This window comes from Hibiscus syriacus, unplaced genomic scaffold, assembly GCF_006381635.1.
Source record: "Hibiscus syriacus cultivar Baekdansim isolate YM2019G1 unplaced genomic scaffold, ASM638163v2 tig00111876_pilon, whole genome shotgun sequence".
NCBI lineage: Eukaryota > Viridiplantae > Streptophyta > Magnoliopsida > Malvales > Malvaceae > Hibiscus > Hibiscus syriacus.
Window position 1 is genome coordinate 102207 of NW_024063207.1, and position 67443 is coordinate 169649.

Below are 67443 nucleotides of genomic sequence, written 5' to 3' on the forward strand. Positions count from 1 at the left end.
GCTTCTTATCTCTAAGGTAGACAAGTTAGAACATCAAAATCCCAAATCCATTCAATTGTTCACGTAGATCTATCTTAATTCTCTCGAATCTAAGAATCAATATCTAGACAAAAGGCGACCTCTCGATGTTCTTACATTGCCAAGTCATGTTTTACCAAAACCCCAGGCAATCTCTCGATGCTCTTACAGTGTTAAGGTAAAATATTCAAACAAAGAACAAAACAGTCATGAGCAAAATCATAATTCATCATTCATAAAGCATAAAATAATTGTCTAGGCGAAACAAAGATTAACACCAAGTAAGACATCATGGTTCTATCAAAAAGTCATCAAAGTATCATCCTTTAATATAACCCCAAACATGTAAAGAAATCAAGAATAAGAAATAACGACTCCCAAAACTGGGGGCTCTGTCATGACAATTCTGACCAGCACAACGCCTACCTTGGTGATCAGCCTCTTTCGAGACCTGACCACTGCTCTGCTACAGTCTGGCTATGGAGGACACCAAGAAAGGTCGGTTGGTAAATGGTGGGAAAACACTACAGTTGCTCACTCACACCTTCAGTACAACTCTTCTCTCTTCTTCTTTGCCTGCCTCTTTGGCAGTTACGGTTGAGATTCCTTAAATAGCCGTTATTATTCGTCTAGACTAAAAAGGAAAGGCGGTTGGCAACTATCAGAATCTTTAGGGCTTACTTGCATGTGAAGGAGATCATCCAGCTGGCATGTGACATAGGCGATTTCTTTATATCCGCTTCAGACTTTGTAGATAAACCTTGCCTTGGCGAGATAAATCTGCTCCTCATGTTCTTCTCTGTTTGATTATCCCTTGCAATTTCGTTGTCATGACTGAAATGTCTTCCTCTATAAGTTTCTTGCACATACATAATCCATACAAACCCTTTCTCCTCAGCAGCATCAGGTAAACCAAATAAACCTTGCCGAAGCAAAACTTATCCACCACAAGCAAATATAACCTAAATGTAACTAAATGCAACTAAATTGTTGTGCATACTTTGTTTAGATGAGCAATAATTTAAGTGAAAAAACTAGAAATTGAGTCTTTTTACGGATTTATCATACCCCTAAACTTAAGCTATTGCTTGTCCTCAAGCACAATAGCTAGAAGAAAATTAAAATTTCATGGCAAAGCATTGTTAAGAAATTCATATGGTTTGAGATTTCATCCCTTAGCAAAAATAACTGGCCTCAACATGTTTGACATTCATATTAGTAAAGTCCCTTCCCTAGTCATGATTCCATGCTATTGTGTGTGCGTGATTGTAATCGGTCTATGCATTAAGGTAATTAAAAAACTTAAAGTAAGTGCTTCTGGGTTGTCAAGGCATCAAATTATTTGTCAGGCTTTGTTTATACTCCTAGTCATTTATCAACTATTTTTTGGGAGTAAGCTCATCACACCTACTGTCCCACACTCTAGGTGAAAGGGAGCATACCTTCCACCCCAAGCTAGTCAGGTAGAGTAATCCTGTGACTACTTTCATTCACTCATATGCATTGACAACTCTTAATTTCTTATGGATTTTTTCTGTTTATGCCCTTGTACAGAGGAGTGTCCCTTTTATTTTTCAAGTTTTAAAACTATGGAGTTCTACCTTAACCTTAAAATATTTTCAATGTCTCAGCATGCAGAAAGTTATTTCCTAAAAATTTACTCATTACCTTAAGCAGGGGAAACTTACAATCGTGTTTGTAAATTTCAAAGAATCAGGTCCAGAGTTGGTTCTGTTCTTTAGATAGTCCTAACAATAATTCTGGCCTAGACAATCAAATTATGCGTTCATCATTGGGCATCCCTAATCCATTCCTAACAATAAACCTAACATTATTATGTCATGACAACCAAAATTTTCAACCAAATATCATCAATTTCTTTTTAACAATGTATGGCAAAATATGGCATAATACCTTCCCCAAACTTGAGGGATGCATTTCCTCAATGCATGAGAACTAAAACTACATGAATCTATATGCAAATATGAAAATAAAAAATTAAAATGCAAACTTACTGTGGTGGTGTGGCTTGAGTGGAAGCTCTCGTTCGACATCATTTGGGAGGAGAGGGACTCTCTGATCCCGAGTCTACTACTGCTATCATCGAGGGTAATGGCTGAAGGATACGACCTACCGTTCGCTTGATGTGTTTTTTGCTAGTCAAGGTTTATATTGGAGTTGGTTGTTCTGCAGTGGGAGTCGGTTGTGCATGAACTGGAGCTGGAGTTAAAGTTGGCGTTGGTTCACAAACAGGGACTGTATGGGACCTTGCTCGGGTTGCTTCGGGCTAGGAGTGAAATCTTCATGGATAAGAAGTTGAGTGGAGTCTCTTGAGTGCTCTCGGAGGTTGAGAAGGATAAGGAGCTGAGGAATTCTTCTGTGTTGCCATGGCTTCCTCTGGTACAGGCGAGACATGGGTGGCCAGTGGTGGCATGTTAGTGGGTAATTTTAGGGGGACTTCTGGGGGGATATTCGATGTCGAGCGTGGAATACTACCGCAGTAGTGTATTTGAGAATGACGTTGGGGAAAAGCGGTAGATTATGTTTTGATCGGGAGCAACTCCTTGAAAAAGGCGTTTAGTTGTGTATCCCATGCCTTGACATACTCAAAGAAGATCTCCATGTGATTGTCAAGGTGCCCTATCTTCTCACGCGTTTCTCACGTGTACGTAATCACTGCTGCCATTTTGGCCGCGGTAACAGATTTTGCTCCCCTCTCTAGTCCTTCATGTGGGGTGTTGTCATCGAAACCATCAGCTCGGGTACTTTATTTTTGGTGATACCCTCCTTGGATTTAATGAAATCCTAAAAAGGATCCTCGGGGACCTTCTTTTTCCTGCATAGAGTATTTATCAAGTTAGGAAATGATAGATTACCCAGTTTCTTTTGGAACACTCATGGATTTGCTCGAAGATGGGTTCTCCAACATCAATTTTTCTCCGTAGATTATCGAGTGTAAAAGCATCAATCTTTTCACGAGCACAGTTGTGTTGTGAGATGTTGGCATAAACATTCCCTTGAGAAAATGGTTCCACAGTTTTACGACGGGCTTAAGGGCTCGACAATCGACTCTCTTCCTCGTTGGAGCATTCCCTTCGAACTTGGCCCATCCGAAGCAAAGATCTTCAAGAACTCCACTGTATATTTCCTGGTCTGCCTCAGCCACAAATTTCTTATGCTGCTCCTCTACTTTCCCCAGCTTGAAGTATCTATTGAGTGTTGAAGGGGAGAATTGAAGGAGCTTCCCTCGGACATACACCGTGTGGTTGGATGGGTCTTCGAGATGGGCGTAGAACTCCTTGACCATCGCTGGTGCTAGGGCTTTGGGGTGACGAGCAAACTTCTCCCAGTTGTGCTTCCTAATCACGTCATGACCTCTGGTCCAAATGGCTCTTCATCCTCTGATGGAAAGACGAACCCGTCTTCCAAATACACTTGTCGTTTTTGGAGGATTTTGAAGCGTGCTTGGCTTCGGATGTTTAGAAACGTTTGAAGCTCGGTGTTGGGGTTGGGTTTTTCTTTGATCTAGCCATGATACTTGTTTGGTGCAGTGAGTTCAGCGATGGTGATGGGGGAATTTTGTTTGAAAGAAAATAAAATTTTCTTGCTGTGAAGAGAGAGAGTAAGGCACGATGAAGAATATAGAGTTTAGGTGGTTTTTTCTAGAAAGTAATGGGTAGTTTCTTTGGGTAAATTGGTCAAAACACGAGGGGAAAGAATTTTTGCATTGAATGCAATATCCTTGTTTGGATGTAAAGTTGGGGAAAAGATTACTTTCCCTCCTTAATTCTGCCACCAAATTCTTTTGCCATAGGGCTTTCTCTCTTTTCATGCGTGAATTATCTCCCCATGCTACCACGTGTATGTTGCATGCCTGCAATAAATGAAATAAAGTAAAGCAAAACGGATAATGTGTGCATAAAATAACTTAATTTATTTATGTACAAAATTCAAATTTTCGTTGCCTAGGCAACATATATTTGTTCAAGTAAGGCAAGCTCTTGGGCATCATGTGCTATTGATGTCGATTTATTTGCATGACTGGGGCTCCTTTGTACTCCTTTAGCCTCTGCCCGTTGATGTACGATGAACGGTCCGAACCTTCATGACTTTAGCTTGCCTGGGAATAACTCAAGACGTGAATTGTAGAGCAGTACTTGTTGTCTAGAATAAAATTGCCTAGGCAATATTTTTCTGTCATGCCATCGTTTTGTTTTCTCTTTGTATAGGCGGGGATTTTCGTATGTGTGTGCTCTGAATTCATCCATCTCGTTCAGTTCCAAGAGTCTTATTTCTCCAGCAAGCTGAGCATCCATGTTTAACTTTTTGATGGCCCACTAGGTTTTATGTTCAAGTTCCACAGGCATATGTCATTCTTTTCCATTGACCAGTTTAAATGGGGACATTCCCAGTGGTGCCTTGAATGTTGTGCGATAAGCCCATAGCAATTCATCTAGCTTTGAAAACCAGTCCTTTCAACTTGGGTTGATAACCTTCTCTAGGATTTGCTTGATTTCTTAGTTAGACACTTCTTCTTGTCCATTAGTTTGAGGGTGGTATGCCATAGCAATCCTATGTTGCACTCCATATTGTTTCAATGCCTTGACTATTAATTTTGTTATCAAAATGAGTGCCTTCATCATTAATGATAGCTCGTGGTGTTCCAAAACATGTGAATATATTTTTGTGCAAATATTTTAGCACCGTCTTGGAATCATTCTTATGTGTTGCAATGGCTTCAACCCACTTAGATACATAATCCACTGCCAAGAGGATGTATAAATCTCTAAAGGATGTGGGAAAGGGTCTCATAAAGTCGATTCCCTATACGTCGAAAAGTTCAACCTCCAAAATAGTTTTCCATTGCATCTCATGTCGTTTTGATATGTTTCCTATTTGTTGGCATCTATCACATGACTTATAGAATTCATGTGAATCTTTGAACAAGTTAGCCAATAGAATCCGGACTGAAGTACTTTCACCGTTGTTCTCATTCCACCAAAATGCCTTCCATACAGTGACGAGTGACATTGAAGTAGAATTTCTTTTTGCTCTTCTTCTGGAATGCATATTCGGATTATTTGGTCTCCACATTACTTGAATAGAAATGGTTCATCCCAATAATAATGTCGCATATCATGTCGAAACTTTTTTCGGCCCTGGCTAGATAAATCAGGAGGAACAATACCACTAACAAGAAAGTTAAATATGTCAGCATACCACGGCACAGCCGTGAAAAATAATATTTTCTCATCAGGGAAATCCTCTTGAATTTCTATTATGTCTTGACAATCAGATTTATTATCTAATCTAGACAAATGGTCTGGTACTTGATTTTCTGTATCGTTTCTATCATTGATCTCTAAATCGAACTCTTGTAGTAATAATATCCATCGAATTAGCCTAGGCTTTGTATCTTTTTTATTGATCAAATATTTATTGGCTGAATGATCTGTATGCACAATTACCTTAGTGCCTATTAGATATGGCCTAAACTTATCGAATGCAAATACTACCGCTAAGAGCTCTTTTTCAGTGGTGGTATAGTTTACTTGTGCATCATTAAGGGTACAACTTGCATAGTAGATAACATGAAAGATCTTACTTTTTTGTTGCCCTAGCACTGCTCCTACTGCATAATCACTAGTATCGTACAAGAGCTCAAAAGGTTCGTTCCAGTCAGGTGGGATAACGATTGGTGCTGCCGAAAGTTTTTTCTTCAAATCTGTAAAGGTATTCAAACATTCATTAGTAAATTGAAATGGATGATTTTGTTGAAGTAAAAGACACAAGGGTTTAGAGTTTTGAGAAAAAATCTTTTATGAACCGCCTGTAGAAGCCTGCATGTCCAAGGAAACTACGTACACCTCTCACATTAGTGGGTGGGGGAAGGTTTACGATTACTTCCACCATGGCTTTATCAACTTTAATGCCTCAACATGAAATTTTGTGACCCAACACTTTCCCTCGGTTACCATAAAATGGCATTTCTCCTAATTTAGTACTAGGTTGGCTTCTCCACATCGTTTCAATACCTTGGATAAAATTATCGAGGCATCGATTGAAATCGTCACCTGATCTATTATAAAGAAGCCTCGATTGTTCCTTTGTCTTTCCTTCGTATCCTGTATTGGTGTCATTTTTAGGGCACCTATTGTGTGCTTTATTCATATTTATGTTGTAAGGGCCATAATTCTCAGAATCGTCTTCTGAAAATAATTCGGCTGGGTCATAGTTTTCTTGTTCATGCATCTCGATTGTAGGGTTTTGGTACAAAGTGTTGTATTCGTCTAGCCTTAAAGATACATCATGTCTAAGGATTGCTTTTTCCTATACTTTTCTAATGCATTGGCATTCCTATGAGTCGTCCACATATTTCATGGAGTCGAATACATTAATGGTGATGCTTTGCTCTCCTACTTACTTTGTGAACTCTCCCTTTTCACAATCTATTAGGATTCTTCCAGTGGCTAAAAAGGATCATCCCAAAATGATAGGTGCGTTTTCATCGGCTTCGCAGTCCAAAATGAGGAAATCAACTGGAAATACGAATTTGTTCACTTTTACTATGACATCTTCTATTCTGCCCTCGGGCCGCACATAAGACCGATCGGCCAGCTGTAGGATCAATGTGGATGGACAAGCTTGATACCCTTCTAGTTTCATAAATATGGACTTTGGTATCAAGTTTACACTTGATCCCAAATCAATAATAGCTCGTCCTACAAAGTTATTACCAATTGAACATGGTATTATTAAACTGCCAGGGTCTTTTTGTTTTGGTGGGAGTTTGCTTACTGCAGAACATATTTCTGTTGTCGTGGCGACATGTTCTACCTTCCTCTTTTTTGTAACGATGTCCTTAAGAAACTTGGCATAGGAAGGCATTTGCTCGATGGATTCAAGCAAGGGCACATTGATACACAACTGCTCCAGAACATCAATGAATTTCTTGAACTGGATGTCATCATTATGTTTCGTCAATCGTTGAGGGAATGGTGGTGGAGGTCTCACATTATCTTCTTTTGGTGCTGAGGAATCTCTGGCCTTGGCCATGAATTTCTCATTATTTGGATGATGCTTTTCTGAGCCTTCATCTTTTTCCTTCTCTTCAGACGATTCATCATATTCCTCATTTTTAGCTCGATCCTCTGGTTGTGTTATGTCATGGCGAGGACTGTTCAGGTGTTCTCCCCCAAACTTGTCGTTTTGGTTGACTTGTGTTCCACTCCTTAGTGTAAGTACACTACATTGCTCATTTCCATGATGTTTAGTGATCTCAATATCACTAGGGATATTTCCTTGCTAGAGATATTTCCTTGTGGGCGAGAATGTAATGTCGTAGCAATTTGGCCCACTTGATTCTCTAATGCTCTTAAAGATGAACTATGGCTTTGCAAAAGTGTGGCTTGGCTTTGTAGTAAATTTCCTTGATTTTTAATTATTGTTGAATGCTCGTGCATCAAGGTCTTTGTTGAGGCCATGAAATCTTTTGTTGAGGCCATAAATTCCTGCAATGACAACTCCAAGGAGTTAATATTGGAATTAATATTAGAGGAAGAAGTTGTACCTTTGTTATTTGGCCAGGGCAACTGATAATGTTGATTCTGAAAATGTTGATGGTCTGCGTTACTTTGTTGTGGCCTGTTGTAACTGGTTGCTTGATTGTTACTATTCCCCTGATTACTCCATGAAAAGTTCAGATGTTGTCTTTAACCAGGATTATACGTGTTTGAATAGGGGTTATTATTACTTCGGTTATAATTGCCCACAAAATTTTTGACTCATGGTTTTCTGGACATTCACTCTCATGATAGTTGTCGTGACAAAATATGCATGCATTATTGGTTACCTTGACTTCTCTTACCTCATTAAGACGTTACAATGTTTTCAACATATTAGTTATGGCAGAAAGCTGAGCTGCTACCGAATCCTTACCCTCTAATTCATATGCTCCATATGTTTTTCTGCTGGTTCCTAATCTTGTATTCGGGAATTGATAATCATTATTCACTATCATGTCGAGGATATCAAAGGCTTCCTCGGGTGATTTGTCAAGTAAGGTGCCATTTGCTGAGGCATCTAACATCATTCGAGTAGGTGCATTAACTCCGTTATAAAACATCACTACTTGAGTCCAGTCATGAAATCCATGGTTGACATATTTGCGAAGTAGACTTTTTATACCTATCCCAACATTCATACATTGATTCACCATCTCCTTGGTGAAAACTTGCAATGTCATTGCAAAGCCGTGTATTCATATTGGGCGGATTATATCTAAGTAGGAAACTTTTTCATAAATCTGCCCATGACTCCATCGATCCTGAAGGAACTCCACTAAGCCAAGCTCTCGCTCTATCTCGTAGGGAATAAGGGAAAAGTTTTAGTTTAAGCACATCTTCATGCACTCCTTGTTGTCGAAATGAGTCGCATACTTCAAGGAAAGCCAGAATATGTTGTCTAGCATCCTCATTGGGTGAACCACCAAATTGGCTGATAGAATTTAGCATATTAAACATCACCAGCTTAAGCTCAAAATGAGTTGCTTGTTTCTTAGATGCCACTATACCTGGATTGAGGTCATCGAGAATTGGGTTCAAATGATCTCGTATCGCTCTTGGTCTTGCAACTTGAAGATTAATTAATGCATTTGGATCATCATGATCTCCTATGTAGTTGCCTTGTAATTGTAGTTGGTTTAAATGTTCTCTGGTTCTTTGGTCACATAGCCTATGTCTGAATGATTGTTCAACTTCAGGATCAAATAATTCCAATGGTTTACTAGTATATCTCAGGGTCATTAAATAAAAACCTACAAAAGAAAATAATAAACTACGTCAGACTAGATAAATATAAGGTGACAAGAAAAACTTGTTATAGCCGAAAAAAAATTTGTTAGTTGCCAATCCCCGACAACAGCGCCAAAAACTATATTTCTTGTAAATATATATGCTAAGGCAAGAAATTCTATGCAAGTATACACAATTGAATCAAGTAATATAGGGTAAGTGAGTTATCGTCTCTTCAGGGATTGGTCTACGATTTTAACCTTCACCACAACTAGAACTAGTTATCACAAGCTAATTCCTATTATCTTGTCAATCTAAACTACTATTAAGAAAACAAGAAAATACTATAATGTATGATTGCAGAAAAGTTTGGTCGAGACAAAATAAATATGCAAACTATAAAACAAAACAAAAAAAAATGTTGATTTAAGTATAATTCAAACAACCTCACATATTCAGACTTACCACAAAGCATTTATGCTAATCTTTTGCATTGACAACAATTATTCTAGGTGTAGAATGAATTATTATGACTTTCTTAAGCTGCCCGACAGGATTACTAAGTATTTTTAGACGGTTGCTATGGCAATACTACTCAGCATTAACTACAACCCTTGGTTTGTCAGATTGTTGTTGTAGCAATACCTCTCAGCGTGAACTATTATCATTGTCTATCCTACTCTAGCGTCTATCCCTTTTAGTCTATTGAAACCCGCTCCTTATCTCTAAGGTAGACAAGTTAGAACATCAAAATCCCAGATCCATTCAATTGTTCACGTAGATCTATCTTAATTCTCTAGAATCTAAGAATCAATATCTAGACAAAAGGCGACCTCTCGATGTTCTTACATTGCCAAGTCATGTTTTACCAAAACCCCAGGCAATCTCTCGATGCTCTTACAGTGTCAAGGTAAAATATTCAAACAATGAACAAAACAGTAATGAGCAAAATCATAATTCATCATTCATAAAGCATAAAATAATTGTCTAGGCGAAACAAAGATTAATACCAAGTAAGACAGTCATGGTTCTATCAAAAAGTCATCAAAGTATCATCCTTTAATATAACCCCAAACATGTAAAGAAATCAAGAACAAAGAAATAACGACTCCCAAAACCGGGGGCTCTGTCGTGATAATTCTGATCAGCACCGCGCCTATCTTGGTGATCAGCCTCTCTCGAGACCTGACCACCGCTCTGCTACAATCTGGCTATGGAGGATACCAAGGAAGGTCGATTGGTAAACGGTGGGAAAGCACTGCAGTTGCTCGCTCACACCTTCAGTACAACTCTTCTCTCTTATTCCTTGCCTACCTCTTTGGCGGCTACAGTTGAATATTTATAGAGAGGAATCTCCTAGGGTTTTGCATGATTAGAGATTCCTTAAATAACCATTATTATTCGTCCAGACTAAAAAGGAAAGGCGGCTGTCGACTGGCGGCTGTCAGAATCTTTAGGGCTTGTTTGCACGTGAAACAGGTCATCTAGCTGGTATGTGACATAGGCGATTTCGTCATATCTGCTTCAGACTTTACAGATAAACCTTGACTTGGCGAGATAAATCTGCTCCACACGTTCTTTTCTATTCCATTGGCCCTTGCAATTTTCGTTGTCGTGACTGAAATGTTCTTCCTCTGTAAGTTTCCTGTACATACACATTCCACACAAACCCATTCTCCTCAGCATCATCAGTTAAACCAAATAAATCTTGCCAAAGAAAAACTTATCCACCACAAGCAAATATAACCTAAATGCAACTAAAATGTTGTGCATACTTTGTTTAGACGAGCAATAACTTAAGTGAAAAGACTAGAATTTGAGTTTTTTACGGAGTTATCAACATCTCAGCAGTCACCGCCGTTGCCTCTGCCCAGCTCACGTGAACAACCAAGGGCTGTCGGAGTTCGGAGAAGGTGGAGAGTAGGGTTTTGCTTCGGGAAGGTTTTGCATTTCGATATGAGGCCTCGATTTGGATGTTGGGGGTAGATCGGGGAGTGGTGAGGTTATTAGGGGGCTCGTTTGCTTTGTTCGACTGTTAACGAAAGCGATCGGAGTTCGGAGAGGCCAAGAGTCGAAGGTTTTAAGGGAGGCTAGAGTTTAGTTTGGTTAGTTTTAGACTCGGTCGTAGGTTTAGATGAGTAGATCGGGAAATTTCGGGGTGTTTTGGCTAGTTTGGGAATATCCGACCACCGTCTCTGGTGGTCGATGAAGGTGGTTTGAGTTTTTTGGCCGGTTGAAGAAAGGGAGGGTTGAGAGAGCTTAATGCATTTTTTTTTTTTTTTTGGGGAAAGACTCACGTGCGACAATCTTAATATACGGCTCAGGAAAGGAGCTTCAGATTTTGTTATTATTTTTAACAAAACCGGTAAAAAATATTATTATTTCTACCGGTTTTGTTATTATTGGGCGCTTTACTTTGTTTGGTAAAGTGCTACCTAAAACATTATTTTTTCTACCGGTTTTGTTATTATTGGGCATTTTACCGAAAATGTTAAAAACATTAATGTTTTAGGTAGAAATAATAATGTTTCCGATAATTTTTTCCGGAAATGTTAAAAAACTAATAACAAAACCAGTATCGTCTTTCCTTAGCCGTATATTAACGCTGTCGCACGATAGAATTTCCCTATTTTTTGGTTAAAAATGATTTGAAACAAAAAAAGGGGTATCTTATATAGCACAAGTTTCTGGGTTAGTTGCGATTAAATCCTTCCCTCTTTACTGTGTTTTTATAAAATGGTCATCTATTTTTCATTTTATTTAGAAATGCATGTTCTTAGGATGTAGTTTTACATTTTTACGTTTCATTAATTATTCTGAATTAAATTTATGGTTTATTTATGTTTAGATCCCCTACTTTACGTGTGAATTTGCACTCTGGTCACCTGGTTAGTTCATTTCGATTTTATTTTAATATTTTCAGTCTAATTTTATAAATGTGCAAATTTTAAATGTTAGAGTATTTTTAGGTTTAAAATTGGAATAATTATACTTTAGTCCCTATGTTTTAGGCATTTTTACATTTAGATCATCGAAATTCCAATCTTGCATGTTTAATTTTCATTTATAGCAATTTAGCCACTAGGTTATGATTTGTGTATTTCACTTGAAATTAGTCCCTAAACTATTCTATTTTTTAATTTAATCCTTTGATTAATTAGCCTCAATTATTTTTGTATAGTTTTAGCACATTTTTGCTTGTTTAAATGCATGTTTGTTTTTATGATTTAAGGATTAATCTTAAAATTAAGGTTCTTTTAATTTAGTCGGGGCTTTAGGTTTTAGATTAAGACTTAGAGGGAGCAATTCGATTTGGTTTTTCGCATTAAGATGCCTGATTGCCCAAATCAATTACTCGATTTCATAATTGGTTAATTTTAATTAGATTAATTACTAGAGCCTTAGTTTAGCTTTAATCTCTTAACTCTTAGTTAGGTTTACTTTAATTTAAATAATTAGGGTTAGCTAGAGCCTTAAATCATAGGTTAAGTCCCTTAACTTTAGACTATCACCGTTCTAGTCCCTAGACTATTGATTAGATTAACCAATTTACATAACTGAATTAGGATAACTATGTCATTTTCACCTTAGTCCTTAAAAAATAAGGGATGATTCAATTTGAGTTTTCTCATGAAAATGCTCGATTGCTCAAATTATTTATATGATTCTATAATGGAATTAAAATCATCTACGATTAATATTAGAGACCTCACTTTAGGATTAGTCCTTTAAGATCTTTAATTTTCATAATTTGACACTCTAAGTTAGGAAAGCCTTAAACAAACTCACATAGCATAATTAGGTTCTTAAACCTGTTGATTGATTGCATTTCTTTTTCAAACACAAGGCAATGTTGACTTATTAAGGAATTAATGGTATAATTCCCACAATTATGCTCTGGGGACGACTACTGGTAATTCCCGAAGTAGGTCAACATCCTTTTCAAATCCCTTCATTAAAAAAAATCTCGAGGCAATGTCTAGTTATTGAGCGTAATAATTGATCTCCCATATTCATGCTAGGGGTGAATATTATTGGCTTTAATAAATAAACACCCATTTCAACTTGGCATCCATAATATTTTTGAATTAAATAAAACTTCGTACTCAAAATTTTTGATTTTAAATATAGGGTAATCAACTAGGTACCAATTTTTGGGTGTTGTGGGAGTGCTAACCATTCTCCACGTGGACTCCTAAACCTATTTTCTAGTTTTCGTAGACCCCAAACTTGGTACTCAAAATTTTCGATTTTAAATATTGGTGACAACTCCTTACATTTCTTTTCAAAAACACTTCAAAACCCCATCGTTGCAACTCATCGGCCTTTTCCCGAGGGGCCAGTTGCGACAATGATCAAGTTGATTGATTTGGCCTTTCATACCATCACGTTAATTAATATTTAATTACAATTATTTTTAATATTATCACACAATAATAATTAGTAATATAATAACAAATTATTATGTTAATATAAATTGTTGTAAATTATTTTAAATATTATTATAAATATTTTATACCTAGCTTTAAATGATCGATGGCAACTTTAAGTTTTTATTTTTTGAAAAAAGAGAATTTTCAAAGAAATCTAAATATGTACATATTTTTCAAAATAGTAAAAAATATCGAACTTAAAGACCGTTTTGATAATAATATTTATAGTTAACAACTTGACATTGTTTAGATAATTTAACACCTTATCCCGTTATGTCAACTAATAGATAGTACAATAAAATATATTATTTTTAGTTCATAAAATTTTTCGAATTTATACTTTTATGTACATTATAAATAGATAATTATTAGTTTGCTATGTTTTATATGGTATTGAATCTAAGTCATTGACAATTAAAATGGAACTAACCCCCCCCTCTATTTTGTTCTAATAGAATTAAAAGAATCAACATTTTCGCCAAATATATGTAAATATATTTGCATATATATAGCCCAAATCTAACAAAACAAGAGGATACCTTGTTAGATTAGACGGCCCACAATTTTTCCCTCAAAAACTATATTAAGTATAAAACAAACCTACGCACATGCATCACTGACTAATTAAATTATAGGTAAACAAAATCAATTTAATTGAACAAATACCCAATAAGACTAAATCCGCCGATTTTGCTAAAGAAATCATTCAAGTTTCAAACTAGGAATTACCTAATTTAGGAGAAAAAAGTCCTCATATCAACATAAAAATAGATACTTTTTTTTTATAAACTAAGAAATAAACCAATTAAAATAAACGAATTGCCTCCTTCCTCCTGGAGCAGCGCCAGGACACCAGCTGGTATTGTTGTATGCAGTTTGAGTCTTGCATCTTTTACTCTGGCCATTCGTGCGATGCAGTTGGCAATCCGATTTCCTTCACGAAAGGTGTGCTCAATCTTCACCTCCCAATCTCTTTTTAATTGGCTTCGAATGTACTGCATGGTGAAAAGTGATGTTACTGTCTCCATATTTGTTTTGAAGCAAATTCTTTGCCTCCAAGTTATCTACTTCAAGTATCACCTTTCTACCTCCCATGTTCCAAGCTTCGTTTAAACCTTCATATATACCCCATAATTTCGCTTCCAAAATCGTGCAGCATCCAATGTATTTTGAGAAACCGAGTATCCAGCTACCTTCTTCGTTTCTTACCACTCCCCCGCATGAAGTGATATCAGTTGACGGGTTCCTGGTGCCATCTGTATTGAGTATTAGCCAACCTTCAGTTGGTTTTTTCCATCCAGAGTTCTCACGGGTTGTTGTCGTCGTACTTGGCTGGCTGTTGTTTTTTGTAACCTTCGCTTGGTTTATGTTCGCTACTAGTCGCTCACTCCTTTCCAAAACTGATTCCCTTTGGTTGCTTTCTAGTTCGAAAATTATTCCATTCCTATGCGTCCAAAGGTTCCATAAAATGGCTCCAAACATGAGGTCCCAATCTGTTTCATCTTTTGCATACTGTTTCTTCTGCTCGATGTTGTAAATTATCCAATCTTTGCTGTGTAATGAGAGAAATTCGTCAAGCAGTTCCCTCTAGATCAGAGATTTCCAGATTTCTTTAGCATTGATGCATTTACGCAGGATATGGTTTATGTCCTCCCATGCATTATTGCATATTATGCACCTTGCATTTGTGCCTAAATACCTTCTCACTCGCCCACTGTTGGTTACCAAAGCCCCAAGACCTACTAGCCACGAGAACGATTTAATACGAGGTAGACCCCTGTGTTTGGCTATGGACGACCATACTCGTTCCTCCTCTAGTAGCACGTCTCTTACCCTAATCTCATAAGCAGATTTAACCGTAAGCTTTCTGTTGGGGTTTCCACTCCAGCCGATTGTGTCATCTTTGAACTCAATATTTGGTGGCTTAGTAGCAACAATTCTAAGGAGGATTTCATGAGGTAGTAGGTGTTCAAAGGCCTCCCATCTCCAACCGCCATTCTCGCCCCCCATTGAAGCAACAGAACATTCCTGGATTGCTTGATTTCTAGTGGTTATCCTGTAATGGAATAAAGGCCTGTTTCATTAAGCCAAGTATCCTTCCAAAAATCAACATTTTTGCCATTTTCGATATTCCATATCACGTTATTCCTAACCTCTTCCCATAGTTTGGTAATTTCTTTCCAAAGCTTTGAACAATTTCTTCTTTCCAGTGACCCAGGTAATTCGTCATCCCATCGGTATTTTGCTTTAATGAATCGAACCCATAGCTGGTTATGGTTCCTAAGAAGATGGAAGGCAACTTTCATTATGAACGCTTCGTTTTGGGATTTTAGCTTTTTCATCCGAATCCTCCTCTCGTGATCGGATTTGTTAGGATTTTCCCAATTAACCAGGTGCATCCCATTTTTTCCTGTTGTGTTTCCCCAGATAAAACCTCTTATTATTCTTTCGATTTCGTCGCATACCCCTCTCGAAATCATAGTTGATTGCATGGCATAGAACGGTATAGTCGATAAAAATGCCTTTGCTAGAGTTATTCTCCCTGCGAGTGATAAATAGTTTGCCTTCCATCTGGATAGCTTGTTTCGAACTCTTTGTTTAAGATAATTGTAGGCGCTTGGTGTGGATCTTCCATTGATCAATGACACTCCAAAATATCTTCCAAGGTTTTGAACTTCCTTAAATCCGAACGTGTCGCTGATTTTTTTTTTTTTTTTGCAAGCTTCGGACACATTCTTTGAAAAAAGAATATTCGTTTTTGCAATACTAACCTTTTGGCCTGAAGTGTTGCAAAATTTCTCAAGAACTCCACGGATCACTTCCAGCTGATCCATCGATGTTTCGGCAAATAAGATCATGTCATCCGCATAAAATAGATGTGAAATTTCAGGACCTTTAGAAGTTTTGAATGGTTTCCATGTTTCTTTATTTGTTTCTATATTTATCGCATGTGTGTGAAAGTCTCTCCATGCACATGACAAATAAGTATGGGGATAACGGATCCCCTTGTCTGATGCCTCTGGTCAGTTTGAAAGCTTCCATCATGGATCCATTCCATAAAATATGAGTAGTGACCGAGGAAATGCAGTGTATAAACAATCTCGTCATCTCATCCGGGAGACCGATGTCTTTTAAGTTGTCTCAATAAATGTCCATTTTAATCTATAATAGGCTTTTTCGAGATCAATTTTTATAACCATCCATCCTTTTTTTTTTCCTTGTTTTTTTCTCATGGAGAGGACAATTTCCTAGGTTATAGTTATATTGTATAGGCACAGGGTTTCAAATAGCGGAGCGCAAACTGATAGCGGCCGCTATTTCACGGTAGTGCCGTTGTCCGATACTGTTATTGTCCAAAATAGCGGTGTGAAGCGGAATCACACCGATAGTGGCCGATTATGGCCGCAACTTAATAGGTAACAGCTGATCACAGTGGTAGCGGACTGCTATTCCCCGTTACACCAAATCAACTGAAACCCACATATTTTCTGGGTTTTAAAGGGAAGAGTAGAGCTTGGAATAAAGGAAAAAAAAGGAAAATGGCCAGACTCATACCTGTTTTTTGGACAACAAAGAGGGGAAAACATGCTAACAGGATGTTCCAAATTCCAATGGATGATTTTTTAACAAAGAAAGAACAGTGGAAGCTTTCAACAACACATCTACAAGAAAAAAAAATAAGCTTTTTGATGAAAATCACAAACGAAAAATAAACATGGGAGTCCAATTTTTTGAATTTGTTGTGTATCTCTACCTCCCTTATCTCACGCAGAGATAGAAGAAGAAGAGCCTTGGGGATTTAATAATTTTTATTTTATTTATGTTTTAGATTTAAATATTTTTTACTTTTAATTTTTTGGGTTTGGACCAAAAGAAATTCCAATAAATTAATAAGATTTGGGTTACATGTTATAGGTTTTGTTTTTTGTTGGGTTTGTGAATTTTAAATTTTAATATGTTGTTTTTGGTAAGTGAATTATAATAGATAATTTTATGGGTTAATTTTTTTAAATGATTATGATTTATTTTAAGAGATTGAATGTTGAATTTAAATTTTATACACTTAAATTATTTTTATTATTTATTATTTTATGCAATAAACTTACTTTTCTTCACTGTTAGTAAATGTTTATTATATTTTGTATTATATTATTGATAATAGAAGTAATGAATTGTTTTATATTTATAAATTCTAATTTTATTTTTATGTTTCTTGTATAATATTTTTAAGAAATTTATAAATAAATATAAGAATAATTAAAGATGGTAAAAATTATGCTCATGTATTAATAAAAGTTTTTAGAAGTTCATAAGTGTTAAAAAACACTCTAAATATCATTAAAATTGATTTTTTATAATTATAATTATAATTTATTATATTTTGTAATAAGTTCTGCGAATTAAAAAAATTCACGTCTGCGACACCCGCAGTGACTGCGATAGCATCCGTTACTTCCGCGACCGCGATAAACCCAACGCAACCGAAAATACGGCCGCGACCGCGATTTGAATACCTGTCCAGGCATAAAACTGACTTTGATTGTTTGATATCGAATTTGATAGGAAGGGTTTCAGTCTGTTCGCTAATGTTTTAGTAACCACTTTGTAAATCACAGAGCAAAGGCTTATTGGCCGAAATTGACTCAGATGTTCTGGCGAATTCACTTTTGGAAGTAGTACCAAAACTGTTCGATTCAGGTTTTCATCCATGGGTGTTCCGTCAAATAAGTTTTTCACGTACTTGCATATGCTTCCCCCCACAAACTTCCAATTTTTCTGGTACAATCCCGCACGAATACCATCTGCTCCTGGAGCTTTCTATGGATTCATCTCGAACACGACCTTACGTATTTCTTCCTCGGATATCGGTTTGAGAATCTCTGTAATTATTTCTTGATTCGGCTGATTAAATTCTCCTCTCACTTCATAGTCTGCAGAGTTAGCGTTGGAGCTTTTAAACAAGAGTTGATAAAATTCCACCGCCATTTTTTTCAATAGATTCTGATCAAAGCACCATTTTCCTGTTTGGTCTTTCAATGCTAAGATTGAGTTTCTTCGCGTCTTTGAATCGTGGCAGCATGGAAGTATTCGTATTCTTGTTGCCCTTTAGGATCCATTTGCACCTTGCCTTTTGGAACCATAACGATTCTTCCTGTTTGAGTAACTCTTCCAACTCTATCTTTAATTGCCTTTTCAAATCAACTAAGAAATCAGAATGAGATCTGTTTAGTGATTTATCAATGCCGCGTAACCTTGCTAAAATCTGGTTTTTCTTCCTTCCGATATGGTCAAACGTGTCTCGATTCCAATCCTCTAATTTCTTCTTGAAAATCTCCACGTTCATGAGTAAGTCGTTGTTGGATCATAAACTTGATCCATTATGGGAGCCTAAACCCAAACCCAAACTAAATTGATGTCATTACTTACATCATTTAATTAAAGATGTCATTGCTTACATCATTTAATTAATGATGTCATTGCTTACATCAATTTAGTTAGGTGAGAGTTAGATATTTGTTGAATTTGTAATGGTTTAAATTAGTTTATTTGTGTGGTGTAGGATTGTTCTTGAGTAGTATAAATACCCCTTCCCATTTTAGTTTTAAGCATCAAGAAAAATTAAGAGCTTCTAAGTGAGTGAAGAAGCAAAGTCTTATAAGAGTGAGTTGTAGTTCTTGTTTTCGAGTGAGAGTACTCTTGTAATATTTGTTTGAGTTTCAATAAAAGTTGTTTGTGTGAGCGTTTTATTTCCAACAAAGTGGCATCAGAGAGAGTTGGAAAGATCGAAGGTCTCGACGAGAGGAATACGCCACCGCCAGAATTTTCTCAATCTGAGTTCTGACGCACCGCCACGCACCGCCGGAAGACTGCTGCCAGAAAATCGAGTTGACTCACCGAGTTGAGCCGATTCAGCCGAGTTGGAGCCCTTGACCGAGGTGTCCAAGTCCCTCCAAAGTTTTTTTTTTTTCATCGTTCCGGATTCATCCGTGCAATCGGATTTTACAAAATCTCATTATATTGAGAGATATGGCAAATGGTATGGCACCATTCCAAGTTCCGACACTCAACAACAACAACTACGACAATTGGAGTATCAAAATGAAGGCACTTCTTGGATCACAAGATGTGTGGGATATCATAGAGAAAGGCTATAATGAGCCTGCGGATGATGATGTTTTTGCTACTCTTACACCAGATCAAAAGACAACTTTGAAGGATTCAAGAAAGAGAGACAAGAAGGCTCTCTACCTCATCTATCAAGCATTAGATGATGATGGTTTTGAAAAGATTTCAAGTGCAAGCTCTAGCAAGGAAGCGTGGGAGAAGCTGCAAACCTCTTACAAAGGATCCGAGCAAGTGAAGAAGGTTCGTCTCCAAACATTAAGAGGTGAATTCGAATCCTTAAACATGAAAGCATCTGAGTCTATTTCAGATTATTTCTCAAGAGTAGTAGCTGTTTCTAATCAATTAAAAGAAATGGTGAAAAGTTAGACGATGTGAGGATAATAGAGAAGATACTCCGTTCGTTGGATCCCAAATTTGAGCACATCGTCGTGACGATTGAAGAAACTAAAGACTTGGAAGAAATGAAGATCGAACAGCTCCAAGGATCATTGCAAGCATACGAAGAGAAGCATAAAAAGAAGCATGAGTTTACTGAACAACTCCTCAAGCTGCAACTCAAGGATATGCATGAGAGCCAACGCAATGATAGAAACCAACGTGGCCAAGGCAGAGGTAGAGGCCATGGACGAGGTGGAAGTCGAGGTCGTGGACGAGGCTGGAATTACAACAATAACAATTCCAACAACAACTATGAGAAAGGAGAAAGCTCAACACGAGGCCGTGGAAGAATTAATCCAAACTCAAAGTATGACAAATCTCAAATTCGATGTTATAATTGTCAAAAATTTGGGCATTATGCTTCAGAATGTAGAGCTCCCAACAACAAAATTGAGGAGAAGGCCAATTACGTGGAGGAAAAGACAGATGGCAAAGAAACTCTTCTTCTAGCACGAAAGGAAACTGATGGTGGCCAAGCAAATTCCTGGTATCTTGACAGTGGTGCAAGCAATCACATGTGTGGAAGGAAAGACATGTTTGTGGAGCTAGACGAGTCAGTAAGTGGAAATGTTTCATTTGGAGATGATTCCACAATAGCAGTGAAAGGGAGAGGTAACATTCTTATCCGTTTGAAAGATGGGAGACATCAATTTATTTCAAATGTCTACTATGTGCCCAATATGAAAAGTAACATTTTAAGTTTAGGGCAACTGGTAGAGAAAGGTTATGATATTCATATGAATAATTATAATCTTTCTATAAAAGATGATAAGAATAACTTCATTGCTAAAGTGCTGATGTCAAAGAATAGAATGTTCTTGATCAACATACAAAATGATGTTGCAAAGTGCCTGAAAGCTTGCTACAAAGATGCATCATGGCTTTGGCATCTTCGATTTGGGCATCTCAATTTTGGAGGTCTAGAGCTATTATCTAAGAAGGAGATGGTGAAAGGACTACCTCACATCAACCAACCTGACCAACTCTGTGAAGGGTGTCTAGTCGGGAAACAATTCAGGAAAAGCTTTCCAAAGGAGTCAGAGACAAGAGCTAAGAAGCCACTTGAGCTCATCCATACCGATGTGTGTGGACCGATCAAGCCAAGTTCTCTCGGTAACAATAACTATTTTCTTCTCTTCATTGATGATTTTTCAAGAAAAACTTGGGTATATTTCTTGAAACAGAAGTCAGAAGTTTTTGAAGTATTCAAGAAGTTCAAAGCAGCAGTGGAGAGAGAAAGCGGTAGAAAGATCAAAGCCATGAGATCCGATCGAGGTGGAGAATTTACTTCCAGGGAGTTTCAAGAGTTCTGTGAAGCAAATGGAATTCGTCGACCAATGACAGTTCCTAGATCCCCCCAGCAAAATGGTGTGGCAGAAAGAAAGAATAGAACAATCCTCGACATGGCACGAAGCATGCTCAAAAGCAAGAAACTACCCAAAGAATTTTGGGCGGAAGCAGTATCGTGTGCAGTCTACTTGTCAAATCGATCTCCAACAAGAAGTGTATGGGGAAAGACACCGCAAGAGGCATGGAGTGGAAGAAAGCCTGGCATTTCCCACTTGAGAACCTTTGGAAGTATAGCCCATGTTCACGTACCAGACGAGAGAAGAACGAAGCTTGATGATAAAAGCGAGAGTTTTATCTTCATCGGCTATGATGCTAATTCGAAGGGCTACAAGTTGTACAATCCAGACAATAAGAAGTTTGTGATTAGTCGAGATGTGGTCTTCAACGAAGAAGGAGAATGGGATTTTAACTCCCATACAGATGACTTCAATTTCTTTCCTCAGTTTGAAGAAGATGAGCAGACAATGAGGGAGCAACTAGATGAATCTCAACAAGAGCTTGCAACTCCACCCACTTCACCAACATCAACCACTCAAGGAGACTCATCACCTTCATCATCGTCAAGTGGGAGTCAAAGTGAAAGAGTTGTGCAACGAACAAGAAGCCTTAGAGATCTCTATGAGGTAACTGAACGACAAGATAATCTTACATTATTTTGTCTGTTTGCCGATTGTGAACCAGTGAGCTTTCAAGAAGCGGTACAAGAAAAGAAATGGAGAGATGCGATGGACGAAGAAATCAAGGCCATCGAGAAGAATGACACATGGGAACTTACCTCACTTCCCAAGGGACATAAGGCGATAGGTGTCAAATGGGTGTACAAAACAAAGCAAAACGCCAAAGGAGAGATTGAAAGGCACAAGGCGAGGCTAGTTGCTAAAGGCTATAGTCAAAAGGCTGGAATTGACTATGATGAGGTATTTGCTCCTGTTGCTCGATTGGAGACTATCAGACTAATCATTTCTTTGGCAGCTCAAAACAAGTGGAAGATACAACAGATGGATGTAAAGTCTGCCTTCCTAAATGGAGTTCTTGAAGAGGAACTTTACATTCAGCAACCATCAGGCTATGAAGTCAAAGGGCATGAAGACAAGGTGTTGAAGTTGAAGAAGGCTCTTTACGGGCTAAAACAAGCACCAAGGGCATGGAATAGCCGAATCGACAAGTACTTCCAAGAGAATGGCTTCAACAAATGTCCCTACGAGCATGCTCTATATATCAAGATCAAAGATGAAGATATTTTGATCGTGTGCCTCTACGTGGACGATTTGATCTTCACTGGAAGCAACCCAAGCATGTTTAATGAATTCAAGGATGTGATGATGAAAGAATTCGAGATGACAGACATGGGGCTCATGGCGTACTACCTTGGCATTGAAGTTAAGCAACAAAATGATGGAATTTTCATTTCACAGGAAAGCTATGCAAAGGAGATACTGAAGAAGTTCAAGATGGAGAACTGTAAGCCAATAAGCACACCGGCAGAATACGGGATCAAGATGACCAAACATGAAGAAGGCGAAAGTGTAGATCCAACATTCTTCAAAAGTTTGGTAGGAAGTCTACGCTATCTAACTTGCACGAGACCCGATATTCTTCACGCAGTTGGATTGGTTAGTCGCTACATGGAATCCCCAACAACCACCCATTTTAAAGCCGCAAAGAGAATTCTTCGCTATCTGAAAGGTACAATTGACTTTGGCTTGTTCTATTCAGTTTCTAATGATTACAAGCTTGTTGGATATAGCGACAGTGATTGGGGTGGAGACATAGATAATCGAAGGAGCACTACTGGATTCGTATTTTTCATGGGAGATATTGCATTCACATGGATGTCAAAGAAACAACCGATTGTCACATTATCCACTTGTGAAGCGGAATATGTTGCTGCTACCTCATGTGTTTGTCATGCAATTTGGCTTAGAAATCTATTGAAGGAGATTGGTTTGATACAAGAAGAGCCTACCAAGGTTTGTGTCGACAACAAGTCAGCCATTGCCTTAGCGAAGAATCCAGTATTCCATGATCGAAGCAAGCACATTGATATTCGCTACCACTATATAAGGGAGTGTGTTGCAAGAAAAGATGTGGAAGTTGAATATGTGAAGTCACAAGATCAAGTTGCTGATATTTTTACCAAGCCACTGACCAGCGAAGACTTCTTAAGATTAAGGAACCTACTAGGGGTCACGAGATCAAGTTTAAGGGAGGGTGTTGGATCATAAACTTGATCCATTATGGGAGCCTAAACCCAAACCCAAACTAAATTGATGTCATTACTTACATCATTTAATTAAAGATGTCATTGCTTACATCATTTAATTAATGATGTCATTGCTTACATCAATTTAGTTAGGTGAGAGTTAGATATTTGTTGAATTTGTAATGGTTTAAATTAGTTTATTTGTGTGGTGTAGGATTGTTCTTGAGTAGTATAAATACCCCTTCCCATTTTAGTTTTAAGCATCAAGAAAAATTAAGAGCTTCTAAGTGAGTGAAGAAGCAAAGTCTTATAAGAGTGAGTTGTAGTTCTTGTTTTCGAGTGAGAGTACTCTTGTAATATTTGTTTGAGTTTCAATAAAAGTTGTTTGTGTGAGCGTTTTATTTCCAACACACCTTGCCTTTTGGAACCATAACGATTCTTCCTGTTTGAGTAACTCTTCCAACTCTATCTTTAATTGCCTTTTCAAAATCAACTAAGAAATCAGAATGAGATCTGTTTAGTGATTTATCAATGCCGCGTAACCTTGCTAAAATCTGGTTTTTCTTCCTTCCGATATGGTCAAACGTGTCTCGATTCCAATCCTCTAATTTCTTCTTGAAAATCTCCACGTTCATGAGTAAGTCGTTGTTATTATCCCAGTTTTCAGCTAGGAATTCCGTGAATTGAGGATGTTCTAACCATGCTGCCAAGAATCGGAATGGTCTGTCTTTGTTTTCTGTCATTTGGGTTTTCGTTTGGAGATAAATTGGGCGATGATCCGATCCGATTTTATCAAGGTAGATGGTTACAGAATCTGGGTAGAGTTTGCTCCAACCTTCGTTGATTAGAAATCTGTCTAATCTCTGGTACAAATTGCCTCTACTCCAAGTGAATTCGGGACCTATGAAATTAACGTCTTGAACTCCGGCATCAAAACACGAAGTCCGCAAAAGATTTATTAATCCTCAGTATCCTGTTGAAATCTCCTCCTAGGACCCAAGCGTCCTTGTTACCTGGATCAAGTTGGAGAATTTTTTCCCCATAGTAGCTTTCTTTTACTCACGTTCAGACTTGCTTCGATTTATCGTCCTTAATCCGACCATGAATAAACTGATTCGACACTCTAAAGATTTCTACTTCTGTATCTTCTTTCCAGCAAATCCATATTCCGCCGCTAAAACCTTGCGCTTCGACTCTAAACGAGTTTTCGAACCCAAGATTGTTAATGGTTTTGTCGGCCTGTTCACCACTTATCCTAGTCTCCAGGATAGCAATTGCTTGCTGTTTGTGCTTGTGAATCATTTCCTTGAGAATTCTCCGAAATAACGGTTTTGCTGCCCCTTGGCAATTCCACATTAATATATTAACCATTATTAAGAAATCGTTTGAGTATTTCTACCCTTACTGCAGTGTTTGAAGATTTCCTTCCTCTTGGACAATTACGTCCACTAAATTTCCAGATTCATCTTCTAATTGTTCGTCTTGTCCCTCTAGATAATTCTCTTTTATCTTGTCAAGGTCACTTGTCGTTTGGGAATTGATGAGAGGATTCGGCTATGTGATTGTCCAAGCTTTGAGATAATGAATCCACCCAGCTGATAATCTTCTGTTTGCTTGATGGCTTGGCCTCATTGTTTTCTTAGCCTGACATTTTTCTTATTCGTGCGTATTGGACCGCCTGCCACTGATTTGTTCTTGTTTCTTGGTTCGTTCGTCCGAGTCCTGTCACCTTCAATAATGGTTACTGCTGCATGGTTTCCATTCTTAATCTTTGTATTATGGGTGACTACATCCATCTCTTGGCCTTCATTGATTTGCACTACCTCCACTGCTTTGAAAGTTTGTCCTGGAGAGTTCTGTTCCTGACCTGTATTGATAGGTTTGGCTTTCCATTGCTTCTCGTCATCTTTCGGTTTTATCCCGAAAGTATCTCATGAAGTGCCTTCTTGTTGTCTGGTCCTTTTGTTGACTTTTGCCATTGTGAATTGTTCTTTGATAGGCACTTGTACCTCTTCCATCGTTGTAGCTGCAATTTCCTCTTGTTGTAAGAGACGAAATCTTGAGCCTGAGTTTGTTTTTGTTTCATCGTTCATTTTGTTAACCGGTTTGTCGTCCTTCCTAGGACGTCTCCTTCTGGGTTCCACTATCATCCATGGTCCGACTGTATCTCCTTCTGGGTCCCAAAAAAATTAGCTCTAATAACTCTCACCAAAATAAGGAAAATTGGAGTGTCAAAAGGTTAGAAAAGCAAATACCTCACAAGCTTTTATGCCCAATTTTATTCTATTAATTACGAATAATTTCATTACATCTAATTAATTAAAGGAAGTGTTGCTTTTCCTTGAAGTCATAAGTTTGATCAGTTATATTTTAAAGGGGTACGTGCGTTGTTAATGATTAAGAAAAATTCTAAACACATTACCTTGTAATCACAATTATTAAGAAAAGATTTGTTCACAATGTTTTAAACTTTTCAGTTTTATATCTTTTTAGGATCACTGGATGAATAAAATAGATTATTTAGATTAACAATAGAAAATATAATATACTTGCTATAAAAATAAGAAGATAGTCTCAGTCATCTATCTTCACTCATCAAATTATCATAAAAAAATAAATGGAAAAAACTAACGGTAGAAAATGAAAAGATATCTACTAAAAAATAAAAATAATTTTATCGGTAGATTTCCTTTCATTCAACAACCATTAAAAAAATATAAAATTAAAAAGTTTACATTGGAAAAATGAATCCTAACCTTATATATATATATATATATATATATATATATATATATATATATGCATGGTTTTACAAAGAGGCTTTGAGGAAAGTCCATGTGCATATATGTGAAAGCAATTTTCTCGGCTGGTACCAACAACTACTACATGAACCTAACATTTGACCTAGATTGGGTAGACTAAATTTGTTTATGAAATTAGGAAAGTGTCAAAGTTCTTTTTTTTTTTTTTTACTTTCATATGATATATATTCAATAATATCAAGGTATAGACCAATAGCCATCACCAGGTTGGACCTTTCCACATAGTTCGGATTTTATTGTGTTTCTTACCCGGAATTCTCTTTTGATTTGTTTCTATAAAACATATTAATCAATGGCAAATTCATTAATGGTTTGAATTACAAGGGTCACCTTGATCCCAAGGCGAAGGTGTTATACAAAGACGACCGGAAAACTAGGCTTAACTAGTAAACAACATGAAAATAATGAAAATATCAAATAAGTTTCTAATAAAAAATAACAATAAATTAAACTATTTGAATTATAGATTACTACTACTAATTATGTAACACTTTAGATCTTATTGAAAAAACTCAATAAATTTAAAATATTACACTCAATCATCAACGCAAAATTTATCTTTAACCATATAAAAGTTCTTATTCATCTCAAAATCAAATGCAAATCATAAATAAAGTCCAAGAATATTTTTCTATTGACATCACATCTGCTTCTTGAGGTCACCATCAGAAAGGACCTTCTCATAAAATAACTATTTTGACGGGTTATCAACTTTGACAAGACCCTTGATAAATCCGAAACTATGGAACAAAGGATTATCCCGGACACCTACACCGAGATATTAACGGTGATTCTCAAATATCGCTGAACAGAATGTGATATGATGAGATAGAATGGCAATAGAAACAAAGACATAGGGAACGGGTTACCTGTTCTTAACAGTCAAAGCAAACTCTTTCATTCTGACATTCTGAATTCTTTAATTCGGAATGAATCAAAATTCGGAACGAATCATATCTCTTCAAGTAGGATTCGAACCTACGACCAGTCAATTAACAGCCGACCGCTCTACCGCTGAGTTACTGAGGAACAACGGGAGATTAGATCTCATAGAGTTCAATTCCCGTTCTCAACCCATGACCAATATGAACTCGAAGTTTCCTTCGTAACCCCATGAACTACGAATTAGGATAAAATTCATTGACTGATTACCACTTTTATATACTTTAATAACTTATGAGTAATAATTATGATTGTAAGTATGACACAAACATGCACACAAAATTAACATTATATTAATATCCCAATCTAAATTTGTCAAATTATATACCAAATTCTTCACAACTCGATGTATTTAGGTGTTGAATAAATCTTCATATTGACCCATAACGTGGAAGAAATTGTCATTAGTTCTTCACAAACCTAATCCCATTCAATTACTTCATACTAACTTCTTTACACTAATAAACAATTAATGATTAAACTATTATGTTTGGAAACATGTGGGAGGCGGTGCTTATTTTTTCTTCACTTTCAATGTTGGTTTCACTTTTTGTCCGAATTTGAAATTTATGATGCTTAACGTTGTTTCATTTCATGTCATATTATTATTATTATTATTATTATTATTATTATTATTATTATTATTATTATTATTATTATTATTATTATTATTATTTGCTTTAACTAAAAGTGAAAAATATTCGTATTTTTATGAACTCACTTTTCAACCAACCAAAATTGTTTTTGGTAGCTGCTTCCATCTTCCATCACCATGTATTCGTTTTAATCAAAAACAAATTATCATGCCTTGAAATTTGAAAAACAAAAAAGGAAACTTTTTACTTGTCCATAGTAGTTAAAGGGCGAAAGTAAGAGATAATGTCCTTTTTAGTAGATGTATTTTGAGTAAATATTTAATATAAATATCAATATTTTTAAATCTTTAATGTGATATATGTATTTTAAAAATATTAAATGTATAATATGTATTTTGATAATATATTTAGTATGATACTTCAATTATTATTTTGTATGTTTTTTTTTGGATAAATAAGGTTTTATTATCCAAAGGAAGCAAAGTTGCTACAAAAGAACCAATCCAATCAATGGAACAAAAACAAGGGTAACCTATTTACAAACAGAATCATAATATACCCCAATTGTTACATATATCAATATTAGAGCTATCAAATCTATTAATGTTTCTGTTACTTAAGTGAGAACTATCAGTTTGCTTGATAGCTTGAAGTACTTCCCCCTCGGTTTTGTAGGCACCTCTGAATAGCCTATGATTTCTTTCCTCCCAAATTGTGTAGTTGAAAGCACACCAAGAGAGCTTGAGGATGCAAGTGATAAGTGATTTACCTTTCCAAGTTGTAGACGCCCAAATAAGGAAGTTAGACCAGGATAGCTGGGGTTTTTGAATACCTGAAAGAAGAAGAATAGAGTTCCAAATAGAGGCTGACGTTTTGCACTCAGCAAAAAGATGATTCCTTGTTTCCATAGCTTCAGAACATAAGATGCACTGAGTGTTAGTAAGAATTCTAAATCTCTGCAGCATGTTCTTTGTTGGCAAACGATCCAGAATTATCATCCAAGTGATGATGCTGTGTTTGGGAATATGCAAAGGATACCAGATCAGTTTCTTCCAAGAAACTTTGTTGCTATTCGATCTAACCTCTTCCCATAAACCTTTGGAACATTTTTATCCTGCAGACAGAATAGGATAAGCAAGCTATCTAAGCTTCATTATTCTCTTAAGAGTCCAGCTAGAATAGGTAGGAATATCCATGGACCAAAAATTTTGTTGCTTGATAATGTATTTATGAGTCCAAGCGACCCATAAAGAACCTTCACCAGCCAACATATTTTTAATATGGATAATTGTGCAGACTTTGTTCTAAGACTTAATGTCCTTAACCCCTAATCCTCCTTCAAACTTTGGCATGCAGATTCGATCCCAACTCACTCTAGCTCCAGAGGCTGGGATATCAGATCCTTTCCAAAAATATCTAGAGCAAATTTGTTCAATCTTATGAATGACAGATTGTGGTAAAATCAGTTGCATGTACCAAAAATTTGCAACAGAGAAAAGAACAGTCTTAACTAGTTCAATACGACCTGCATAACTAAGTTTCATCCTTGACCATTGGTTAAGTCTGGAATAAATTTTGTCAAGGAGAGGCTGACAGTCTTTGGGAGAAAGCTTCCTTGTTACCAGAGGGATTCCCAAATACCTGACAGGCAGAAGACCATGCTTGAATCCCGAATAAGAAATAATTTTATCAATAACTTGGGCAGAAATTCCAGCAGTAAAGATTTCACTCTTAAGGGCATTGAGTTTAAGACCAGAAAGTTCATAGAAAGAGTTAAGGACAGTACTGATACCCAAGACAGACTCAAGCTTACCTTTGCAGAAAATAAGAAGGTCATCTGCAAAAGTTAACTGTGTAAGGCCAATTTTCTTACACTTTGGGTGAAAGTTGAAAATCCCTTTGGCAGCTGTAGTATTAAGCATTTTAGATAGGACATTCATAACTAACATAAACAATAGAGGGGATAAAGGGTCACCTTGTCTAAGACCTTTAGCACCCTTGAAAAATCCAATCAGACTTCCATTAAAAGCAATGGAATAAGAAGCATTAGAGTAGCAAGCAACAATCCAGTCAATAAGAGAAGTAGGGAGATCAAGAGCCTTAAGGATAATTGGAATAATACCCCAGTGAACTGAATCAAAGGCTTTTTGAAGATCTATCTTGATTGCACACCTAGGAGAGATGTTTTTTCTCCCATACCCTTTCATAATATCTTGAGCAAGGAGAGTATTATCAACAATACTTCTCCCTTTAACAAAGGCAGATTGATTAGGGGAGATCATCTGTGGGAGCAAAAAATTGATTCTCTTGACAATAATCTTAGTGATAGCCTTGTAGATGACAGAGCAGCAAGAGATTGGGCGATAATCCGAAACTTTGTTAGGGTTAGGAATTTTGGGAACTAAGGCAATGGAAGTTGCATTGAAAGCAGGATAAATAAAAAACTCTTTGAAGAAGAACTTAATGGCTTCAATCACTTCTTCACCAATCATAGGCCAAGCTTTCTTGAAGAAAAGAGGCGTGTAACCATCGGGTCCTGGGGCCTAATCGTTACCTTGGCTATAAATAGCTTCATAAATCTCTTGGGAAGTGACTTCATTAGTAATTCCTTGATAGTTATCACTTATATGAATAGAATTAAGCAGATCTTTGAGTAAGCTAACAGAACATTTAGTGACATTCGAATCGGTTGAGCCAAGGAGGTTTTTGAAAAAATTAATAAACTCAGCGGACATGTCTTCGACAGTGTCTAATCTCCTTCCTTGATCATCAATAATAGCTTTAATGGTGTCTTTTTTATTGTAACCCCCCAGACCGATGGGGGTAGCCCGATCCGATCCGGGAAGTCACATTAGGGCCACCGGAGCGACCCACTGTAAAAATAGCGGAAAATTAAAAACTTTTTAACGGAACATGTAAACTTATAAAATCAGTTTTCACTATTTAAAAATAAAACAGATTTCCAAACTCGTATATAAATCAAAATACAATTACATGCCCCCTAATCACATGTACCATACTCTGCAACAACGCCGAACGAACTCCCTTACTGAAGTCAATAGATGCACTGGTACAATTCTTTTAACCTGAAAAGGTGAGTAATAGAGTGAGCTTTGGAAAGCTCAGTAATACAGAACTACCAGAAGATGCTGATGAACATGCAGATACAGATAAACGTATTTTTCCTTATTGATTCCGATATTTACAGATTTCTTTGGCTGAGCTGAGGTTCATTGATATCGCAGGTAGTGACAGATAATATTCATTTCAGATAGAAATATTTCGGATGTCTAGGTTCAGGAGATCAGAACAGGTTTTCTAGTGTGTTCCCAAAAACTATGTAACTTTTCAGATCTTTTTAAAATACATATATATATACCCCCATCCGTCACGAACAAAATGTATAGGTTTCCCAGAACCATACAACCCCGTCACGAACAGTAAGGTCCTGAGCACAAAGCCGAGGAGCCTGCAAGTAAGGCCCTGAGCACAAAGCCGAGGAGCCTCCAAGTAATCTTCCTCCAACATTACCCCCCCAGTAAAACATGTTCCGTCCATAAACGGATATATCAAAAATCAAAACATAATTCAAGTCAAGTATCATATCAGAATCCATATCATGTATCAGATTAGAATCCATGTCAATATCAGATCAGAATCCAGGTCAGGTATCATAACAGAATTCAAATTTGAAATCAGATAAAATATTCATGTAATTAGGGAACACACCAGAGTTTACAGGTATTATTTAGAGGTACTGTATCAGGCAGAGAAACACAGTTCTTCAGTATGTCGATAGAATGTTGGAATTTAGAATCACTATTGGAAGAGTTCATTAACTGACAGAATCATCAGTTATTCAGAATGTGAATTATCAAGATATTATTTTATTCGGACAGTTTTCAGAAGCTATACGTAATTAGAAGGGTATTCAGAATCCTTTACATCCATGTCAATTGATTGGATAATCGAACAACTTGAGAACGAAGATTAAGAACCTTAACAATCTATGTTGACTGATCAGTTCATTTTCCTTCTAGGGTATTTACTCTTTAATACACAAATTCTTGTCCGCATACCATTTTCGGAATCATCGCTGAATAAATCTTCCAATGTTTTTATTTCATTTCCACGCTTCCACAATATCATAAAATGATGACGTACTTGATTAATTTGTTCATAACCCATTGTAATTGTACACTACGTAAACTCATCAGAGTTTCCAGACTTATCCAAATCACTTATTAAATCCTCAGTCATTGAGGTTACCTAGTTCATTTAGCAGTCATGTCCATTCCAGTTACTTCATGATTTTCCAGAGTAATTCAAACGTTCCTAAATTTCATATACATGTTTTACTTCCATTCCATTCAATTTGGTCTTCGTGGTTGATTTATCGAACAAACATCCAATTCTTAGTACTGAATACGATCTAGAACTGAGCTGAATACTTCCAAAATTTATCATCGAGCCAAACTTGAGAAGACGAACACATGTTCTAGTAATATCTATGTCATTCAGGTATTGACATAGCTTTAGGGTTGATCTATTCACTTAAATTGTTTTCCATTACCTTTAAAGGTAGTTCAATACCTATGCTTACTTGGATTCCTTAATTAATCCAAGACATTTACTTAATTTAGGCCATAAGGGTATTTTGGTAAATTTGATGTTCAGTTTTATTCTATTCATTTCAGAGCTCGAGGATATCCAATCATTCCTGAGCTTGGTGATGCTCTTGGGTCATTTCTATTACAGGGGTATTTTGGTTATTTTACAGATCCACAGTATTTCAATCTTTTTCCTCAATCCGATCTTATTATTTAATTCCAATTTATTATCTATTCCAGTCCGTTCGAACAATTCTGATAGCAGAATACCCCCGATAAATTACTCTTCAAGTATTTACTCATTATTTGAACATTTTCAGGTCAAGTGTCTTCTCAGACTTTACAAACGGAATATCAGGAATTTTCCTACACTAAGTCGGGATCTTAACAATTAAATCCATACTTAATCGAGTTAAGTACGAATCCTCTAAGTATTTTCTCATTCAGAGTCATCTCAGACTATTCTACCTCATAAGGGCATTTCCGTAATTTCTTAACCAGATAAGTTCGATATTAGCTCTTAACGAAAATAATATAATTTAGAGATCCTATGATTAATTGCTTTCTTGAACACTCTTTGATCTTGAAATAATTCCCTTAACACACTTCTAGTATCTTGTATAAACCCTCTTGGGGTTAAAAACCGATTATCCATAATTTCTAAGTATAACTATCATTTCTTATGCACATCAATATATTTATCATATCAATATGTCTTTTCAGATTTATTAATCCACTTCCAGGGACAATTCTTATCATTTTCCAATATAAGGGTAATTTCGTATTTTTACCATACCGAAGTATTCTCATAATTTCCCATCCAAGTACCTTTAACATTTAACCTTTGATGATATAAAATATAATTTACAAATCCATGTCTGATTTCTTTATCACTATCCACAAACTTGTAATTTAATTCTAACAATCTTTCAATCTCTTATATTAGTCATTCGATCCGTATTCAGTTACAGAATTTCTACCACATTCATATCGAGTGAATAAATTATTCAACTCCACAAAAGTGACCAACATTATCTTATTCATGCATTTACCAATATCAACATGTTCCATAAAGCATAAAGAGGTAGTAAAGTATTACCTCAATTTCCGTGCAATACTGATCGACCATAAAAATTCCATTCGAATGCCTTTGATCTTCAATTCAACTTCCAATAATTCCTCAGATACATATCAACATAAATTATATCAGAAACGGAGCTTAATTACGATAAACGGATCGAATCGGGTGATAAATTAGTGAAAGACGGCTTACCGGGTTCGAATTTGGTGAAACGGACTTCGGATTCAGATTCAGGACGTCGAAAGCATAAAATATGACTTTTCAGAAATTTGGAATTTTCGGTCAAAATCAAAGTCAACGGGTTTGACTGACAATTTCGAGGCCTTCGGGTTCGAATTTCGAAAAACGGACAGCGGAATCGGATTTGGAACGTCGAAAAATGTCAGGATAGGTATACTCGGTCGAAGTCAAAGGTTGTTTAATGCCCGATCAAAGCCGGTCAAAGTTTTGGTCAACAGTGGTCAACTCCGGTCAACGGTCAACGGTCAACGGGTCGGGTCAACGGGTCGGTCAACGGGTCGGGTCGGGTAAACGGGTCGGGTAAACGGGTCGGGTCGGGTCAACGGGTCGGGTCGGGTTGTGACCGGTCAAACCGGTCAAAACAGTTCCAAAACCGGTCAAACCGGTCACTTTTCCCTTCCCCACGCGCAGTGGCGGCGCGTGGGGGCGCGTGAACAGTGATAAAATCCCGGAAAAATTTCTAAAAATTATTTTGAGCGATTTCGAGATACTTACAAAGCTCGGTTCACAATTTTGAACGGCGGAGAGCTCGATTTCAACAAATCGGGAAGTTTGACCGGTTCACCTCCCAACGCGCCGCCGCTGCCGGAGAAAAAGGAGAACACCGGTGGACTCGGAACGGCACAAGGAACACGATGGTTCGGGAGGTGTCGTAAACGGATGACCCGATCGTCGTGAATCGATGAAAAACCAACTAAAACCGAGTTATTACCGACGATACTTCCGACTGAAATTCACGACGAACGGCGATGATTCACGACGAAAGGTTTGAGGGGTTTTGTTCCTCGGTTGACAACGAACACGATGGTTGTTTCGGCTTGTCGTTTGGAGGTCGGACGGCGAGTAGATCGGAGTTGGAAGTAGGGAGAACGGGAGTGGAAAACTGGAAAATTTTCCAGAAACATACGGGAGTCTGGGGGTTTATAACATCTCATAATTAAAAATGGCTAAACCAAGAGTTTAGCCACTGAACTTCCTGCACTTCTTAAAACGGTATGCCATCTTTGAAATCTTACAATTTAATCCCCAAATTTCTTCCAAATATCAATTAAATTCACCATTTTATAATTTCTTAAATTTAGCCCCTAAATTGGGGTGTTACATTTATTCTTTGTAGCAATAACAGAATAGAAGTACTTAGAGTTTTTGTCCCCCTCTTTGAGCCAATGAGTTTTAACTTTTTGCTTTAAGAACATCGCCTCAGCTTCTTCTAAAGCATTTAAATCCCTTTGCAACTTGAGTTCCTTTTCAATGGGCTCTAAACCTCTTAAAGAAAGTAGTTGCTGCTTTTCAATCTATTCCTGCTTTTCCCTAACCCTAGCAGAAATATCACTGAAAGATTCCTTGTTGAGTTGCTTAAGATTGGATTTAAGTCTTTTAAGCTTAAGGAAGAGCTTCTTCATAGGGTTTTCTTGATAAGGAGGGTACCAATATTGACTGACAATATTCAAGAAGTTATGATGAAGAGTCCAACAATTGAAAAATTTAAAAGGCTTAGGTTTGTTAAGATGTATCTCTTTATTCAGATTCACCAAAGCCAAGTAATGGTCAGAAGATCCAGGAGCTAGGAATTCAGCAAATGAATGGTTAAAAAATTCAAACCATAAAGGGTTTATGAGAAAACGATCAAGTTTCCTAGCAAGGAAGTTTTCAGTTTGCTTATTGCTCCAAGAGAAAGTTGGACCAAAGTAAGGATGATCTTGAAGATGGAGTTCATGAGAAACTTCTTGAAAATCAATCATTTCAGAGGAAAAAAAAAACAAACCCAACTGTTCATGATTAGAACTTTCTTGAGGGTACATGGTGACATTAAAATCCCCTCCCAAGATCCAAGGATGATTATAATACCTTGATTCAATGAGTCGAAGGTCCTGCCAAAGACTTCTTCTAGCTACTCCATCATTATGACCATAAATCCCAGTGAGCAGAAACTTGGAATTGTTGAAAGAACATTCAATAGTAATGGTTTGAGCTAAAGCATAGCAAAGTGTGATGTCTAAACCTTTCTTCCACATAAGCCAAATTCTACCATTTACAGCAAAGTCATAATTACAAAAGACATTACAATTCTTGAATTTGGAAGCAAAAATATCAGCAGATTTTTTAGCCTTAACTCTGGTTTCCAGTAAGCAAAAGATATCTACATTATTTTGGGTTGCCCTTCTAAGGACACTACTTTGTTTTAGGGGATTGTTCAATCCCCTAACATTCTAAAAAGCTACATTCATTTCTCTGGTGTTGAGGAGGATGTATCCCCCTTTTTACTAACCACTGACAAACTTTTCACCTTATCAAGATGAGATTTCTTTTTAGATTTAAGGTCTTTTAACAGTTCTGTTACACCTGATGCTGCCACTCTTGGTTGTTTCCCCATGGTTTCTGAGGCTTGGGTAGTCTCTTCAACCAAAAGGATCTCAAAACGGTTACTTGAATCGGCTAAAGATTTGGCCAATTTGCCTTTAGGTGGCCTTGCTCTACTCTTTTTAATAGGAGATTTAGAACCTTTATTTGAATCAGGTTCAGTAGTAGAGACACAAGCAAGATCATTTTCAATTTCCATACTAGATGGTAAGGAAGATGGATAAGTGTCTTCTACTGGAAAAGTATAATAAGAGGTAGTAATAGGAAGAGGAGGTGGAATAAAATTGCCAGCAACATTTTCCTTAACAGAGACAGAATCCACCTCATTTGAAGAAGCTAAGTTATTGTTTCCTGAAGAATCAGAGGTTGAAGGATCCTTTTTCCTCCATACTTGAGTTGTATGGGAGGAGTTTGGATTGTTTTTATAGTTTTTAGAACTATTACCAAAAGAATTACAATGCTTGCAACATGGGGGAAGCCAAGGAATTTCTACTAAAATAGAAGTTTCTTGGCCATTGTTAAGCACAACATCAATAAATTTAGGAATCACATCAGACACCCCTATTTCAACACAGACTTTGGAAAATTCCAATCTAGTTTTAGTGGTTGTGACAGAGTTCATTGACAAAGGAAACCCTATGGCGCTAGCAATGTAACTCAAACCATCATTAGTGAATAATTCAAGTGGCACATTGTATAAATGAACCCAAATTGAAATTTTGGTTAGGTCAAAATGAAGTTTTTTCAAGTTGGGTTCCCATTGCCTAAGGATCAAAGGCTTATTATAGATGTACCAGGGATCATTTTCTAATACCCAGTCACGAGCAGAATCAGAATCGATTGAAAACAGATAGAGATTTGGTCCAGCATAACTGACCTGAACGTTAGAACCTTGCTGTGAATATTTCCATAAACTGATGATGATCTTTTTCATTGCTGCAAAATTCGGAGCTGCACCCAGAAATTGACCCACAAGAGAGTATTTCCAATCAGGGATTCCTCATTTAAACACTTCTGGTGGAGGATGAACCGTTCGAACGCCGTTTTTCTCATTTGGGGGAAAATAGTTGAGTTGTTGGTTTGTTGAACCCTGGATTAATTTCCGCCAATCCATGAAAAGGAGAAAACCGAACAAGAGGAGACAGAAAAGAAGAAAGAGAGAACTGAACAAGTCACCGGAACACAATAAAAATCTCAGAACCCATTAGACCCGCTAATGGACGCTCGGAGAACCCTAGAATCATGCGATGCCATTAAAAATTCAGGATGATAAATTGAGACTATTTTGTATGTTTACTATAACATTTTGATAATATATTTAGTATCATTCAACTATTATTTTGTATGTTTACTGTAATACTTTGCAATTTTTCATTGATTAATTTGGTACTTACTAATAATATTAATTCATGTATCATATAATATATAAAACGATAGTTCAAGTACGATGTGTACTAAGATCATCTCTAGCGCATCGCTAAAGTAGAGAAAATCTCCACTTTGGAGATGAATTTCAACTCCAACCCATCTCCATTTTCAACGCTAGAGTAGAGAAAAACTACAGTGATACTCTGCATCTAGAGTTGCACTGTAGCTGCGCTACATATTATTTTATTTTTGTTATTTTTGGTTTTTGTTATTTTTTTACTTTATTTTGTTATTTTCTTTTTCTTTTCCTTTTCTTTGTTATATTATTTTCTCTTATTCTATCTTTTATGTTTTTTTATTGTGATTTCTACACAATAAAATAAAAATTAAACATAATATAATAAATTCAAGTATATTAAATTGCAAGATAGATAAAAATACATTGAAATTAGATAAATAAACATACTAATATTTAAATATTATGAATAAAGTAGAGTTGGTGGTAATGTAGAGATAGTGTTGGAGATGAATTATTGTTTCATCTTTAGAGTAAAGATAGAGATGCTGTAGAGTAGAGATGAGGGCTGCAGATGGCCTAATCGATGGTACAATTAAGTTATGACAACTATAAAAGATTATCACATTTTATTTCAGTGAAGAGTTGCATTTGGCACTTTTACTACGGATGACCTATTTAAGGTGACAAACGATGTTCTCTATTGAGAATAAGAGCAGAAGAAATGAGAAGAATTGAAGTCTCCCTCAATTTTCCATGAGGGATTTTAAAATGGTCCTTAGCATTAGTGTCATACTTAAGATTATTATGGCTATTTGTAGGTTGATAGGACATATTGATATGATCATCTAACAATGAATTTGGCTCTGAGATCTACGCGACTATAAAAAATATGACTGGTTGGAGGATAAGAATCTCTAAAAGATTCAGTCAACATAGAGGTTTCAATATGTTGAGACGAGGTAACAGATGCACAACTTACGGAGAAGAGATATGGAGAAAGTAAATCGAACTAATGGTATTAACTCATATTTTATAATAATACGTAAAGTGATGATTCAAATAACATATTAGACACATTGATGAAGTATAAGCACCATATTAAATATTTTAAAAAATGCATATTTGATCAAAGAACGAATGCATTGGATATTTTAAAAATATATATACGATATTGTCGGAATCGTCTTTCGGTTGGGCCCCGAATTGGGCTTCGACTTGGATTAAATAAATTGGAGTCGCCACCGACCACTTTAAAACTAATTTAGGTGGGTCGAACACCATCTTACCTGATCTGCGTTGTACCAGAAACGTGTCGGGTTCGGGGGTCGATTACGGTCAAGGAAGGATTAACACCCTTGAACCGCCCTTTCGGTACCAATTAATTTATCGGTTGCCTTTAATTACGAAAATTAAAATTAAAATTAAAATATAAATTACTCGATTCAAATTACTTACCTTTGATCGATTGAAATTATCCCTAAAAAGTTAAAAACTATTAGATGATAAATAAACGATAATTAAAAATAATAATAAAATAAATGGAATAGAGATGAAATAAAAAGAGAAAAATGGATAAATAAATGAAGAATCAAAATAAAAATAGAATAAATAAAAAGGCTAAATATAAAGAAAAGATAGAAAAAATATTAAAAAAATATTAAAAAAACCCAAAAAAACAAATAAAAATAAAAGAAAGATCAAAATGCCAAAATTTAAATAGAAGTGTCTAAGTCAAAAAAAATAAAAGAAAAAATAAGAAAGAAAAATAATGACTAAAACAGAGGATACACAAACCTAGGGGTTAAATTCAGGTAATAACACAAAGAGAAATAAAACAAAAAAACATGACTAAAATAATAATGACTAAAACTAATAGCTTAAATTAAAATAACATAAGACTTCATTTCATGACTTCCATAGTAGGAATACAAATACCGAGGGACCTGTAATGAATTTAGCCTATACAAAAAATACGCAAACAGTCCCTGGGAAAACGACGTCGTTTCCCGTGGACTATAAAAGCCTAAAGATAGGCTTATTCCCCCATTCTCTCTTCATTTGCATTTTTCCTCCTCTCTCTCTAAGAAAGAGAGAACAAATTTTCCTCTCCATTCTCTCTAAAATGCCTCCACCGGAGGTAATGGCCGGCCACCGCCGCCCGACGCCGCCATCTCTGACAGCCGAGAAAAACCCAGACCCACCGAAACGCTCCCTACAACACCCTTAAACCAAAACTGAGCCCCACATCCCCTAAAAACAACTCCTCCGACGTAGATCTAAAAGAAAAGTTTCGACTTTTTTACCTTTTCCACTAGTGACCGTTCGTTTTCCGATGAGAGGCCTTCGACTGCTTCTATGTTGATGCTTTTGGGTTTTTTTTATATTGTATTTAGTTTTTTGATGTTGTAATGGCTCGTGGTTCGATTTTTTTGTTTGCTGTGTTTGGGTTCTGTTGTGACTCGTGTGATGATCTGGCCATGGGTTATGGCTCGAAGATTCTATTATTGTTGCGTCTTTTGATTCTGTGTTGATACTATTGATGTTCGACTGTTGTTTTCTCGTCGTTTATCTCTGTTGTGATCGATTCTTGGGTTTGATCGTTGATTCCCCCCCGTTGATGGTTCTGTTGGTATTTATATAGCCCCCTAACAGGGCTATTTCCGGTGATGATGGGGTCATTTTCGTACCTTTCGAGCCTAATGTTATTCGTGGTTGGCCAACCATCCCAGGATGGGTAAGTTCTGGGATATCCGGCCGGCCGTTTTGGTGACACTATTGAATGGCCTTGTTGCCCTCCCATGCGGCGCAGTGCTGTGAGACATGTTACCTTAGGGTTTCCCAAACCCTTAGGATATTGGGTTGGTTCAGGCCCACTTGTTTGACCTGTGCACTGGACTGGATTCTTGGACCTGGAAAAACACCGAAAAAAATGATTAAATAAATAATAAAAACAAAAGTAAATAATAAATAATAAATAAAAAGAATAAAATACTATATGATATATAACGAAAAAAAAGTTTTAAAACTTTATATAATATATATTTCAAAGATATTTTCAAAACCATATATTATATAATTTTAAAAATGTTTTCAAACTATATGTTATAGTTTTCAAAAACGTTTTAAAACTATATTATATGTTTCAAAAATGTTTTTAAAGACTATATATTATATAAATTTCAAAATGATCTTAAAACTATATATTATATAAGCTTTCAAAATGGTTTTAAAAATTATATATTATATATGCTTTCTAAAAATGTTTTAAAAATTACATATTATATAGTTTTCAAAGGTATTTTTTTTAAAACTATATATTATATACATTTCCAAAATGTTTTTTTAAAAAAAATCATATATTATATACGTATTTTCAAAACAATTTTGCAAACTATATAATATATATGTATAGATATATATATGTATAAAAGAAAAGAAAAGAAAATAAATATGGATGAAAATGAGTGTCTACAGTTGCCCCTCTTTGTCCTTTTTCATAGAACGAAAAATATGACAAAGATAAAAAGACACAAATTTTCGTTCGGTAGAGTTCAAGAATAACTCCTTGTCGAATTGAATTGCAGATGGCCCCTCATGTCGGTTGAGGTGTAGCTTCTCATTACTGAGTTAAGCAACCACCATCGTTCTTTAAAAGCGCTTGCGAATCGAGTATCCTTCGTCCTGAAGTCGAAACTTGACTTTAAAAGCTACAAAAAATCATGTATGCTAAAATGATGAATGTGATGCACCTAAGTATGGCTAAGATGCATGTAACATGAATGAATTATATGTTATCTCCTGGATGGAGTCTCGTGCTTTGTCTGTCAATCTAGTCCTTGGAATCGATCATGCCCCAATCTCCTTTCAAGCTTTGGCTTTACAGACCTTTCATGTCTGAGACTGTTCTGTTTGAAAATGTTTTTCTCATTTTTCTTGTTTAAGGAGAGAAAATGATAAAAATTCTGGAAAATATTATTCCTTAATTCAGGCTCGTAATTGAATCAAATTATAAACACGAGTTCAAAGTATATCAAAGGAATCAATAACTCTTTTAATGTTTTTAGAGTTATAGCTTTTTAACAAATGTTCGAATGGATGAGTTGTCTTTAGGTTGACCTAAGGTTTCAGCCATAAAAGGGTCATTTTTTTGGTTATTGCAATAGACTTTTCTTTGGTTTGGCATTTTAATTGGATGCGGACAAAATGACGCAGCTAGCCTGATCAATTACTAGACCTTCTATTTCGGTCCTCTGAAATCTTCCATTTGTTCAAGTTCTGTAAGCTCTTCTACTTCTAATAAAGGTAGTGTAGAAATATCGGTCTAAAAATGAAATTCTTGAGTGCTCGTGTGTATTTGACTATAACAGGTGTTCCTTAGCTCCCTTAGTCCATTTTACTGAAACTCCTTATTTAAATTTGCCATTAAAAGGCTAGCTGAATCCATAAAGTCGGGGCGTTTAACCAATTGCTCTAGAGAGACAGCTTAATATATAAACACCTTTATCAGGTTAGCTGAATCTTATCCATAAAGTCGGGGCGTTTAACCAATTGCCTTAGAGGGACAACTCAAGCTTTATTGAATAATTACCTTTATCAGGCTAGCTGAATATTATCCATAAAGCCGGGGCGTTTAACCAATTGCTCTAGAGGGACAACTCAAGCTTTATTGTATATATATATAATATTATAATATGGGTATACGGATCCAATTTCTTAAGTTTGTCAAGAAGAACTTGTTATAGTGTAGGTGTTCTTAAAAGTCAAGGAATCTCATATTTAGAGTTCAATTTCCAAGCAACTGACCTAAACTATATTAACCTACTTGACTATTCCATTTGTGAAGATCATGATCATCACTGAACGTCTTAAATAAAAAGCATAGTAATGTCATATGCAAACGATGCCCCACGTTGTCCGCGCCTATCTAAATACCAAGCCTTATGAAGGGAAAAGGATATATTGGTTGTTTGTAGGAAAATGGTAAGGTGTTCGAGTATATCTTTCTGAAGTAAGGTCAAAAGTCATTGTTTTATTAGTTTTTTATCATGTTAACTTGTCAAAGATCTATAACTATGAATCATCTACGAAGTTTCTTAATTCAGTTGATATTCAAAGAATTGCAAGTTTGCAAATGTGATTCATTGCTCGTCATCATTAAAGTAACATAAATTTATTCAAATGTTCTTACAAAAAACTTGAGAAAAGATGAAAAAAAAAAAACTCAAACAGAATGCCTCAAAATTGAATAAGGTCTCATCAGGATGCCTCATTTGCCATGACTCTTTCTGCTTTGGGAGTGTCATTGCTTTCATCATAAAATTTCATCTCTTTTCTGTCCATCATTAGTTGGATCAAGGCTATAAATTCGACACATTCTTGTACATCATGTCCATCTTCATTGTGATAACAGCAATGACCGCCACCTTTGGAATCTAATGTGCTATGATATGGTGCAAGAAACCCTACATTTATCATTTGCTTCCATACCCAAGCAAGAGGTGACTTCACTTCAGAAATTTTGGTTTTGGCCTCTTTACCTTTTTCCTCGGTGATTGCACTTTCCTTATTCTCTTGATGATTAGGTAGAGGGTTCTATGCAACGTGGAGTGATTTTGGACCTGTTGCGCATCCTTTGGATAACCCTCTTAAAAGGGAGGCAATTTTCAATAGCATGCCCCAGAACACTGCCATGATATTCACAGTGTACATTTTTGTCATACCACTTGGGGTATAGGGGCTTCAGAGGTATCTTGGGATAAGGTGACACCAGTTGCTGATAGAGCTCCTTGTATGTCATGGGAATGGGATCAAAATGCTCTTTTTCCTTTCTTGGCTCTTTCCTAGAAGAGGTTACGGCTACAAACGATTTTGAAATGTTGATGATCTCTCTTTCTTTCTTCTTCAGGGGAAGCTTTTCACTCGTCCTACCTCATAGTTTAATGGTAATTTCTACCCTCGTTGTTTTGGCCTCCTCATCAAGTTTTGGAATGCGAAAACTATCTAAATTATCTTGAAGTCCTGGTAAGATTCTGGGTGAGACAACCACTTGCGGGGTAGGTGGCATGATTACCCCTTCTGATGAGCCTTTCCCAGGAGCACTTGTCAGACATAGGCCAGCTAACTTGGCAATGATCTGATCGACTAAGGACTCTTGTCCTTTCGTGATTGCATATAGGGTACTCTGGTTAATTTGATTTATCTTTTCTTCTAACTCTCTCTGAAGCTTCAACATGTTCTCTTCGATCTGAGTAATTTTGGCTTCTATATTATTTTCGGTTTGAATGAGGACGATACGTGTCCGAAGCTTGTGGAAATATGTCCAGTGTTTGTACCCTTCCGTTATAAAAATCTCTTGTTAGTTCATGTGAATGCAACGAAAAAAAAGAAAATTATGCGAAATATGCAAGAATGCATGATGCATGAAATGTTCGAGGCATTGATCCAAAAATGTGTCTGTTATTCTGAATAATCCTTATTGAGGACAAAAATGTTACGTCTGAAGAGACAAAAAACTTTTTGATGGTATAGATACCGTATAGCTTCTGACAAGTTGATTCGTCTTCTGCCTTTTCACCGGTTGAATATCCCGTCGAACCATTTTGGTTTGGTTTAACTTGTGCAGGTGACGAGTTACTTCCCCCAAAAAGGTCTCGAAGGACTGTGTCTCTGCCTTTCACTCTATGCCGAGCTTATTCCAAATGAAAGTGTCATCGAAACCCTCCATCCGAAGTTTATCGACTTGTTTATGGAATTCGTCAATAATGATCTCCAGCTGAGTTAGGGTTTCTCCATCTTATTCTCGTAGTTTTTGAAATGACTCTCCGGGTCAGTAACCTTTTCCTCATCTTGCCCCTACAACCTCTGCCTCTGAGTATTCTTGGACCACGACTGGGCTTCTGAGCTTTTTATCTCATTGTATTATAACCCATTTGTCCATTAATGCAAATTATTCATGTTTATCAAACACGTTTTGGTGGATCAACACCTCGTTTTAAATGATGCAAACAATGAAAACAAAATAAAATAGAACAAAAATAAAAAAGAGTTAGTGAAGTAAATCAAAACAATAATAAAAATGAAAAATCCTACCCCACATGATATCTACCCCACATGCTATCTACCCCACATGCTTTAATTCCTACCCGGACATGATCTCTATCCCGTATGCTAATTTCAAACAAATCCTAAACCGCATATTTGTCTAGTTCATATGCTTTGAACATAAAGTAAAATAGGAAATAAAATCAAAGCAATCTAGGGTTTGGAATGAAGTTTTGGGGTGGGCTCTAATTCCCTGTACTCTCCCGATTTAGGTGCTAAAAAAAAGGTACTCGATTTCTCCTTGCCGCTGCCCCCTTGGGCTTTCCAGACCCTTAGTCCTAAGCCCATTACAAGCTTGTGTGGACTAAGTTAAACTCGAGAGTAAACATTCCCTTATGCCCATACGGAGAATAATTTCACACGAAGACATAAGGTATATGAATCCCGAAGACTACTTGCTAGGCCCGCACGGTGAGTAAATTCACACGAAGGCGTTGCTTTCACCCCCACTTAAATAAGGTTCAGAGCTCGGGTATAGAGCCTAAGATGAAAATTTTGAAAATCGGAAATCATTGAAAAAACGTCAGTACAACTATTTACTTGAAAAATAATCAAAGGTAAATAATTTGAATCGAATAAGTAAATTAAAATTAAAATTTACCATTTTCGCATAAAAAGACAATCGAAAATTAATTTCGGCCTGACTCACTTACCTGTCCCCAGCGGAGTCGCCAAGCTGTCAGAACCGTCTTTCGGTTGGGCCCTGAATTGGGCTTCGACTTGGATTAAATGAATTGGAGTCGCCACCGACCACTTTAAAACGAATTTAGGTGGGTCGGACACCATCTTACCGGATCTGCGTTGTACCAGAAACGTGTCGGGTTCGGGAGTCGATTACGGTCAAGGAAGGATTAGTACCCTTGAACCGCCCTTTCGGTACCAATTAATTTAGCGGTTGTCTTTAATTACGAAAATTAAAATTTAAATTACTCGATTCGAATTACTTACCTTTGATCGATTGAAATTATCCCTAAAAAGTCAAAAATATTAGATGATAAATAAACGATAATTAAAAATAATAATAAAATAAATGAAATAGAGATGAAATAAAAAGAGAAAAAATGGATAAATAAATGAAGAATAAAAATAAAAATAAAATAAATAAAATAAATAAAAGGCTTAATATAAAGAAAAGATCGGAAAAATGTTTTAAAAATATTAAAAAAAAAACTAAAAAAACAAATAAAAATAAAAGAAATATCAAAATGCCAAAATTTAAATAAAAGTGTCAAAGTCAAAAAAATAAAATAAAATAAATAAGAAACAAAAATAGTGACTAAAACAAAGGATACACAAACCTAGGGGTTAAATTCGGGTAATAACACAAAGAGAAATAAAACATAAAAACTTGACTAAAATAATAATGACTAAAACTAATAGCTTAAATTAAAATAACATAAGACTTCATTTCATGACTTCCATAGTAGGAATACAAATACCGAGGGACCTGTAATGAATTTAGGCCACACCGAAAATATGCAAACAGTCATTGGGAAAACAACGTCGTTTCCCGTGGACTATAAAAGCCTAAAGATAGGCTTATTCCCCCATTCTCTCTTCATTTGCATTTTTCCTCCTCTCTCTCTAAGAAAGAGAGAACAAATTTTCCTCTCCCTTCTCTCTAAAATGCCTCCACCGGAGGTAATGGCCGGCCACCACCGACCGTCGCCCGACGCCGCTCCGACCGCCGTCTCCAACGACCGAGAAAAACCCAGACCCACTGAAACGCTCCCTACAACACCCTTAAACCAAAATCGAGCCCCACATTCCCTTAAAACGGCTCCTCCGACATAGATCTAAAGGAAAAGTTTTGACTTTTTTACCCTTTTCCGCCGGTGACCGTTCGTTTTCCGATGAGAGGCCTTCGACAACTTCTATGTTGATGTTTTTGGTTTTTTTTATATTGTATTTGGGTTTTTGATGTTGTAATGGCTTATGGTTCAATTTATGTGTTTGTTGTTTTTGGAATCTGTTGTGACTCGTATGATGATCTGGCCGTGGGTTATGGCTCGATGATTCTGTTATTGTTGCATCTTTTTGTTCTATGTTGATACTGTTGATGTTTGACTGTTGTTTTCTCATCGTTTGTCTCTGTTGTGATCGGTTATTGGGTTTGATCGTTGATTCCCCCCCCCATTAATGGTTCTGTTGGTATTTATATAGCCCCCTAACAGGGCTATTTTCGGTGATGATGGGGTCATTCCCGTACTTTTCGGGCCTAACGTTGTTTGTGGTTTATCGACCATCCTAGATGGGTCAGTCTCGGGATATCTGGCCGGCCATTTCGGTGACACTGTTGACTGGTCTTGTTGCTCTCCCATGCGGCGCAGTGTTGTGAGACATGTTACCTTAGGGTTTCCCAAACCGTAAGGATTTTGGGCTGGTTCAGGCCCAACTGTTTGACCTGTGCACTAGACTAGATTCTTGGACCTTGACAAACATCAAAAAAAATGATTAAATAAATAATAAAATCAAAAATAAATAATAAATAATAAATAAAAAGAATAAAATACTATATGATATATAAAGAAAAAAGTTTTAAAACTTTATATAATATATATTTCAAATATATTTTCAAAACCATATATTATATATAATTTTAAAAATGTTTTCAAACTATATGTTACAGTTTTTAAAAACGTTTTAAAACTATATTATATGTTTCAAAAATGTTTTTTAAGACTATATATTATATAAATTTCAAAATTGTTGAAAACATTTTGATGTTTCGATATAACAAATTAGTTTAAATGAATTTTAAGATTTTACAAATGCTTTTCTAAGTATATTCGATTCAATTAATCGAATATCAAATTATTACTCCAAGTCTTTTAAGATCAAGTTCAAACCTTACTAAATGTGTAAAATTGTGTTTTGTACTTAATATATTTTTGAAACAATTTTCACAAAGTATTTTGAACTAAAATCAAGCCTAAAATCAATTTTTCAGAGTGATGCACCGATGCACCAATCCATGCATCGATGCACCATGAATTAAATTGAACATCGAATGCATTTCATGCATCGATGCACATACCATGCACCCGATGCACTGAGGATTTTATGAAAACATCGAATGCATTTGATGCATCGATGCACCAGCCATGCATCGATGCACTCTGGTTATTTTGAAACATCGAATGCACTTGATGCACTCTTAGTGCACCGATGCACTAAGGGTCCAACGGTTAAAATATTTGAATTTTACACTGATACACCGATGCACCATGGGTATGCATCGATGCACTGACGCTCCCAACTGAATTTATTAATTGATTTCACACTTAAACGGCTCTATTGACTTCACTAAGCATCCCCAACGTTCAGAATCATTTGAAGGAGTATTTAAACAAGTTCTGAAGCCATTGATCAATAACAAGAAATAAGAAATCATTGAGAAACAAGAGAGAAAGCATCAAACATCAAGTTTGTGCAATTCAAGCCGAAATTCCTTTCAATATTCATTTTGCTTTCAAGAACACAATTTGTGCTCAATTGTAATTATCTTTGAGTGTTCTTATCTTGCTCTAGAATTGTGCAAACATATTGCCTTGTGAGGTTTTCCTTGTAAGTTTGTAAATTTGTGTATTTCTCTTTGAAAAAGAGTGTGCTCAAGAATTGGGGTATAATTCTTGAGGGAGTTGTAAGGTTACTCTTTGTCCTCAAAAGAAAGAACAAATTAGTGAATTTGTTGGAAAATCCTTATTGTGGATAGCTAAGGTAGTGGACGTAGACTTTGGTTAAGAAAGTTGAACCTCTCTAAATCGCTGTGCAATTATTTTCAATTTTCTGCAAAAGCTTCCACCAAAATTTTAATTGCCAATTCACCCCCCTCTTGGCCGATTTCGTCAATCGATTAACTCAACAATTGGTATCAGAGCCTCACTCATTTGAAGGTTTAATCACCTCTTGAGTCGATTTGGGAAGAGTTAAATCGATAAAGATGACGTCCACTTCCGGTTCATTCTCCATGGAAGAGTCCCGACCAGTTGACGTGTCTCCACACTTCAACGGGACAAATTATCGTCGTTGGAAGAGGTTTATGATGATATTTATCCAAGCATTTGATATGGAAGCTTGGATGGTAATTGAGAGAAGATATTCCTCTCCTACGAAGAAGGCAAAGAAGTGGAGTGATCAAGAACGGAAGAAAACTCAACAAAAGACAAAGGCTATGCACATGTTATGTTGTGCAATTAATCCTAATGTATATGAAGGAGTTTCTTCTTGTTCAAGTGCCAAGGAAATGTGTGATAAGCTTGAGGAGATCTATGGAGACAAGGAAGAAGAAAAACCAATAAAGGTGATGTCTCTATTAGCTCTCACAGAGCCAAAGGTATCTTCTAACTCAAATAAATTAAATTCAAAATCTTTTAATGAGTTACAAGATGCTTATGATGAATTATTTTCGGAGTTTGAGACCATGAACTCCAAATATAGGAATTTGATTTCTAAACTTATAGCTAAAAATGATATTCTTTTGAAAGCTAAAATAGACTTGGAAAAACAAAATGAAATGTTGAAAAAGGAGTTAGAGCTTTCAAAACTAAAATCTGAAAACTTTGAAAAAGAAAATTTCAAAATTAAACAAACTTCTTCTAGAAACGAAAATGGATCTTGAAAATCAAAATGAACTCTTGAAGAAGGATTTAGAACTTTCAAAAATGAAATTTGAAAATATTGAAAAAGAAAATTTTAATTTGAAAGTTAAGCTTGACTGCTTAACAAAAGAAAAAGAGATCATTTTAAATAATTCATCTAGTTCAATAATGACAATATGTTCACATTGTCATTATCATGGTCATAAGGAACATACTTGTCCTTTAAAGAAAGGAAAAAGGTTTAAAATTAGACAAGTATGGGTTCCAAAAGGAACAAGGGGCATTGAAACTAACATTCACGGATCCAAAGCAATTTAGATAGCAAAATCTACTTAAATGTCTCTTGTAGGTGTGTGGGAGCAATGGTGATGAAGATGATGATATTCAAGATGCTCTTGCCACAAATGAAAAAGAAAACGGGTAACCTCTAAACTTAATGTAATTATTCTATTTGGTTGCTCATTTAGTTTATGCATGCATGAGGTTTTAAATGTTGAATAATTATGTTTTATCTCATGTATGTTGAACAATATTGTATGATGAACATAGTAATTTTTGGCAATGTTTTTATAAACTCTAATTCATCATATTAATTTTTGGTCAAAATTGTTTTTAAAATATAATTGACATCTCTTTAACAATTGATATCGATTTTTCAAAAACTTTGGTTTTACAAAATTGTGACCTTAAATTTTTCTTAATGTTTATGCATAGATTTTTGTTTAAATATTATAAAGTTTTAATGCATAATATTTTCAAAAACTTTATGCATGTGCTCTTAATCTCAATAATCAGCATTGCATAATGTTTTGTATGTGAATGGATTAAAGCATAATTCGAATAGGTGAATTTGACAAAAGATACATTGTCTTATTTTTGAATTAAGTGCTTGCAAAATTGATTTACATTGCATCTACTTTGATTATGCTTGTTGGTCATAGAATAGGAAACATTTATATGATGCATTTAGATTCCATTGATATGACTAATTTATGCCTAGTTTCTAAGGATGAGCATGATAGTTGGTTATGGCATAGGAGACTAGGACATGTTAGTATGAGTGTTTTGCAACAGTTAATTCAAGGTAATTTAGTTAGAGGGTTGCCTAAGCTTAAATTTGATAATGATAAAATATGTGATGCTTGTGCTAAAGGAAAACAAAAGCAAATTTCTTTTAAATCCATTAATGATGTATCAACTAGTAGAGTATTACAATTAATCCATATAGATCTTTTTGGGCCAACTAGGACCACTAGCTTGGGTGGAAAACAATATACATTTGTCTTGGTAGATGACTATTCTAGATATACTTGGGTTCTGTTCTTAAGTACTAAAGATGAAGCATAAGAAAAATTCATCACGTTTTCAAAAGTAATCCAAAATGAAAAAGGTTACTCTATAACTAGTGTTAGGAGTGATCATGAAACTGAATTTGAAAATCTTGGATTTACTGATTTTTGTAATTCTAATGGTATTAGCCATAATTTTTCAGCACCTAGAACCCCTCAATAAAATGGAGTTGTTGAGAGGAAAAATCGAACTTTTGAAGAAATGGCTAGAACCATGCTTTGTGAAAACAATTTGCCAAAATATTTTTAGGCGGAAGCCACAAATACCGCTTGTTATGTTGTAAATCGAGTAATGATTAGGCCAATCTTAAAGAAAACTCCATATGAAATTTTCAAAAATAAAAAGCCTAACATTAGCTATTTTTATCCTTTTGGATGTAAATGTTTTGTTTTAAACAACGGTAAAGACAATCTTGGCAAATTTGATGGTAAAAGTGATGAGGGAATTTTTCTGGGTTATTCTTTAAATTCTAAAGCTTATCGAGTATTTAATAAAATAACTTTAGTTGTAGAAGAGTATATACATGTTGTTTTCGATGATAATCCCCTTCCGAGGAAGGATTCTTGTTTGAATGATCATGTAGGTATTATAAATATAAATAACGTTAAACATGACGTTGACCATCATCAAAGGAAGAAACGAAATATGAGGAAACTCAAGATCCTATTGAGAATCAAACCATTGAAGAAAGGGAAATATCTTACCCAAGAGAGTACAACTATGTCAAGGATGGTGAGATTATAGGTGATCCATCCAAAGGGGTAACAACTCAATCTTCTCTTAGAAATATTTGTAATTATGTTGCATTTATCTCCTGCATAGAGCCTAAGAATATTAAAGAAGCATTAAAAGATGAACATTGGATTATGAGTATGCAAGAAGAGTTAAATTAATTTGAGAGAAGAAAATTATGGACATTAGTTGAAAGGCCTAGTAATAAATCTACTATAGGCATTAAATGGGTATTTAGGAGTAAACTTGATGAGAGTGGTAATATAGTGAGAAACAAGGCTAGACTTGTTGCTCAAGGCTATACTCAAGAAGAAGGCATAGACTATGATGAAACATACGCTCCCGTAGCTAGGATGGAAGCAATTAGAATATTATTAGCATTTGCATGTTTTCATGAATTTAAATTATATCAAATAGATATTAAAAGTGCATTTTTAAATGGTTTTATAAAGGAAGAAGTGTATGTGAAACAACCTCCTGGTTTTGAAGATTTAAAATTTCCAAATCATGTTCTTAAGTTGACAAAAGCACTTTATAGTTTAAAACAAACTCCTAGAACTTGGTATGAAAGATTTTCAAACATTTTAATTGAGAAAGGTTTTCCCAAATGGAAGGTTGACACTACATTGTTTTTAAAGCATAAAGGTAAAGATTTATTAGTAGTTCAAATTTATGATATAATATTTGGTTCTACTAATGATATTCTTTGCCAAGAATTTTCTAAGCTAATGCAAAGTGAATTTGAGATGAGCATGATGGGGGAGCTCAAATTTTTCTTGGGACTCCAAATCAAGCAAAGAAAAGATGGCATCTTCATCAATCAAGCTAAGTACATTAAAGAAATGCTGAAGAAGTTTGGACTGGAAATTGGGAAGCCACATAACACTCCATTGAGCTCATTGACAAAGCTTGACATAGATGAAGGATGTAAATGTGTGGATGTTAAATTATATAGGTCAATGATTGGATCTTTACTTTATCTAACTACAAGCAGACCGTACATTATGTTTAGTGTTTTCTTATGTGCTAGATTTCAATCATGCCCTAAGGAATCACATTTTCTAGCTGTTAAGAGAATCTTTAGATACCTTAAGGACACTCCTAGTTTAGGTCTTTGGTATCCTAGAGACTCTAGCTTTAGCTTGCATGCCTTTTCTGATGCAGATTATGGAGCATGCAAATTAGATAGGAAAAGCACCTCTGGTACTTGCCAATTCCTTGGAAATATGTTGATTTCTTGGTTTTCAAAGAAACAAAATTGATTAGCATTATCTACCACTGAAGCGGAATATATTTCAGCTGGTAGTTGTTGTGCACAAGTTTTATGGATGAAACAACAACTTTTCAACTATGGAATTGAAGTAGGTACCATTCCTATCAAGTGTGACAATACTAGTAATATTTGTCTCAATAAAAATCTCATCCAACACTCTAGAACTAAGCATTTTGAAATTAGACATCACTTCATTAGAGACCATGTCGCTAAGGAAGATGTAGTTCTAGAATTTGTTGATACTTTGCATCAATTAGCGGATATCTTTACTAAGCCTTTAGACAAGGAATATTTTTGGACACTTAGGAGAGAATTAGGTTTAACTGACCTATCTTCACTTAGTGTTTAAAATAATTTTAGCACTTTTAAGAATAAATAAAAAAATATATGCTTATAATGGTAATTTTTATTGCATTCATTGCTATTAGTTAGGGGGAGTTTATGTTGCTTAGTGAAAATTAATTTTACGTTCAAAATGAAATTTAAGAATTAATTTGATTGTTTGAACATGATTAATTTTCATTATATGAGTTGCCAATACCACTAGAGCTAATGAATTTAGCATTTTGAGTGTTTAAAACAGATTTTTGACATTTTTGTGCTTAATGCATCGATATACCTAACAGTGCATCGATGCATCCTTGAATGTGCATCGATATACCATGAAGGTGCACCGATGCACGCCTTGAATGTGTATCGATGCACAAGACCATGCATCGATGCATCCATCGGGTTTTTGGATAAAAACCCTATTTCTTCCTCATTTTCTCAAAACTCTCTTAAAACTCTCTCTTGGGCCGCTCTTCTTTCTCTCTTCACTATCAAAATTTCTCCAAATCCTTGGTTTTTGATCGGAATCTTCAAGATTTTCAATTCCTTATCCTGCTTCTATTATCAATTCGTGCAAAACAACATCTCATTCTCATCAATCCGAAATTTTCAAGGTAATATTTCAAAAACATCTATTTCATTGATTTTTGATCTTAGGACTAGTTTAGGTTAGTTCTAGGATGAACATTATATCAGACATTGATTGTTTGATGATTATAAATTAAATTTTACAACCAATTTCATCAAAAACTCACAAATTTTCAATAAATTTTTGAACTTTCGAAATTAAAAAAAAAAATCGAAAATCTGAATTTAGTTTTTAAATTTGATGTTTTTGATTTAATTATGTTGTCTTCATGAAAAACTATACATATTATAATTTTCAAACGTTGTTTTCTAAATAGTTTTTCAAAAACTATGCCCATTAGAATTTGGTTTAGAGAACCTTGAATTATTGCAGACTCAATTGAGTTTTTTGGGATTGATTAAATTGCATACATGTGTTTCAATTTGCAGGTTATATTTCTTATTCCGATTCCTAAACTATGTCTAATCCCAAACGCCCTAGAACTTCCTTGAGTCGTTCTCGTTCAAACCAACCTCCTAATCCCGTTCCTCAACCTCCTAATAGCCTATTAGAATCATGTTTTAACATGCCTGAGCGTCGTAGAGATGAATTGTACTCTAGGTACAGAAATTCTTTGCAAACTTATAGAATCCGTGAAGAGCGTATTCCTTCGCTTCAAGCCATGCTTGATATTGACTTCGAATACCTTCCAATTCTTAAAGCTTGGAAGTTTGATAAATTGTTTCAGCTTAAACCTATCATCTATCAACAATTGGTCCGCATTTTCTATTCCAATGCGGTGTGTATTCAAAATGAAACTCAATGTGGAACTATAACCATTAGATCTTATCTTTTAGGCCAATATATTAATATTGACCCCGAGACTATAGCTTTCCGATTTGGGTTAGATGATAGTGGTATATATAATGAGAGTGAAAATGTGGAATATCCCTATGTTCCAAACTCCAGTGTTAGTACTCTACGATCTCATCACGATCGTTTTCTCCATTTGATGATCTCTTGGTGGTTTGACCATCCAGAGGTAGGTACTCCACACTTCGTGCTAGGGATTTATGGTGGATGTATTGTATTAAAAATAAAATCAAAATAAATCTGCCCCACATTATATTCAGTCAACTAGTGGACATCATAAACATTGTTTCTTCAAAACATGTTGAAACATTGATTTATGGATGTCTTCTTAGTAACCTCTTTATCAAACTTGGTCTAGACGTCTCTCTCGACAATCCTATCCCACTCCAAAATCAAATCAATCTTACTTCCTTGAAGAAAAACGGATTGGAAGCAAGACGAGGAAACTGGTCTTTGGGTATTTCGACCCGGTAAGTAAACCCCGAGAGCTGGCTCTTCACGAGCTGCTCCTAGCTCTTCACGAGATGCTCCTAGATCTTCTCGTGCTCCTCCTCCTCCTACGGCACCGGCTGCTGACGATGATCCTGAGTTTCATCAATTTATGCAAGATATCGACGATCACGTTCCAGACGATGAGCCTGCACCGGAACCGGCACGACAAGAAGATCAAATGCCACCATATTTTCGATCCTTCTTGGAGTCGTTTGATATGAGGTTTGCCTCCATGGAGTCTCAGATTACTGAGTTTCAGCGGGAGATGCGTGAACGTATGGACGCGCTCACTCTTGAAGTTCGAGCTCATTATCCTCCTCCTCCCGATCCTCCGATGGATTAGACCTTTTTTTCTCCATGCTTTCTTAGTATTTCAATCTTGGATTGTTTTGATGTTTCTGGATTGTTTGGTTTGGTTTGTTAAATGTTTGAATTTGTTCTGGTTTGGATAATTGGATTTTGAATTTTATATATATATATATTTGGTTTGGTTGAATTTTCTTATTTTTGCATCGTTAGGCATATATGACCAATTATGCCATTCCATATTTGATTATAAATATTGATTATGGAACTAATGGCTAATATCTCTTTTGATTGTGATCTTAGCAGCTTAAGCTATATTTACTTATAATCAATTGGCTATGCTTTTCAAAACCTTGTTTAAAAACGTTTTAAAATCATTTTGATTTAATAAAAAGGGGGAGAAGTGTAAAAGTGTTAAAGGGGAGAAGTGTTGTAGTAAGGGGAAGTAATTTTTCAATTCAAAATTTTAGAAAATCTTAAAATACACAATGTTTTGTTATATCAAAAAGGGGAGATTGTTGAAAACATTTTGATGTTTCGATATAACAAATTAGTTTAAATGAATTTTAAGATTTTACAAATGGTTTTCTAAGTATATTCGATTCAATTAATCGAATATCAAATTATTACTCCAAGTCTTTTAAGATCAATTTCAAACCTTACTAAATGTGTAAAATTGTGTTTTATACTTAATATATTTTTGAAACAATTTTCACAAAGTATTTTGAACCAAAATCAAGCCTAAAATCAATTTTTCAGAGTGATGCATCGATGCACCAATCCATGCATCGATGTACCATGAATTAAATTGAACATCGAATGCATTTCATGCATCGATGCACATACCATGCACCGATGCACTGAGGATTTTATAAAAACATCGAATGCATTTGATGCATCGATGCACCAGCCATGCATCGATGCACTCTGGCTATTTTGAAACATCGAATGCACTTGATGCATTCTTAGTGCACCGATGCACTAAGGGTCCAACGGTTAAAATATTTGAATTTTACACTGATACACCGATGCACCATGGGTATGCATCGATGCACTGACGCTCCCAACTGAATTTATTAATTGATTTCACACTTAAACGGCTCTATTGACTTCACTAAGCATCCCCAACGTTCAGAATCATTTGAAGGAGTATTTAAACAAGTTCTGAAGCCATTGATCAATAACAAGAAAATAAGAAATCATTGAGAAACAAGAGAGAAAGCATCAAACATCAAGTTTGTGCAATTCAAGCCGAAATTCCTTTCAATATTCATTTTACTTTCAAGAACACAATTTGTGCTCAATTGTAATTATCTTTGAGTGTTCTTATCTTGCTCTAGAATTGTGCAAACATATTACCTTGTGAGGTTTTCCTTGTAAGTTTGTAAATTTGTGTATTTCTCTTTGAAAAAGAGTGTGCTCAAGAATTGGGGTATAATTCTTGAGGGAGTTGTAAGGTTACTCTTTGTCCTCAAAAGAAAGAACAAATTAGTGAATTTGTTGGAAAATCCTTAGTGTGGATAGCTAAGGTAGTGGACGTAGACTTTGGTTAAGAAAGTCGAACCACTCTAAATAGCTGTGCAATTATTTTCAATTTTCTGGAAAAGCTTCCACCAAAATTTTAATTGCCAATTCACCCCCTCTTGGCCGATTCCGTCAATCAATTAACTCAACAAAAATGATCTTAAAACTATATTTTATATAAGCTTTCAAAATGGTTTTAAAAGTTATATATTATATATGCTTTCTATAAATGTTTTAAAAATTATATATTATATAGTTTTCAAAGGTATTTTTTTAAAACTATATATTATATACATTTTCAAAATGTTTTTTAAAAAATCATATATTATATACGTATTTTTCAAAATCCATTTTGCGAACTATATAGTATATATGTATAGATATATATATATATATGTATAAAAGAAAAAGAAAATAAAATAAATATGGACGAAAATAAATGTCTACAGATATAATTAAATATTAAGATTACAATTGTTCTCAAGGAAATAATTACAAATATACAAATATACTTGGGACTGAGTGGTTGCCCAATATACACCTGCATACGAGGGAGCAACTAAAGTAGAAACGTGGATAAGGAAAGATAATTTAACCTTTAGCTGTTAATATCCCATGGTTGATTTCTATTCCTTTTTCTCCAACATGTTTCCTTTTACAAACTCACAAGATGATTCATCCTTCCTCCTAAGATGGCTGTCTGTGTTTCACTTTTTGGACATCAAGTACCAAAAGAACCCATAACAATTGGTTCAAAGGGAAGGGAAAAAGTTATCAGATTTATGGGGACCAATCCATAATTTGACCCTTTTCAAATACCCTCTATGGTAGGCTTGGGAAAGCTCACTTGCCTTCGTCTTTTGTTTTTTGTCTTTACCCCAAAAGAGAGACCCTTCCCCATTAATTAATATATAAATCAGGTACCAAAATGTCAGTAGAATAGAAGGACCTGTCCAAGATTGGGACCAGAAAGAAACAAGCAATGCTACCGTAACCGTGCTAAAAGATAATCCAATTTCCTAACCCACCGAATACAAGAAATAGGTAATTTAATCATGGTTTTGTTCTTTTCTATTTAGGGATTTAGTTCCCCCCTTCAGCATGCACTTATCTTTTAAGGAATTAAAAATATATAAAGATAAAATTAGTATCAAACTTTTGTACAAATAATCATTTTAATTTTTATTTTTTGGAACATTTTAATCTCACAACATTTGATATTTTGGTCGAAATATTTTTTATTGGATGAAAATATTAGTTGACTAACAATTCACACATGTTACTAACATTATATTTTCTTATGTGTTTAATTGGTGATGTAATACGTGCCACATCACCTAAAGTAATATTGTGATATGTACCACGTCACCGATTAAGTACATATGAATATGTGTTGGTCATTAGTCAATTAACAATTTTCATTCAATGTTGACTATTTTAACAAAATATTAGAACTTTAGAGATTAAAATGTTCTTAAAAATAATAAGACCAAAGTAATCATTTGAGTAAACTTTGGGGGTTAATTTTTCATTACGCCAGTAAAATTTGGGACTTGGATGCTTCAGGTCAACCCTGAAGAAGAGTGTTGTAATTGGATATAATCTCATTTATTTTCTCTGCACTGTTGCGTTGGGTAGATTTATTATTGGCTGCTCCTCTTCGAAATTCACCTTCTGGCAGTGACACCCTTTAATATCATTTTCAACTCTTCTCTCTCTCTCTTTGAATCTCTTGTGATGCAGTAAAACTCCATTGATACCAAGCTTCTTCAATTTTAGTTGAGTTCCAGATGGGATCTTTGCTTTCATTTGATCCAATTCTAAATTGAGTTTGTATCCAGAAACGAAGCAAAGAATGTTGCTTTCTCCGTCGGAGCAGCCGTATGACCTCCCCCAATCGCCAATCCCATTACTGCCACCGCCACAAAATATGCAGTCCTATAGCTTCAATTTGAACAACAAGGTCAGTCCCAGTATACTGCTCATCATCATCATCCTAGCCATCATCTTCTTCGTTTCTGGTTTGCTTCATCTTCTGGTTAGATTTCTCATGAGACCTCCCAGTAGAGATCCAGAAGACACAGACAGTGTGACTGCTCTTCAAGGGCAGTTGCAGCAACTGTTCCATCTCCATGATGCAGGCCTTGACCAATCTTTCATAGATACTCTCCCTGTGTTTCACTACAAAGCCATCATTGGTGTGAAGAATCCATTCGATTGTGCTGTTTGTTTATGTGAATTCGAGCATGAAGACAAGATCAGATTGCTCCCAAAATGCAGCCATGCGTTCCACATGGAGTGTATTGATACTTGGCTCTTGTCCCATTCAACATGCCCTTTGTGTAGAGCTACATTAATCCCAGATTTCTCCCCTACATGTTCCCCCATTGTTATTGTGCTTGAATCTGGGAGTGAGAGCTCGAGAGAGATTGTGAGATCAAATTCCCATCTCGAGACTGAACTTGGGTCGTCTTTTTCCCAGCGTAAATCATGTGAAATCGTGGGAAATAGTGAAGTCAATAACCAAACAGTAGAAATGGATTCTGGGGAAAAAGTGGTGCCTGTTAGGCTAGGGAAGTACAGGAACATTGATGGTGGTGAAGGTAGTAGTAATGGCAACGTTGATGAAAGAAGATGTTTCTCAATGGGATCCTATGATTACGTAATGGATGAGAGCTCTTTATTGCGAGTCCCATAAGAACTCCGATGAAGAAACCATCGAGCAAGAAGAAGACTTGTTTGCCATTGACACCCGGTCACCGGCCGGCGATTTCCGAATGCGACTGTGAATCGACGAGATTTGTGCTCACGAGAAACTTTGAAGGTGAGAACAATGGTAAGGCCATCAAGAAGAAGGAAAGCTTCTCGATATCGAAGATTTGGCTTCGGGGGAAGGACAAGCAGAACCTTACTCATGGTTCATCGAGGAGGGCTTTTTCATTCCGTTTTCCGGTGCATCAGAATGCCGCCGTCTCCGATGATGACGATAGTTTGAAGGTGAAAAGTGTTGCCGGTGGTGGGAAGGATACTATTTCCGAGATAGATTCCGGCCGGTGCGGAAATAGCGTCAGTGAATTCGGTGCCGACGAGGAAAACCAGAGCTGTTATAGCTTAGATTCACAAGCTAAAACACCATCTTTTTCAAGGAGGACTTTGCTTTGCCTAGCTGGGAGACAAAACAAGGTTGTTCACTCATCCTTTACACCAGGGACTTAAACTGCGGTTTTGATCGCGTTTTCAGTTACGTTTATCACTATTGCAACATTAACAGATGCTATTGCAATCACTGCAAGTATGGAGGTTGTAAAATCCAAACTGTTATTTAAATCCTTGCTTTACACCAAAGGTCTAATTTTTTTTCTCTCCTACATTGATCATCTTGTAGCTGGAAAACACCAGGAAGAAGAGGGGAAAACTTGGTACATTGAAAAAAAAATCTTTTGTTATTAGGCATGTCCAAATTGTTATCATTTATTTTTGTTGTTCAACTTCTTACAGAGCAGAAAACATAGCAAATAAGCTTACATTTCTGGTTTCGTTATTAGATCTTTTTTCCTTCTTTTTTCAAATGCAATCAAGGGGTAGTTGAGTAGCTTCAGATCTTAGGCTAACCAAAACAATGGCATGGACCTAGAATCTCTTTCTTTAACCTTCCTTTAATACCAAATGCGACCTGTAATCTAATATTAAAGACCCAAATGCTTTATTAATAATATGTTCACGTGGTTAAGACACTAGATCCTTTAAGTAAGTTAGTAGTTTTGAATCTTGACATTAGGATTATACTAAATTAGAAGGACGCCTAATAATAAGTCTCCGCATATTCTTAGATTAGTCTATCAATAGATCAATAAGTAAAGTCGGGGATTTGAATGGCGTTGTAAATGGAGCATATTGAATTAGAAAACTCGTCCCCATAACAAGTCTCTACAATACTCGATCTAGATTAATTAATCAATATATCAAATAACAATGTGATTTACTAAAATAAAGGCTTTTCTTTTGAGTGATGAATTCGTTATGCTTTTATAGTTTTGTTATTAGGTGATATAGGAAGAACAAAATCCAACCGGTTCCTTGTTGCTGCAGTTGAAGTAAAATACATGAACATGGATGGAATGTTACAAGAAAAAAGGGGGCTATAAGAGCACAATAAACGATGGTAAGTGAGAAATGGGGAAATTCAAATTGAGACGCAACTCATTTCTACTTATTGAACTTGAAAGCTTAGTGACAGGAAATTGGGAAAAGGCTGGTGAGTCATCTCTACACACTGATGCATTTAAATGGTGTTTAAAGAAGAAAACAAATGTGGTAAAGTTGAAGGCATTAATGAGGTCACGGGAGCTGTTGGGAGGCCATTTTCTAGCTTATTTCTTACACCTAACACCATTTACCACTGTATTTTTTGTACACTCTATTGCTCTTCGATTTCAAATTTGAGATTTACATTTAATTTTTCAAGAATAAGATAAGCAAATAATCTTTCAATTATAAAATATCTTTTTGCTAATGAGATTTTTGTTGAGAAAAAATACCTCAAATATCTGATAGGAGATGATATGGCAATTAATAAAATTAATACAATAATAAATTTAATTCTCAAATTTTATATTTTTTTTCAATTTAATATTAATTATAAAAATTTAACCTCTAATATTTTAAAATTACACATCTTTTCTTACCCTATTTTCGCCCTTCTTTTTCTGCATTTAAATGTTGGTGCATTATTATTTCGTCGATTGTTCCCACGTCCTAAATTTGCTCTGGTGGGGGTGTGTTTAGTTCAGTTTGATTTGGATTTTAGATAAAAAATGAATCGAATCATATTATGTAATTTTTAACAGTGAGCTCAAAATTAAATGATATAAAAATCTTAATTTTTGTTTGATTTTGTGATTTATACTATTTTTCTTATTCAACTTAAAAAAATCAAACTTTAAGCATAAATTGAATGCAAACACACAAATTTAAATTCACAAAAATAATATTATTAGTTTTAAGACTTTATTTATTATGTTTGTCTTAAAACAAATTTAAAATCAATTTGATTTAAAAGAGTGTATAAAACAAATTCAAAGTCTAAACTCCAAAATAAAAATCACAAATATATTAAAATAATAATTAGAGTTTTAATTTTTGGGTGTTGTAAAATAATAATTATAATTTAGTATTTAGTTTTTATTATAAATAATAAATTAGTCATTTATCATCTATCAATAAATTAGTAATTTTTAATAAAATAATTTTTTAAGATAACTAGTAAAAGAATATAAAAAAATTAATGAGTTGCTCGCGAACTTATCTAATCGAGTTTGACTTTGTTTGACTCAACTCTTTAAGGTCTTAACTCAAACTCGAACTCGTCAACTCAACCCGAATCAAGCTGCTAACTAGCTAACTAGCTGCTCAACTCAATAAGCACCCCTAATGACTGTTTTGTGCATCCATGTTTAATTTATTTTATCCAGAATTGTACCGCCTGTTCCATTCCAAACACTATCAACCCGCATATGACACTCATCATCCTATGCCCAACAATGATCGAATTTAAAGTATGGCAAAAGGACAAAAAGAGCTCTCCTTTGGATGTATCCAGTAATTGAAATTTGAAATCGAGAAATTGATAGATGACAGAATCACAAACAACAACTTACATACTTGATGAGGGTAAGTGAGAATTAAAAGAACTGCTAGACGAGGTTAAGCAATATTGGTCCCAAAGATCCCCGGTTACTTGGCTAAAGTATGGAGATCGGATCACAACAGTTTTTCATGCTCGAGCTAATGATTAACATATTCAACACAACATTTTCATGCTCGAGCTAATGAAAAAATAATAAAAAATGAACCTTACCAACACACTCACAAATCCTCGCTAGTCACTCCAAAGAAAAAGAAAGATATCAATCCACTCCTCTTGTGTTTGCACTTTGGGAAGTAATGGCTTTTTCTTTCCCCTTTGAACTCATTCTCTCTTGCCTTTTATCACTTTATTCTCTCTTGTAAAGTTCTTTGAAGAAATCACTCAAAACATATTCAAAATTGTTCTATGGGCATTGGCTACAAAGGTGTTGATAGGGTAGGAAGAAATATAATGCAATAAAGGTAGGCTTAGAATAAGCAAAAAAACAAAAGAGAGGTTAACTTACACAACTTGGATTACTTATAACCTTACTTCGAGTAGCAATCAATCTTCTTGAACTTCTTTGAGCCCAATTGATGCATTGAATTGTCCTTCACCGTTGTGCTTTTTCATTTTTTGGGTACATTTGAATTCCTTCGATGAAGATGAAGATGAATTCTTTTATTTTCACTTTTCTTTTTGATTTTGCACGAAATGGACTTATAAAAGTAGGCAATTACTTGCATCCATAACAGCTCTAATTACCATATGATGATGCCTCTTCACTTATATGTTGATGAAGAATGCTGCTTGATTGTTTTCCGATCATTAGAGGCATGTAAAGTAACCTTTCTAATATAAAAAGGCTGCAAAAAAAAAGGGCTTAAGGTAGGATAAGTTGTTGTTGTGATCATTGTTTAGGGATAAGAACGATGAAGAATAATAGGTGATGTTTAAGGAATGATTTAAGGATGAAAAAGGTATGGTGTTGATGTTATAAGGATATAATGTTTGTTTGATATGGCAGCGATGAAGATAGAGTGATCTTGGATTAAGGATGAACTTATATTATAAAGAGTATAGACCCGAACCTTATAGGACAATTAATCGAATGGAAAGAACTTGGACTATATAGTTAGAGAACTAAGAACCACAAGTATCAAGAAATGGTGAAAATGCCACAAGCACAAGGTTTAATAATTTAATAAAGTTCTTGAAAAAACAATTAAGAGAGAAACCTCACAAATATACTTTGATTGATTAGAATGAGTTGTTTACAAAAGTCAAGTCTTGGTTATTTATAGGATTACAAATATGTGGTCGAATAGACATCATGTCTCTTGAAGGGGAGCTGGCCATAATGAGAGTTAAGGAGCCTTTTGGAAGTCACATGATCCTTCAAACAATGCATTATGTCTTCTCATGCTTGCTGTATAACACCTTAAACCCGATTGGGCTATTGAGGGCAACCCCTGAATTTGAAATCTGTTAATTTTCTTTTTAAAACATACTTAATGGTATCATACAACATATAAAATAGTTATTAAAACATTTTACAAACTGGAGCTCCATGACACATAATTTAAAAATCAAAATAATACATCTTGATGTTCATAACTCAAATACATAAGTAAGTTTCTATGAATACACATGCCCACTAAAGGCATAATACAATACTTTGAAGGAGATACTAGAAGTCTTGCTACGATAGTGCTCAAAATTGCTCAAGTTACTAACCTACCAATGGAAAACATCCGAAGACTGAGCTTACAAAGCACAACAATATAATCGCTAATCTAGAGCAACATTAAGGGTCTCATAAACATAATTGCGCTAAAGATTAGGTACTAACCAACTTAACTGATGTGCCACTGAAATATAGGTCTCACGCTTCCTTTAGTCCTCAGACAAGAGCCTCTCATGAGCACGCCTCTATCTGGTCTCTACTCAGACTGACTGCCACTGCTTTGCATTATCTAAATGCAACTCTAACTCAACTGTGTACTATCTATATTCAATGCTGACTAGTATCTGGTCTCACAAAGCCATCATACACTAGCAATTGCAGATATCATGTTCGGCTAACCCATTCCTCGCGAGTGTCAGGACTCGTACCCAAATTAGCCATCAAAATGCCTCATGCACTTACTGTGGTGTATCGGGTAAGGACATCACACCTGGAAACTTACCCCTCGCAAGTGTTAAGGCCTCGACACATAGTTAGCTGCAAAAAAACCTCGCACACTTGCTTCTGGTGTTCTCGAATATTCTATACCACTAGACGATCTTCACAACCTGAATTGGACTAATGTAACTATACATGCATACGTAAGGCCCAAAGACCTCATGAAACTGACATCGCTAACTGACTCCTTATGAATGTCCGGGCCTCGTGCCCTCACTAGCTCCTAAAGTGCCTCGTTCACTAACAATGCCCTATTAGGAAAACTAAGGTAACATGGAAAACCTAGCATAATTGAACTCACTAAGGTGAGACCATCCTCCCACTAGATGTTATCTTGCTCGTTCTCTCTTCTAGAACGTTCTGTGAAGGCTTATTTGTCTATCGCTGCTGTTATCTATTAGGCTGCTTTATTTTGGTCATTTGACACTTAAGGGTGCTTTAGCCATTCTTTACATCTAGGGAAGTCTCTACACGTTCTTAGAGTTTACGATCATTTAGGTGTTTTCTGATCACTAGTTGTATTATTTGCTAGCCTGATACTTGACACGAGTTCTGGGTAGTGACGCTTCAGTCACTTTTGCTATGCTTCCCTTGATTTACCCTCGAATTAGAGGGACGACTATACATCCACTATTCAATGACATTCCTATAGTTCACGACTCTGTTGGCTCGTAATATGATGAAATTGTCCTACTGTTTCTTGGTAAAACCATTTGCAATAATCATTCATTCTTAGATTTCAATACGAGGCTTATAAAGGTAATTTGGTAGTTTTGACTCCCAAGGGTATTTCAGTAACCTCCCGTACCCATGCTAGATGCCCAATCCCAATCGATATTAAACTCCTCATTTTTTAGTCTATTTGAGATCTTGAAGTCACTTAACAAATTTAATCCCTAATTTTACCACAATTCATCTAGTATCGATACTTTTAATCCCACAATCATTACTCAATCCTTGAATAGTTATTTAGGCTCGATAAAACACCCAAAAACATCTTAAAGGTCATAGTTTGGTTTCTAATCAAGTGTTAAACTTTAGGGAGTTAACTAGGGTATTAAAGTAGCATAAAAACATCCCTAAAACATGATTTGATCAAGATACCAAATATAAATCCTAAAATACTTAAATATTCAAATCATAGCAAATTTCATACTTATGGTAATATTAACACTTCAAAGGATTAGAAATACTTTGACCTTTGACTAAACAGGAGTGACAAATCTGACGTCACTCTTCTCGGCTCATGCAAAACTCTAGTCCTCTCTGCGACTGGCTGCTATAGATCTACTGATACACAAGTCCTCAAACTTGGGGTGTTAGAATAACTCAACAAACTCCCCCTAATACTTTTAATTCTCTCAATGGTCTTAACTTACCATGACAACACTGAAAATACCTTAGGTGGGTTTGCTTCTAACTGCTCTAAGATCTCCATATGAAGTCCCTCAAGGAACCTTTCGCACCTCGAGGATTTGGTGGCTACTAAATCTGAAGCATAGCGACTCAATCAAAGAAATTCTCTCTTGTATTCATACATTGAACGATCTCCCTAAACTAGCTAATAGAACTACCTCCTCGGACTACGCTCGAAACTATTGACCATCGCAAAATTCCACAACACAAATTAACGAAGGAAGCACCATTAAAATTCCAGACTTGTAAAAGTACTTTCAGTACCTAGGGGCATGTATTCATTAACACCTTACTAAAACTGACAACTAAGTCCTAGGAAAAACTCAACCTGACAATCTGATATCACTAAATGTAACACCCTAAATCAGATTGGGCCTCAAGTGCTACATTGGGCTATCGAGGTAGCCCCTGAATTTCAAAATATATTCATTTTCTTTTAAAACATACTTAATGGTATCATACAACATATAAAATAGTTATTAAAACATTTTAAAATTGGAGCTCTATGACATATAATTTAAAATCAAAATAATACATCTTGATGTTTATAACTCAAATACATAAACAAGGTTTTATGAATATATATACCCATTAAAGCTACAATAAAGTACTTTAAAAGAGATAATGGAAGTCCTGCTGCGACAGTGCTCTAAAAATTGCTCCAGCTACTAACTTGCCAATGGAAAACATCTAAAGGTTGAGCTTACAAAGCACAACAATAGAATTGCTAATCTAGAGCATCATTAAGTGGATCATAACCATAATCGTGCTAAAGATTAGGTACTAAACAGTAGGCACATATATGATCTTGATAAGTACTATACTAAAGCTTAACTGGTGTGCCACTCAAATAGGAGTCACACGCTTTCTTTAGTCCTCAGACAAGGGTCTTGCCATGAGCATGCCTCTATCGGGTCTATACGTAGACTGTTTGCCTCTCCTTTGCATTATCTAAATGCAACTCTAACTTGACTGTGTACTATTTATATGCAATACTGACTAGTATCTAGTCTCACAAAGCCATCAGACACTAGAAACTATATATCACATTCGGTTAACCCACCCTCGCGAGTGTTAGGCCTCGTGTCCAAATTAGCTGTTGAAGTGCCTCGTGCACTTACTGTGATGTATTTGGGTAAGAACACCGCACATGCCAACCTACCCCTCGCGAGTGTTAAGGCTTCAGCACATAGTCAGTTGTAAAAGTGCTTCGCGCACTTGCTTCAAGTGTTCTTAGATATCATACCACTATACGATTGTCACAGCCTGAACTAGACTGATGTAACTATACATCCATACCTAAGGTTCAAAGGTCACACAAACTGACATCGTTAACCGACTCCTCATGAGTGTTCGGGCCTCGCGCCCTCATTATCTGAAGTGCCTCGCACACTAACAATGCCCCATTAGGGAAACTAAGGTAACTTGGGAAAACCTAGCATAACTAGACTCACTAAGGTGACCATCCTCCTCCATTAGGTGTTATCTTGTTCGTTCTCTCTTCTAGAAATTGTGCGAAGGCTTATTGGTTCGTCGTTGTTGTTATCTATTAGGTTGCTCTATTCGGGTCGTTCGATATTTAAGGGTGTTTTAAACCATTCTCTACCTAGCAAGCAGTTTCTACACATTTTAGGAGTTTTACAATTATTTTAGTGTTTATTGATCAC

General features: G+C 35.7%; 1 protein-coding gene and 1 pseudogene across 1 annotated transcript; one reads left to right on the forward strand and one right to left on the reverse strand.

Moving 5' to 3' along the window:
• Positions 1-34946: 34946 nt before the first annotated feature.
• Positions 34947-36946, reverse strand: LOC120172630. Its single transcript, XM_039180041.1, has 2 exons — positions 35921-36946; positions 34947-35657 (listed from the first exon to the last, which is right to left on the reverse strand). Exons 1-2 carry the CDS (start codon positions 36944-36946, stop codon positions 34947-34949), a joined length of 1737 nt encoding a protein of 578 aa, XP_039035972.1.
• Positions 36947-58347: 21401 nt separating this feature from the next.
• On the forward strand, positions 58348-59907 carry LOC120172629 (annotated as a pseudogene).
• The last annotated feature ends 7536 nt before the right edge of the window (positions 59908-67443 follow it).

What these genes read in the sequence shown, in the direction of transcription:
- LOC120172630 (XM_039180041.1), bottom strand. Translation starts at nt 36,946, where the DNA reads ATGAAAAAGATCATCATCAGTTTATGGAAATATTCACAGCAAGGTTCT. An exon ending in AGGTGAAAAGTTTGTCAGTG is followed by an intron (nt 35,658 to 35,920) that starts GTTAGTAAAAAG and finishes CTTATGTGGAAG; the next exon opens with AAAGGTTTAGACATCACACT.